Here is a 72,089-nt window from a genome sequence, read left to right as displayed (position 1 = left end):
GTTGGAGGAGGCTAACGTGTTCATGAGGCACTTCGGAGTAGTTCTCGTTGTCTTCTCATACATTTTATACCTAATCACGCATCGATATAAACTGTTTTTGGGCTTTCTCACTAGAAGATTCATCTTCTAATTGGACTATGTCCCTGGAATATTCAAATGTTCCAAGTTCGACGAGCAGCTCTAAGGGAAATGAAGTAGCTGAAGAATAAGCTTAATTTACTACTATTGTATGTTTAGCATATTCTTGCTTATGTGCGAACTTATGTAATTTTGGATATGTTTAAAATGTTCAGTTATCATTTACGAGAGATGATCTAATACATTTTGTAGACGTCTTGAACAATTTTATGATAAATAAAGTATTATGGTTGTGAACCATATCAGGTTCGATCTAACTTCCGCATTTAAGATTTTAACGCCTGTCTTAGCTATTTGATTATTGGGTTTGTTAAGCTGAGAAGGTGAAAATTAGGGTTTTTGGGATATTGTGTGATGTATGACAGCTATTGTGATATGAAAAAATTTTATATTCCCGAAATCCTAAGTTATAACACACTCAAGAAATTTGGGGTGTTATAGTTGGTATCAGAGCGAACCTAAGGAAAAGTTCGCATGTGGCTAGATAAGCCACTGTAAGTTTTGGGAATTAGGTTAGGATTTTTGAAATATTTAGTGGCATACTCTTGTTGCTTATTCAAATTGAATTGTGCCATGCCATGATGATTTAATAGATTGCCCTGTCTTCTTACCAGATGGTGAATACAAGAAGGAACAGGCGCGAGAGAGGCAATAGCGAAGAAAGCAACACCAACCCGCACCCAGGAGGTGGTGTGGAAGGTCAAAGAGATGCACGAACTAACCTTGGTGAAGGCCGGATTGATAGGATCGAGAGAATCCTAGAAGGCATGGCTAGGCAAATTTTGAAGTTGCAGCCCGAGAAAAGAAGAGTAGATGCTTTGGAGAGGTATCTACAACAAAACCCTCCAGTGTTTCGAGGAAAACCAGCAGATGGCCCCGCAATTAGTGAATACTAGTTGGACCAAACCGAGAAGATCCTATAAAGATTAAGAATCCTGAATGAGGACAAGGTCGAGTGTGCGACCTATATGCTGGAAGAGGAAGCTGCCCAATGGCGGAGGTCTATGCAGCGAGCAATACCTAACCGGACAGGGTCTCAAGGGTCGACAACAGACGTAGAATTGGGGGAGGTACCCCAGATGTCGTGGGAACGATTTAAGGAATTGTTCAATGGGAAATTCTTTCCCACTTGCTGGAAGTTGACTAGAGCTCGAGAGTTTATGAACTTACGCCAAGGGCCAAATATGTCTGTGGCCCAATACGAGGCTAAATTTTTGCGGTTAATCAAGTATATGCCGCTGTATGGGATGGACGATGTGGAAAAGGGACGAAAATTCTTACAAGGCTTGTGAATCGAATTTCAACAGCTGATAAGCCTGGTCCATGTTGAGTCTTATGCAGACATAGTTTTCAAATCTATGACGGCCGAGGAGAATATGACGTGGGTTGCAGAACTAAAAACCACAACTGTTCAAGCTGGAGGATAGTTAGAAAAATCCCACTCGACTTTGGGACCTCAGGATGGGAAGATCATGAAAAAGGGCAAGGTGTACTTTAAATGCAAGAAGAGGCACCCGGGCAAGAGGTGTGATGGCCAAAACATTGTCTGTTACACCTGTGGACAACCTGGGCATACTTCGAGAAATTGCTCGAAGGGAATGGTCCAAGAAGGTAAGGCCATAGCAGCAGCACCAGTGAATGTGATTTGCTATAATTGCAACCAGCACGGGCACATCTCGAGGAATTGCCCGAATAAGAAAGAGCAGCCGCTAAGGATTGAAGAGGGAAAAGGGACCAGACAGGGGAGAGCCTATAACTTGACCAAGGAGGACGTAAAGGCGAATCCTATAGTTATCCAATGTACTTTCTTCATTTTGGATACTCCTGTGCATGCATTGATAGATCCAGGGTCTACTCATTCTTTTATATCGCATGCTTTGGCTAGGAGTTTGAGAGTAGAAATCGAGTCTATGGGGTGTCTTATGGTGATTTCGACACCTATGGGTAAAAGTATGAAGTCCTCAGAAATGGTGAGGGGATGCAAAATTAGCCTGAGTAATGTTCGGTTCCAGGCTTATCTGATTCTGTTAGAAGTATATGACTTTGACGTAATCTGAGGGATGAACTTCTTGTCCAAGTACAATGCCAATATAGACTGTCGTAGGAAGATAATGACCATAAGAAAACCTGAGGGAGGGTGGGTCAAATTTCAGGGGCAAGGTAACCCCAATGTTGGAAAGATGATTTCAGCAATAAAGGCAGCGAAGTTGTTGAGCCGAGGAGCTCATGGATTCATAGCTTATACTCAATTAGAAGAAAGAGAGGTACCGAAACTCAATGAGGTGCGAGTGGTACGAGAATATGAGTACGTGTTTCCGGAAGAATTACCGGGACTACCTTCACCTCGGGAAATCGAGTTCTCAATTGAGTTAGTGCCAGGAACCCAGTCGATATCAATTCCGCCATACCGAATGGCTCCAATGGAGATGAAAGAATTGAAGAGTCAGCTACAGGATTTAATTGATAAGGGGTTCATTAGATCAAGCACATCACCATGGGGCATACCAGTGCTATTTGTAAAGAAGAAAGACGAGAGTCTAAGGATGTGCATTGACTACCGTCAACTAAATAAGGCCACGGTAAAGAACAAGTATCCGCTCCTAAGGATAGACAAGTTGTTTGATCAACTACAGGGAGCGAAGGTGTTCTCGAAGATTGATTTGAGATCTGGGTATTATCAGTTGAGAATTAAGCCAGATGATATTCCAAAGACGGCATTTCGGTCGAGGTATGGCCATTTTGAGTATTTTGTAATGCCATTTGGATTAACTAACGCTCTAGCAGCGTTTATGGATCTTATGAATAGGGTGTTCAAGCCCTACCTAGATCGGTTTGTGGTCGTCTTCATAGATGATATATTGGTGTATTCTTCGAATGAGAGTGATCACAAGGAGCACTTGAGAATCGTGCTAAGAACCCTCAGGAAACACCAATTGTATGCTAAGTTCTCGAAGTGCGAGTTCTGGCTATCCCAAGTGGCATTTCTTGGGCATGTGATCTCAGCCGAAGGAATCTCAGTGGATCTAGCTAAGATTGAGGCTGTTCGAGGATGGAAGTAGCCAATGAGTGTGACCGAAGTACGAAGCTTTTTGGGATTGGCAAGCTACTATAAAAGATTTGTGAAAGGGTTTTCGAAAATAGATGCACCTATGACAAAGCTCATACGGAAGGAGGTAAACTTCGAATGGACTGCAAAGTGAGAGGAAAGCTTTCAAGAGCTCAAGGACAGACTGACCTCGGCACCTGTGCTGGCAATGCTTAGTGGGCCCGGTGGATATGTTGTATACACCAATGCCTCAAAGGTTGGTTTGGGCTGTGTATTCATGCAGCATAGTCAGGTGATCGCATATGGATCACGCCAGCTAAAGAAACACGAAGTGAACTACCCAACGCATGACTTGGAGCTGGCAGTGGTGGTATATGTTCTGAAGCTATGGAGGCACTACCTATATGGAGAGACGTTCGATGTATTCACAGACCACAAAAGTCTAAGGGATGTGTTTTCACAGAAAGAGTTGAACATGAAGCAGCAACGATGGATGGAGTTCCTGAAGGACTACGACTGCACCATCTTGTATCACCCGGGGCATGCCAATGTGGTAGCTGATGCTTTAAGTAGGACTGTGCCTACTGTTATGGTCGGGTTGATGGCCCAGGAGTGGCTGCTTATTGAGGCTTTTAGCTTGATGACGGTTAGTGTAGTGCCAAAGGGATCTTCTGTCCTAATAGCTGGCCTGGAGGTTCGGCTGGATCTGGAGACCAAGATATGGGAGGCTAGTGGGAGTGATCGGCGTATACGTCTATGGGTAGATGACCAAGGCCAGCCCAAGAGTTCAGATTTTGAGATGCGAAATGGCATTCTCAAGTTTCAAGGTAGAGTGTACATGCCAAACCTTCGGGAGTTAAGACAAAAAATTCTGGATGAAGCCCACAAAGCTAAGTATACCGTGCACCCAGGAGCCACGAAGATGTATCGAGATCTTCAGGAAATCTATTAGTGGCCTGGGATGAAGGCCAACGTGGTTAGGAGGGTGGCACAATGTGATATATGCCAAAGGGTAAAGATTGAACACCAGAAACCCGCAAAGTTGATGAGACCTTTAGAAGTTCCTAAGTGGAAATGGGAACATATCACGATGGATTTCGTAACAGGATTTCCGAAGAGCTGAAGGGGTTATGATGTCATTTGGGTGGTGGTAGACAGGTTGACAAAGTCAGTGAATTTCCTGCCTACAAGGATGGATCAACCGGTACGAAAATTTGCAATGCAGTACGTAAAGGAAATAGTACGACTCCATGGTGCGCCGGTAAGTATAGTTTCAGATCAGGACCCGAGATTTACCTCAAGGTTTTGGGAGAGTTTACAGGAATGCATGGGGACCCAGCTGAAATTGAGTACGGCTTATCACCCCCAAACTGATGGGCAATCAGAGAGGACAATTCAAATGCTTGAAGATATGTTAAGATCTTGTGCCCTTGATTTTGGAGGAAATTGGGAGGAGCATATGCCATTGGTAGAATTCGCGTACAATAATAGTTACCAAGGCAGCATCGAGATAGCTCTTTATGAGACTTTGTATAGAAGAAAGTGTCGGTCGCCTATCTGTTGGACCGAAGTAGGGGAACGACAGATGTTAGGGCCCGAGCTTGTGCAACAGACTACCGATAAGATTCGAATAATCCAAGAGAGGATTCGAGTTGTGCAAAGCAGACAAAAATCCTATGTTGATCAAAGAAGAAGGGATCTAGAGTTCGAGGTAGGGGATCTAGTATATCTCAAAGTGTCACCCCAGCATCTAGTAACGCGTGGAAGTGGTAAAGGAAAGCTGAAGCCAAGGTATATAGGACCATATCCGATTGTGGAAAGAGTCGGACCTTTGGCCTATCGATTGGAGCTTCCGCCTAACTTATCCGGGATTCATAATGTGTTCCATGTCTCCCAACTTCGAAGGCATGTGCCAGATCCAACCCTCGGAGTTCGGGTGGAGACAATTCAGCTAAGGAATGACTTGACCTACCCGGAGTCACCTAGAGCAATTTTAGATCACCGAACTCAAGTATTGCGAAATAAAGAAATCCCGTTAGTGAAGGTTCAGTGGGGAAAGCACTAGGATAACAAGGCAACGTGGGAACTTGAGGAAACAATTAGGAAGAAATATCCTCATTTGTTTGAGGAAATGGAAATAGAGTAGGAAATTTTTATATTTTCTTCCAGAAATTGTATTCCAGAATGCAAATTCTATTTTAACATAAGCATATATATATATATATAGATAGATAGAGAGAGAGAGAGCATTGATCTTAAGTATCTTTGGTATACTTTTTCTTAAGGAAATTATCTTTATCAAAAGTTGTTATTTCGAAATACAAGCTAAAGGTTTTGAAACAAGAGAAAATAGAAAGTTATATTTCGAAACATATATTGTATATTTCGAAACTTGCTCAACCAGAAACATTTATTTCGAAACATACATCCTATATTTTGAAACTTAGTTCTTTTCCATTAATCAATGATAAAAGAAGAAAAAAATCATACATATCCCAATTCACCCCCCCTCTTGGGATATATTTGCTATCATTTGAACTAAGAGGAACAACCTAACTGCTTCACACCCAATGATCAAATGGAGAAGGTTTGTAAGCTGAAGAGATCTATTTATGGTCTTAAGCAAGTTTCTAGGAGTTAAAACATATGTTTTGATTATGAAGTCAAATCGTTTGGTTTCATCAAAAATATTGATGAACCATGTGTTTATAAAAAGGTTAATGGGAACGCAATAGCATTTTTGGTCTTATATGTTGATGATATCCTACTTATTGGGAATGACATAGGTTAATAGCGTTCTCGATATACGGATAGAGATTGATAGGACTTTCCTAAACTAAGTACATAAAAAAAGTGTTAAAAAGGTTCAACATGGAGGATTCCAAGAGATGACTGATGTCTTTTAGACATGGAATCCGCCTTTCTCGTGACATATGCCCCAAGACATAAGAAGAGAGAGAATGCATGTTTAGGATTCCTTATGCTTTTGACAATATGAAGTCTAATGTATGTGATGCTATGTATTAGGCCTAATATTACTTATGCTGTAAGTGTTGCAAGCAGATATCAGTTTAAACCAGGTAAGTAACACTGGATGTCATTAAGAATATCCTTAAATACTTGAGAAGGATTAAGGATTTGATTCTCACTTATAGAGGAGGAGAACTTAAAGTGGAAGGTTACATAGATTTTGATTTTCAATCAAATGTTGATAATAGAAAGTCTATCTCTGGATATGTGTTTACTTGTAACAGAGGAATATTCAGTTGGAAGAGTTCCAAACAGGATATGACTATCAATTCCACTACAAAAGCTGAGTACATTGTAGCATCGAATGCTGTAAATGAACCTGTTTGGGTCGAGAAGTTTGTGATAGAGTTTAGGGTGGTTCCTTTTATTGAGTCCGTCATGCCCTTGTTTTATGACAATAATGGAGCTATAGTGCAAGCTAAGGAACCGATCTCTCACCAAAAGTTCAAACTTATTGAGAAATGCTTCCATCTCATAAGAGAGATTGTTGGTAGAGAAGATGTAAATGCACAGAGAATAGACACGATAGAAAATGAAGCAAATTTAATAACTAAGGCTATGAACTAGAAATAGATAGATTTTCATCTAGATAGGTGGGGTATGAGATATCATGTTGAATGGTCTTAGTACTAGTGGGAGATTGTTAGATATGAGCCCTTAAGACCAATTCTAGTAACACAAAAGGGACTCAATCTTGTAATTCTTTAAATATTATTTAAATAACAATTTTATGTTTTTATTTAAATTATAATATGATTTAAATTAAACAAACATCCATTAGTATAATAAGGAGTTGATACCATTCTTAAGTGTTAAGAATATGAGTAACAACTTATCTATGGTTCGTTATACTATAAACAAGTTCCTAACCATAAAGTTCCTAAGTAACTCGTAAAGGCTAGTAAATCATTTTCCTCATTTTTCAATATGAGATACTGAAAGTTAAGGTTGGTGACTCTCATGTCATTCTATATGAGATATAGAAGGAAGATGAGTGAGTGCTCATTATAGAAATGAGTTCACTGAACGGGATTGTTAACATTGGTTCTTTCTTATAGGTCAATGATTCAATACTAGTTGCGAATTTGCAATTAGTTCTTAGACTTGAGATGACATAGATATCTGTGTATTGGTGGTTTAGGATATTAGCAATATTATATGGTTGTTCTATCTATCACCTCGAGGTTTGCGATGAGAATATTCTATGTGATCCAATAATCACTTGACAATAAATTCTTAGTTGAGGTAATATGATAATGGAATGTGTATTCCATATGTTGTGTCATATTAGTCAAGATTGATTTTGGATTTGATCATATGACGAGATTAATAAATTTGACTTGCTGTCCATGATTTTGTATCTTATCGGGATATAGAATGATATAAGGACTGTATTGCAAGGTATCGTAGTAAACGGTTCACTATTCTCGTTTTACATTAAATTAGGTAATCATAATATATTGTTAAATATCACTCATGATTTATAAAAATTAATAATTGATTATTTTCATTTCCAATTTAATTGTGAACCCAAAAATTTCCACCTAAAAAAAATCACTTTTAAAAGAAAAAAGATAAATTAATAATTTTAAAAATTACGAATTTTAGCGTATTTATTTATTATATAAATAAAAATAATTAAATAATTATATTATGAATAGATTTATTTAATTATTAATTGGATCGGACTTTATGCTAGTACATTAAGCCCGACCCAACAATGCTTAGAGTTTCTATATGGTTCTCTATAAATAGAACCATAAACCCTAAATCATGTGTGTGTGAATTCAGATTTAGTAGAAAATTTTCAAAAAATTTCTACTTCTTCTCTTGAAACGCTCTTGGATCAAAAATGATTTTAGGTAGATCGACTCGGCATCCTACATGTGGAGAATTTAACGGCGGGTGACCTTGGATAGAAATTAGATTGTGTCAACAAATATTCTTTCGTTTATTTTTCGATTTTGTAAATCATAAATTCTAAAAAATGAGATATCTAAAAATTAATTTTTATTCCGTTGCGTATAACAAATCTAAGTTTTCCAACAAGTTATTCATGGATGGGGCCTCAAGCTCACAAGGGAGTGGAGTTGGCGTGGTCATGATATCCCTTGAATGAGAAATCTTAGAATACTCATTACATTTTGCCTTTCTTGGTTTAGATAATATTGTAGAATATGAAGTATTAATCTTAAGGATGAATTTGACAAGAAAATTAGAAGCAGAAAAATTAATAGCACATGGTGACTCATAGTTAGTGGTCCAACAATTTCAAGGACAATATGAGACCAGATAACTAACAATGGGTCAGTATTTAAAGAAAGTCCGAGTGTTTTTAACAACTTCTAAATAGTACAAATCAATAGATTGCTAGGAGTAAACCAAGTATTAGTAACTTTAAAGAAAAATCTGCATTCACCAAACGCAATTCTCATTTAAAACTCTAGCACTTCTATTTAGTTTACTCTCTTAGCAAATAGTTCTTAGTTCGCTCTAATACCAACTGTAATACTGTGTTTACTTTGGTGCATTATTTATCTTAGAAATTCAAGATATATTATTTTATTTATTTATTTATTTTACCATTACGCTTAACAATTTCCTTCTTAGCCTTTCAACTATCATTAAGGTGGCTAATCAAAATTTTGCAAGGATCGCAATATAGATTGAACCTTTATTAATCATGCACACATTAGGAAGATTACGTTGAATGAAACTTAAAATATAATTCATTAGATACCACAAAACTAGGGTTCATTTAAATTTAAATAAAATTAATTTAATAATATAAAAAAATACCATTCATAAAATAAAATTCTATGTGCCATCTTTTCTATCCGATCATTTTTTCTGTCCCTTGAGATGTGTTCGGATCATCTGTTGTCACATGGGAATATATCAGTTAGGTGATGGACTACCTACTGACACCTCCAAAAAATATTTTCTATGCGCATGAACAAGAAAAATGGTATGCATTACTATACTATTATTTTATGATTAACAATGTGATAATCACAAATTAATGGTTTAGTAAGAGAACCCATGCTATTTGGTTCAAGGCTTGCTAACTAATCCATTCCCTCATTATCTGTCAAGCCGTAAGGGTGATGATATGGTCGTATATGCATGCATTTCATGACATTTGAGTTTTTGTGCAATAAACAATCATTTATGCACCATACTAGAACATGCATAGATCTCATGTCCCAAGCGCAATTTATGCAATTTAAATGAGCATAATTGCGATAATAAATAAATTGCAGGTTACCTCATAAAATTTCATAAAAATTAGAGGGCAGATCCAAAATTTTTAGAAAATATTGAGTCTAAGTGTAATAACCTAAAAGTTTGGATAGAAATATCACTTTTAGAAAATTCCAATTTTTTTGTAAAATGCCATATGTATCCTTTTTCTTCCTCCAATGTTATACTTCATCGCTAGTGAATTCCTTAGTTGCTACTGATCATTAGAAACACCTCTGTTTGCCCTATTAAAGCATCCCATAATGTTGTTGACTATCATTATCCCTTATCTTATTATTGAGAGTGTTGGAATAGCCAAAAGAAGATATTCACCACTGATGCGTATTTCTATTTCACCAGAAAACCACCATTTTCTACCATTAAAAACACCCCAATACACTTTCTCTTTCTCATCTTTTTGTGTTCCTAGTCTCAATTATGCCTCAAATTTTGAAAAAATGTGACCTTTTTTTATAGTCGAAAGTCGCCATATTTTTTTTGCTTATATATGTATATATGTGTATTTTTCATATATTTGATTTTGATATTGTAATGCCCCATATTTTCGTGAGATTGCCACGTATTTTAAGTGAATTTAAAATACCGAAAAGTGGCTTGATAGTAAAATAAATTATCAAATCAATGGAAGGAAGTACCCTGGGACATAAATATTTAAGGAAATAGGACATTTCAAAGGGTTATGAAGGTCTTGAGGGAGAAGTTTAGTTTCTAAGCCAAGGGCAAAATCATAATTTTTGAGGTTCGAGTAAAAGTGTGGCCATACTGTTGTACCTGTCTATTATTGTTCGAGGGTAAAAGTCGGGATATCCCCCGAGAGGCGCTGTGCGTGCGCCATCGAGAAAGCTCTCGTGGGGAAGACCGTGAGTTTAAGGGACAATGGATGTGGTGTTTGAATGAGTTCTATAAGGTCGAGCCGAGGTGACATGGTTAGGGACCTCTCGAGAGGCGTTATGCGTGCGCCACCAAGAAAGCTCTCGTTGGAGGAGGCTGACATGTTCATGAGGCACTTCGGAGTAGTCCTCGTTGTTTTCTCATACGTTTTATATCTGTTCATGTATGTATATAAACTGTTTTGGAGTTCTCACTAGAAGGTTCATCTTCTAATTGGACTATGTCCCTGGAATATTCAAACGTTCCAGGTTCGACAAGTGGCTCTAAGGGAAAAGAGATGGCTAAAGGATAAGTTTGTTTTGCTATTTGTAACATGTTTTAGCATATCTTTATGTATGTATGAGAAATTCAGTTGATGCGAACCTTAGTATGATTTGGTTATGTTGAGGCATTTGGTTATCGCTTTCGAGAGATGATATCCATGTAATACGTTTGTAAACGTCTTGAACGATTTCTTATATTATAAATAAAGCATTATGGTTCTGTACCATATCAGGTTCGATCGAGCTTCTGCATTTGTAATGATATCACCTATCTTAACAGTATGATTATCGGGTTTGTTAGGTTGAGAAGGTGAAATTAGGATTATTGGGAATTTATGTGATGTATGTCAATGATTGTGGTATGAAAAGAAATTTATATTCTTGAAATCCTAAGTTATAACACGCCTAGAAAATTTGGGGTGTTACAATTGGTATTAGAGCTTAAGTTTATTGGAAAGACTTAAATGACTCTAATGTAGTTGATATCAGAGTTAAACCCTATTTGGAGATTAGGGAATAGCAATTTGGAGACTTAAGGGGATCCGATATTGATGGAACTAGTTAGTAAGAACCCCAAGTAGAGGCTTAGGGAGGAAGAGACTGATGGTTCATAGAACGGAATCCCTACTTAGAGATTTGGGAATTTTCGATTGAGGTCTTAGAGGTTATTGATTTGAGAATCTAGCCTTGTTAAGTGATTGAATAGCTGGTCGAGATGACCTAGCTATGGAAGTTAGGATCCGTTGATATGATTCAGGTATAAGGTTGACTCGGTAACCATGATTATGAACCCGAGACATTTAGAGACTTTTGATTTTGGGTCATTAGTCAAAATCAATGAAAAAAATGATATGATAACTGGTGGTTATCAAGGATGATCGAATCATGAATGATTAGTCAAATGTGGCATAACCTAGCTGATGAGATAGGAGCAGATGATAAGTATTTTCGGGGATCATTTAGTGACTTTGAAAATGAGATAAAGGATCCAGGGGATTGGGTTAAGTGAGAGGCCGAAGATGGACAGTTGTTTTAAGAATATGAAGATATAAGGGAATCTATTTAGATCTAAAGTAGTCTTCATTTGACAAAATACAAATGTATTCTTCAGTCGAGAAAGGACTTGAGAATGCAAGTATGAGTGGCGTTGGAGACTCTAAGAGGGAATTGTGATCAGCTAAGTTTTGGTATGCAATTGTGGTGTATTGCAGAAGGAGTTGGAAACATGGCGCGACAGTGAATGATAGTTCTTGGAGGACTATAACGGGACCGTGCAGTTTCACTCGGGGCGTACCCATGTGGGGGTTGAAGCTTGGTGTAGGAGCAAGCCTACTATGTGACCGGGTTGATGGTGACAGTTTGTGTGCTGGTTGACGGTAAATGTAGTACCTAGGAGGAACTAATTTGATAGTCGCAAGTCGATAGTCAGCTGGATCTGAATAATGGAATCTCGATGAGTGAGATTTCGGGTAGTACAACATGGCTAGTTTAAAGCCTTGACGATGAGTTGTGAGATTGAAATCTCAATTCAAGGAAATGTTTGTGCGCCTAAAATGCAAGAGTTGCTTGATAGGTCATAACAACCATAAAGGGAATGATGAGATACCTAGTCAATAGAGTTGGTGACTATGATTCAATGTGCCAAGTGGGCTTGGAGATTTAGAAATTGTGGACTCAGAGTAAACCTAAAGGAAGGTTTGCATGAGGAGTACCATAGAGATTAACGTTGTTAGAACTTGATAGATAATTAGAAAGTTGTACGTGGCTAAATGTGCGAAGCCACTGTGAATCTTGGGATTTGGGCTAAGAATTTTGAGAAGCCTAGCGAGTTCGAGGATTTGAAACATACCGAGTGTATGCAAGGAAGGCACGTCTCAGAGTTGACTTCCAATAGGCTGAAGGGTGACCCTAGCTTTGTGATCACTCATGCGAGGACTTTGGTTGTGTGATAGGGTGAGGGAGGTGTGATAACCTACCCAAAAGTCTAGTAAGCCCAGAACCTTAGCCATGATAAGGTGAGGGAGGTGTGGGTGCCGCCCAAAAGTTCTGTAGGCAAGGTAGGTAACCCCAAGTTCGTCGTTGGAAATAGGTGTGTGTGAACGCTGGCCTTGAATAGGGGTGAGGGAGGTGTGAATGCCGCCCAAAAGTCCGGTCAACCCGAAGTAGTTGAGGAATGAGGTTTCTAAACTGTCTGAATTAAGGTAAGGTTACCTTGAGGAAGCGACTCATGGGATCGAGTCATGTTAGTTTGGTGTCAACTTAGATGATGAAGTGACCAAGGTAAAGTCTTGAGCCTCGTAGAGGTTTTGAGTTGGAAATTTTGATTGTCCATGATTTGGAGACATGATGATTTGATAAAGTCATTAAGATGATGGTATACATGTGTAAGGAAGACACACGATGATTAGGAGTCTGGGTACGATCTGTGAGATGGGACATGTGGATAGGTTATGCCTTAGGTAACAGCGTGGGACCCAAATCATTATTGAGATAGCCAAAAGGCGGATCTTTGGAAGATTTATGATTCTGAGATGTATATCTCTAATCATAGTGAAATTTCATTGGGAGTAGAAACCGAACCTATGGGATGGCTGATGGTGGTTTCGTCACCTATGGGAAGGAATATGGAGTCCTCAGAGATGAGTGACCTGAGGATCCATGAGGTTTAGAGTTAAGTCCAATACTGGAATAAGTACCCGAAGTGATAGAGGAAAGGACCAGAGCTTTGTGATAAGATCCTTAAGCTGTCTATGAACAGATTGAAAGTATGATGAGTTTGGCAGGTTTTTGTCGGAGATTCGTGAAGAGAATTTTTGCAATAATTGTATCCATGTCATGACTCATGAGGAGAGTCAAGTGAGAATAGTCTGTAGGATGTAGTGAGAGCTTGCGGTAGCTCAAAGGTTTGGGTTGCGTGATAATGCAACGTGAATGGTGATCATGTATGGATCACGTTGAGGCATAAGGTGGACTACCCGATGTGTGACTTGGTGCTGGCAGTTAAGGTATGTGCTATTGAGGTTATGGAAGCACTACCGATGCGATGAGATGTTTGAGGTGTTCATGAACCACAAAAGCCTGAGGTATGTGGTCTCGCAGAAAGAGCTAAACATGAGGCATTGAAGGTGGATGGAGTTCCTGAAAGACTACGATTGCATCATTTTGTATCACCCGGGGTGTGCCAATGTGGTGGCCAAGTAGATGGCCTAGGGGTGGCCGCTGATTGAGACTTTTAGCCTGATGGTGGTGAGTGCAGTGCCGAAGGGTTCGTCCGTCTTGATAGCTAGCCTGGTGGTTCGGCTGAATTTGGAGACCGAGATACGAAAGACTAGTGGGGGTGACCAGTGTATATATCTATGGATAGATGAGTGTGGTCAACCCAAGGGTTATGATTTTTGAGATGCGAGATGGCATTCTCAAGTTTCGGGGTAGGAAGTGCATGCCTAAAGTTTAGGAAGAACACCTGTCGTTGGTTGAGTTCATGTTACCACGGCAGCATCGGGATGGCTTCTTATGTGGTTTATTGTGGAATAGTGATGTCGGTCGCCCGATGTACCAAAACTATCGACTGTTGGACCCTCAATCAAGCAGTCCATGTGGTTGAACAGAATGGGTGGGGCAGTCCATACCCAGGCTGGGAATGTCGGGACTGTTGGAGGTGAGGAAGCCTCTGCCAGCGGGTGCGCTAGATTCCTTTGGGGAGGAGCAATCCCACGTCGGGCCGACGAGGGGGAATGCTTGATGTATGGGTGTTAGCTTTCGATTGTTAAGGTATGGTTGTTGGCCGTTCTTTTTTGCTCACCACCGAAAAAGTTAGATTGGAAATTTGGAATTTTGTGGACTATGAGATATGTGCAAGCTATGAAATGGCTTATTTTGATATTTGGAGATTGCGTGTATGAGCCAATTTCTAGGACGAAATTCTTTTAAGGGGGGTAGATTGTAATACCCCATATTTTTGTGAGATTGTCACGTATTTTGAGTTTAAAATACCGAAAAGTGGCTTGATAGTAAAATAAATTATCGAATCAATGGAAGGGAGTACCTTGGGACATAAATATTTGAGGAAATAGGACATTTCAAAGGGTTGTGAAGGTCTTGAGGGAGAAGTTCAGTTTTTGAGCCAGGGGTAAAATCGTAATTTTTGAGGTTCAGGTAAAAGTGTAATTTACCTAAAAATCAGGGGTATTAGCGTAATTAGTCCTTTCTTCAGGGACTAAAATGCAATTAAAAATTGGCCTAGGGACCAATTTGAAAAAAGGTCTAAGTGCAATTACCTAAGAAGTTTGGGCCAAAGTGTAATTATTGAAACCTTTTTCCTAGAGGCATCTGGGAGATTAAGGATAAAGTCTCATGATGATTTTAGAGATAAGATGAAAGCTCACGATGACTTATTGGATAAGATTTGATTGGATTTGATTTGATTTGAATAAGATTTGATAAGATCTTATTTGGATAAGATTTGATTCAGATAAGAATGATTGCAGAAAAACTAAGAAGATTTGGAATGATTAGAAAATATCTTAGAAGATTTGGAATTATTAGAGAATATTTTTAAAGATTTGAAATGATTGGAATATCTTGGAAGATTTAGAAAAGATTTGAAATGATTGTGACTTACTTGGTGGCCAAGTTTCCAAACCTATAAATATGGTGCTTATGGCCAAGGGTTTCCTCATTCTAAGTTGTGATAAATTCGTGTTAGATGAGAGTGCTTCAAGCTTAGTGGATAGAAGGCTTTTGTTCCTAGAAAAGAAAAAGCATTTGCTCAACGCGTAAGGGCATGCGAGGAGGTGGTTTGGTTAGAAGACTTGTGGATTTGCACAAATTTTGAGGAATCTCGAAATTAAGTCAAGGTGAGACTCCTATACTCTAAATCCTATTTTTGTTCTCTTATGTGAGACTACTATTGCATGAAACGTGTTTTGTGTAACGTTTTTATACGCAAAATCATATTGTTTTCTTACATGAAACCATGTTGCATATATGAAATGTAATTTCTTGGAAAATAAATGTTACTGATTTTCAACTATTGTATTTATAAAATCCGTTTGATCATATTGTTGTACCTGTCTATTATTGTTCAAGGGTAAAAGTCGGGATATCCCCCGAGAGGCGCTGTGCGTGCGCCATTGAGAAAGCTCGTGTGGGGAAGATCGTGAGTCTAAGGGACAACGGATGTGGTGTTTGAATGAGTTCTATGAGGTCGGGCCGAGGTGACATGGTTAGGGATCTCCCGAGAAGCGCTATGCGTGCGCCACTAAGAAAGCTCCTGTTGGAGGAGGCTGACATGTTCATAAGGCACTTCGGAGTAGTTCTCGTTGTTTTCTCATACGTTTTATATCTGTTCATGTATGTATATAAACTGTTTTGGAGTTCTCACTAGAAGGTTCATCTTCTAATTGGATTATATCCCTAGAATATTCAAACGTTCCAGGTTCGACAAGCGGCTCTGAAGGAAAAGAGATGGCTAAAGGATAAGCTTGTTTTGCTCTTTGTAACATGTTTTAACATATCTTTATGTATGTATGAGAAATTCTGTTGATGCGAACCTTAGTATGATTTGGTTATGTTGAGGCATTTGGTTATCGCTTTCGAGAGATGATATCCATGTAATACGTTTGTAAACGTCTTGAACGATTTCTTATATTATAAATAAAGCATTATGGTTGTGTACCATATCAGGTTCGATCGAGCTTCCGCATTTGTAATGATATCACCTATCTTAACTGTATGATTATCGGGTTTGTTAGATTGAGAAGGTGAAATTAGGATTATTGGGAATTTGTGTGATGTATGTCAATGATTATGGTATGAAAAGAAATTTATACTCTTGAAATCCTAAGTTATAACACGCCTAAAAAATCTGGGGTGTTATAGATATTCTCTACAAATCTTTGGCCTAAAATCCTTCTATTCCCAACCTAAATCAACATTTGATTAACTTTAGAAATCCTTGATGTTTGATTTAAAATCTTAGAAAATCTTAGACATTTGTCGCATGTGGATTGAGCAAATCTTCGATTTTATTTTGATTTTTTTGTCAATTCTTTTGCTTCACGTATCTTTCTCATTGAGGGTTGAAATTTGTATTGAAAAGTATTGTCTTTCTATTCTACATGTCATTTATAAAGCCCATCAAATGGCTTGATCCATTTTGTATTCATTTGTTCAAATTTCAAGTCCAAAGTTATCTTCTAAAATGTTCATCATGTGTCCTAATCTATTTTCCACAATATTTCAAGCCCAATTATCTTCAATTTGAGTGTTAGTATCAAAGTCAAAAGCTATCATTGTATTCTTGACAATGTTTACTTGGATACCTATCTTTACTTCCTTTTAACCCCAATAAGGTTTTATGTAGGTCCAAAATAAGTGATGCAACTAACTTATTATGTTTTTCAACTAACTGACTGTGAATGACTTTTAATTTGTCTACTGATTTCTAGCGAAGATGAGTCATATATATTCATCTTTATATCATTTATGAAGCCCATGGGTTCGATCCAATTTGAACTAGATTACTTGAATTTTGTGCCCAAAATTTTTATCCGAGCTTTAAAATATTTTGCCTAGTTACCATTTTTCATAAATTACACTTAGGTCCCTCCCTTCATAAATTCATATTTTGTCTTTCCTAAATTTCTCTTGAGGCCCTTAAATTTTCAAATTACTATAAAACCCCCTTTGAAAAGTAACCCTAATAATTCAGATAATAAATTTTTCGTATTAAAAAATTTTTAAACTTTTTGGATATTATATTTTGGAACCCCAAAGGTGTTTAGGTTACAATTGGGTTCTAAAGGCAGGAATAATTGGGTTTCATGGTGGTGGGCAAGTGATTACCATTATCTAACCTATTGGTGGTCAGCAAACCACTAATAGTAACTTTTTAATTTTATTGAAAACACAGAGAAAAAAAATGAAAATTGGAGAAAGAAAATTATAAAGATAAAATAGTTATTTTACCTTGTTTTTTAATTATAAAAGTGACTAATATAATTTTTTAAACTAAAAGGATGTTCCTTATAATTATATAAAACCTCAAGAGTGGTTAATGTAATTTACTCTTATTATTTATATTTGTTGCGATTAGAGATGAAAGAGAAAAAAGGAGAAGGAAAAGATGTGAGAAAAAAGAATATAGATGTAAATTGTCAATTTACCTAATCTTTTAACAATAGGGAGGTCTTGTAAATTTTCAATCTATAGGGTCGTCTCCATCATTACACTAAATATTAGAGTGATTAGTGTAATTTACTCCTATATATAAGTTGGAACCAAGACTCGATCTTTGATTTTACTTATTCTATGTTTGGGAAAGAGGTGGAGTAAGAGCAATACGAGATATAATTGAATAAAAAATAAGGGGTAAATGAAGTAACTTTAAGTTATAACTTTATTTTATTTGGATGGAAAATGAAAAAAGATGAAATATTCAAAAAGGAAAATAAAGTTATGATTATTCCTCTTTACATTTAAAATAAACAAAAAAAAGTAAAAAATAATACATTTATAAATATATTATAAATATATTTACTTATCCCTCCTTAATCCTTACACCCCAAATTAGGGTGTAAGTAAAATAAGAGTATGAAAAAGGATGAGAAGATATCATTTTCATATTGTTCTTTTTTATTAAACCTCCATCCAAATAAGAAAAAATGGTCTCCTATTCTTTCTCGTCTCCTCTTCTTCTGTATCTTTCCAAATATAGTGACTAGTATAGTTATAGGACGAATATTATATAGACTCTACCAAGACCCATTTGGATTTGAACCAAAAAATTTGGATTAATTGGACCCAAGATCACTATTGGAGGAATTTTTAAAAATGTTATAATTTTTAAACCATATTAACAAAATATTACATGTTTTAAACTATTTAACAAAATGCTATAAATCTTACACATGGGCAATTCATGCTAGAATATGTGGCAATGTAACAATTTGAATTGATTAAACTCCCTCTTAAGAATAACGAGTTTTAGCGAAATTCACTTTTCATGGGAATAACTTTGCAAAGCAACATTATGTTGCTTTAAAAAGTGATATAGATGTTATCTGGAATGATTAGGCGTAAAGCGTCTATAAGTGATTTTTTAACTTTGCTGTCAAATCCCAAAACTAAAAAATAGATAGGTAGTTGAAACTATCAAATTGGAGTACGGTAAGGGTAGAGGGAATTTCCAATGGAGCGGTGAATTGTGTAGAGATTGGAAAGAACACCAATGATGAAAAGCATTTTGTAGGGTCAACACTGATACTGAAAGACAAGCTAGGAGAGTGAATGAGATTATATGTCCTAGTAATCCTAACTGTAAATGATGGAAACTAGGCATTGTGTATTAACCCATGCAGTGTTCTGCCTAACGTGTTAAGTATCCTGCCTAGTGAGTACATTTGCAAGAATGACGAGGACTTATATAAGCGGTAAAGTATGTGGTTTAATTTGATGCAAAGTGAAAAATTTTACTAGGTTTTGACATGCCATGAACCCTCTTGCAATATGAGTGTTTTCAATAATATGAGTACACGTGATTCGTGGCTATCACCTTATGAGTGTGAGTTTTAGAAGCTCAAAAAGTATTGTGCAAGGCTAATTTGCAATATTTGCAATGTACCCTTTTACACAAATAGTAGAATTCACTTCCATGGGCATAAAGTTCCACTCAAATAGTGAGTTTTCACGATAAAAATCATTGCATCGGTTCCACATTTTAGTGTGAATTGTGTAAGTATAAGATTTATAATATTTTGTTAAATAATTTGAAACATTTATTATTTTGTTAATTTATTTAAAAATTCTAATATTTTTTAAAAGCTATGATGCACAAAAACCTTTTAGGGGTGTCATTCGGTGTTTTCAGAACATTTTTGTTTTCAAAACATCAAAAAATTTTCTAAATTATTTTTACAATGTCAAAAACATTTTTAAATTGTTTCATAATATTAAAAAAGTATTTCTCATTTGAAAACGTGTTTTCTTTTATAAAGAGATGAAATTTTTTATCTTTAACCTAAAATTAAAATTTATTTAAATACATTATAGAATTTAGATTTAAGTGTCTCGTCACCACCGTAGATAATCAGGAATTGGCGCTAATTGGGAAAAGAGAAAAAGAGCGAAAATCGTCCGGAAAAAGAAAAAAGAGGCCAAAATCACATCCTAGGCCCTTTGCAGGATCGTCAGAGGGCGGTGAGAAGAGATGGCACGCAGCGTATCAAGGTCGCCGTCGTACCGGCGGAGATACTCTCCTCCATCTCCGGCGAGGCACAGCCGGGGCAGCAGGCGCAGTCGAAGAGACCGAAGCCGCTCTCCCTATTCCAATTCTCACGCTCAGGCCACCAGGTCTGCCTTCTCAAATGCTTCATCTTCTCTACTCTTACATGTGATCGTTTCATTTAATTTAGAATAGTCACTGCTTTCCAGTTTGAAAAAGAATGCAAAATCACTACTAATCCAATTGGAGTCTGTTACTGATGCAGCATTTGTGTATTTTGCAAATGCGTCAACGTGTATTAAACCCTAGAAAATTCGATTCCATAAACATCTTCCTTTTCTTTTGACGCGTACTGGATATGCTCTCTCTATCCTTCTGTTTTGATTAAAGCAGTTCGTTTGGTTATTGGAAAAAATTTAGGGTCGCAGAGGCGTTGTTCTTCAAATTTTGAGACCATCGAGTGTAATGGGTCTATAACTTACTGGGAGACCATGGTCGGTTAATTGGCGAACAACTTACTGGGATTTCCTTTAGATCGTCTTTCAACTTATTGTGCATGCCCGGTATCTGTTCGTCTTTCAATAGAAATTTTTGGTTCCTCTTTTAAAAATTTAAGTAGAAAGGGAATGCTTTCTGCTTGCTTTCAAGTGTTATTACATTTAAGATTGGATGATATCCTCTATGTTTTTTGCTTGAATTCACAGAAGAAGAAGCCCGTCTAGTACCCCACGCCGCCGTAGAAGCCGTTCACCAGCTTTGAGATCCCGTAAAAGTCGATCACCAACTCCTAGGCGTCATAGAAGGCAAAGAAGTAGGAGTTCTTCGTTGTCTGCTCTACCCAAGTCACGAAGTCCAAGTATTTTGTCAAGTGACCGCAAAAATGTGATTGAAAGGTTAAGGAAAGAAGAAGAAGAAAAGAAAAGGTATGTCAACTTGTTTCTCATGCATGCTGCAATCCATATATCTAAAATGTTGTTAGCATATGCTTAGTTTTATTCATAGTTGTCAAAGGCTCAACACACATCGAGTTGCAAAGTAGTGCTTGGGGCCTAGGCGCAAGGCGCAAGGCACAAGGTGAAGCATGAGCTTCATGCACATGAAGTATACATTTATGCAAAATTCTTATAAAATACTTATACACTAATCTTTTCAATATGTACCTATACGGAGATAGATACAAACTTATAAAATCATAAATGACAAATAATCAACCCTATAATAATTACTAATATTATTGTAGAAAAACAATTAGTTTGTTTTTCAATTAGTTTCTTCTAATTGCAAAAGAGATTAGAGGAAAGAAAAAATTATAGCAGAACACATTACAAAAAACAATTATAGAAAAACAATTAGTTTCTTTTAATTTCTTTTGCAATTAGAAGAAAGAAAAAAATTACAGTAGAGCACCAAGCAAAAACAGTTACAAAAAAAAAAAAAATAGCTTTTTTTAAATTAGAAATTAGAAGAGAGAAAAAATCAGTAGAGCTCACAGTGAAAACATTTGTTTCTTTGCAATTAGGTTCTCCTAAATTGAAAAAGTAATTAGAAGAAAGAAAAAAAATTATAATAGAACATACAATGAAAAACAATTATAGAGAATAATTATTTTCTTCTAAATTGCAAAAGAAATTAGAAGATAGATAGAAAAATGAAGGAAAACGCAGATGTGAGACTAGTGCTCCAATGAGTGAACATCATTGCTAAAGGATCTTGGTGAGTGGGAGATTCAACAAACCTCTAGCTTACACCGCTAGGTTTGCCTCTCAACGATGTAAAAGAATGTGCAATGAAATCAACAAGAAATAACACAAGCTGACAGACGGATAAGAGAAAGAGGGTTTTAATACACTTATATTTGCAAGGCATGCGTCTCATGTGCCTTGCACCTTGCATGAGGTGTGCGCCTCGCTCACCTAGACAACACCTCAAGCATGGAGCTGCACCCTAGTGGTGATGCGGGGAACAAAGCTGCGCCTTGTGCCTAGGTGTGCCTGTTCACAGAGATTTTTGGCCTTGACAATTTTTGAGAGATAAAATGGTTTGTTACATGTGGCTGATATACGTGCTAAGTTTTATTTGCTTGTGATTTGCATGTATGTAGAGATTGCTGACCTGATAAATTTTGTGGAAGAAAATAGCAAGGGTAAATTACCACAAAAAAAAATGATTTTTATCATGTTTTCGAATTTAGAATTACTTTTTACTTTTCCAATAGCCACATCTAACTTTGTAAAGCTCTTTTCAATTTTAAACTAGTGTTATCTTCCATCTATTTCCGTCACTATGTAATGACATAGAGTGCTTATGTGGAAAATAAAAGATAATGTGTCCGCCACATGTATTATACAATTTCAAAAGCCACCAAAAAAGGAGGGAGAGGGAGGGACCCCATGGGTTTTGGCCTCACAACCACCCTCCCCCCCCTCACACACAAACACACAAAACCCATAGGCTTTGGCTCTAACTTAGAGCCACCAACAGAACTTGCCGAATACCTCAAAAGCTCGTGTTTTTTAATCTTTTACAAGAAGATACTACACCATGCTCTGCTTCTTAAGCTTTCCAAGTTGCCTGACAACTCTAGCTCTCTTAATTTTTCCAGAATAGAATCTTGAACTTACCAGAATCATCGAGAGAAGCTCCTTTTTGTGCACGATAAGCTACCTGCCCCAAGAACTGTTGACCAATTTGTTCTCGATGTCAACAGCATCCATGGCTTTGGTTAAAGTCCTTTTCTTTGGAACCCTTTGGATGTCAATCTTGATATCTGTGAGTGAAAGCCTCTTGAAATTCATTTGGGTCTGCTGCCGCACCATATTAGGGGCATCAACAAGGGTCTTGTATCTCCACATGTCTCTCTCTCTCTCTAAGTAGATAACATGATGTGGAAGAGTTGACCAGCCATGTTTTTCATATCTCAAATCCATGTCATCTCGTAGCCGAAAAATATACTGAAAATTGAAGGTGGTATATAATTGCAATGTTTTTGAATAGTTAAATGTGGCTATTGAAACAATTAAAAAGTTGTTTTAAATTTGAAAACACGGTAAATGTTCAGTATTTTTTTGGGGTAATTTACTTAAAGAAAAAAATGTGGTTGATTCCAACCTTTTGGGGAAACTGTATACCAAATAAACTGGCTTCATATAAAATAATAACATGGGTTTCACCAATTTTCCATAAGTTAACTATTCCAATCCTCCTATTCCAATCAAATTATACATGTTATGAAAACCAAATTTGTGGTTTAAGGGACAAGTGTTTGTAGTTGGAAGTTTCATATAGCATGCTTGTTATCCTTTAACCCCTTTATTGCATATTTTTTGGTTGTTAGATTTATTAACCTGGAAGGCTTTGGCCTTGGGGATTATGCATATATTTTCTACATTAGTCACACTATTTTTCTTTTACAACTAGAAAGAAAGACTATAGGAAAATGTAAAGTAGGCTCTTCCTCATCCCTCCTTTCTTGGGGCTTTTGGTCGTGCTTGTCTTTTCTTGGTTGCTATCAACTTGAACATTCAAGCTGCTATGAGATATGTTGATTCACTGCTAGATAGTTTTCTGCATCAGATCCGTACCCACCATCTACACATATATATTTAGTCGAATTGATATTAGAATGAATGCAATGCCAAAAGTGCTGGTTCCACATCCTTCCCCCCCCCCCCCCCCCCCCAAAAAAAAAAAAAAAAAAAAAAAAACTATTCATAAGATATTGAGGCTTTCTTATAATTTGATAACATATTTTTTGAGAAAATAATCTAGATATGCCATGTAAGTTTTAGCATTGGAATAGGTTTACTATTGGAATATCTCAAATTTTTTCTTCAATTTAAGCCTGCTGTGGGTGTCACAACCCTGGGGGGATGGAGGAGTGGGTTGGGTTGTGAACCCATTGACCTGAAGGAAAAAGTACACATTTGCATAGCCAAGATTTTGTTATCTAAAAAAGTGTTTGATATTGAAAAATATGTGAAGGTAGTCCCAACTATTGTTTCCAAACTAAACATTCACACTCTTAAGACTTCCTTAGGACCGTTTAGTTCTTTGGAATGGAAGTAGAGGGAATAGGAATAGCAATGGAATGAAATGATTAGCTCAATTGTCATGTTTTTTATGGTTAGTAATAGAATGAGCATTCTATTCCATTGTTATGTTTGGTATGCTAGAACTTGGATGGAATGGAATGCAAAAATAAATTTATGAAAAAAATATCCTTAGTCTAAAACATAACAGAATATTATTTTTATTTTTTGGGTGTTAATAAGGTGTTATTTTTATTTTTTGGGTGTTAATAAGGTGTTATTTTTATTTTTTGGGTGTAATAAAATATTATTTTTATTTTTGGGGTGTAATAAAATTTGTTTTATTTTTTGTCTAAGGATATTTTTGTTACTTTTGAAAAATATGGAGTGTAAGAAGTAATTCAAACTATTTGGATGGAATGTGATAATAATAGTTGCTTATAAGAGTTGTACATTGTCACATTCCTAGGGTTCCCTAGGGTTGTGATTGGAATTAGGGAGAGAAACTGGATGATAGAATTAAAGGGGGGAGAGAGAAATTAAAAAGAGAGAGAGAGGGAGAGATTAGAGAGGAAACGAGAGGGAGAGAGAATTAAGGAGATAAGAATCCACTTCATTCATCAACATGCCTTTCTCTACATATTAAGGCCTATTTATAAGCTATTTATCAGTAAATGAAATCTGAAAAATAGTACTCATGTGCTCCTAACAACTCACAAAATATCTCCTACTAACTATTACAACCTTATTACAATAATACCCTTCTAACTACCCTTGAGTTGTGACATTCCCCTCCCCTTGAAAGGTTTATTGTCCCCAAGAAACTTATTACAGCCAAACCGTTGTTTCTTCATCCAATGCCTGTCTTCACCCATTGGTGTCTTCTTCGCTTTTTCTTCTTCGTATCTTGTTTTTCCCTTTTCTTTTGCTTTCTCTTTTCTTTCTCCTCAGGAGCAACAACATTATGTCTTGCTGCCACACCAATGGAAACATGAATAAGCAAAACAACAAGGGTCTCGGTCCCTTCAACAAAGAATCCCTTCCTTTTCTTCCTTTCATCTTGTTTCGCTTTATCCTTCTGCATCCATCATTGCTCTAGATCAGAAACATATTGCTGGAAGGTTTTAGTGTAATCAATTTCATGCAAGCATCATTCCTTAACCTCTAACCAATCTTGAACTGCCCTCCGGGTTATCCACTTCGATTAAGGCACAAGTTTCTTCCCAATTGATTGATTTCTCAGTTGGAGTTACCTGATCCATAGTAGGTAATTCAACCACTCATTCCATTCCTATTCTTTCAAGATAAATAAATTTAAGATCTCCACAATCTAAGGCTGTTGTGGTCGTTTCCATTCCAAGATCTTTGGCTCCTGGATTGCTAGCAAACATCTTGGCTTCATCCTCAACAGTTACCTCCTCCAACGGTGTCATATTGAGGGTTTTAGCATCTGGATTCTCAGTACTAGTGGGGGTGCTTGAGATGTTACTAACCGTTGGATTGCCATCCCCCAATGCTTTAATCCCTTCTTCCACTTCCTTTTCTTCCTCATCAGCTTCTTGCATCTCTAGATTAACAACCTTAGAAGCTCCATTGATAGTATAGGTTTTGGTCCTCTCTCCAAATCGGTTACACAAATCAATTACAAACTGCGGCTAGCTCAATTCCACCATTCCCCAGCTCCAATTCTAGAACCAAACGTATGGAATTCCACTCAGATTAGCTGCAACTATTTTTACCTTCTCCCTTTTAGCTACTCGGTATTGGTAGATCACTCGTTGACACTATCTGATCCACCATTTAGGCCTATCTTTTTCAAATACGGGAATGTCCATTCGCAAGCCCGGGAGTGTGGAGTGAGTTTCCTTAACACTTTGTCCCCAGTTTTCCTCCTTTGCATCCTCCATTCCTAATCTCAAGGACACATCAGCCTTAGGAATTCCTCCAATCTGTCGGCTTCTTTTAATATAACCTTTAGGCTGTAGCATATGCTTTTCGTTGCAATTCTCATCTCTAATCTGACTTAGGTAGAATATTCTTTTGAAAAACATTCAACTAGAATACTAACCTGGAATTTGTATGAAAACTGGATCAAAAAATCATCCAGCTGTCTACTAAGGTCCTTGATTCCTTTTCTTGTTGCAGCAATTGTAGCACATAGTCCTTCGGCCATCTCCTTAGTTTAATTCCTTAAAAATTCACCACTACAACAGCCTCTTGATTAGCTTCCAAGGACCACTTCGAAAACTTATTCTGGTACTCAAATTCAGCAACCTTAGATTCACAAAAGGTTAGATCTGAATTTCCGCTTTTGACTGCACCTGCCTTCTTGCATCAACCACATGCAGCAAATTTGCCGAAATCAAAGTGATTTAAGGATCACCCCATTCTCATTCACTCACTGAAGTGGTAGCCATAGCAGCGCACCCAGATTTGAATCTCAACGCCTTTGATCCGAGTCCTCTCCTTGGATCGCCTGAATAGCTTGCCCTTGCTTGCTTCCAAAACTCACCACACTAGCCACCTACCTGCCTCTAATTTCCGATCGAAATGAATTGCTTCGTGATAGACCTAGCCCTCGCCTTCAATTAGGAACCTTGCACAATGGGGACAAGAGAGGTCAGAAGTCACGGAGGTGCTCCGTTGCAGTCCTTTGAGGAATCGACTTGAATAACACCTCTCGAGTTACTTGCTGCAATCGCTTCTTGTACTTGTTATGATTAGGAGCTCTTAGAAACCAATTCAATACTTAAGTTTGCCAATCTCTTTTCACTCCTCACCCGGAAATCAAACTAACAATAGAATATAGATAATAGGAAATGAAAACAGCAAAGAAATGAAAGTAAAAAAAACAATCAAACCAAACAAGAGGCGCAGAATTATCTTGGTTCGGATTGCAAAGAGCAATCCTACATCCAGCCTTCCCTTGAGAGACAAATCCATTAGAAACCGCTTGAAACAAGATACAAGAACCTTCCTTCTCTCTCTCTCACACAAGTTTACTGCTCACACAAGAGAATACAAGGACAAACTTTCCCTCTGAGCCTTTCTCTCTCTCTCGGCAATATCATTCGCATACAGAGAAAATACTAGAATGATTTGTTATGACCGACTGCAAGCTTCTCGCCTCCTATTTATAAACTATAGGGGCGGTAATTACAAGGCTAACTACTTAGCCTATACAAAAGACTAATATATCCCTCATAATAGAATAACTAAGTTAACTAATGTAACTTAGAATAAAACAGTCGAAAAAAACATCTTCACTCTAATAGGTTCTTTTCTTCAATTTCTAGAAATAATCCTCCATGCAAAAAACCCAACAAATCTCCACCATTTTTGCATGATTATCTTCTAGAATCCGACTCCATCAATTTAATCTCTTTTTGGACCTACAAAACAACTAATCATTCACAAATAAAAATGTGTAAGAGCCTCAAACAATGATGTAATTTTGACATTGGAACTGCTTTAGTAAACATGTCTGCAACATTATCTTCCCTGCTACCTTTATCAAATCTATTTCCTTCCTATCAAGGATTTTTCTGATAAAGTGATACCTAATATCAATGTGTTTAATTCTTTCATGATGTGCTTGATTCTTAGCCAAATGAATAGCACTTTGGCTATCACAATTTAAGATTGCCTTAACCTTTCTACCTAGGAGTTCACTTACTAAACCTCTCAACCATAAGCTCTCTTTCATAGCTTCTGTGACCGCTATGTACTCAACCTCAGTGGTTGAGAGAGTTACTATCGATTGCAAATTTGTTTTCCAGCTTATGGTAGCATTCCATAGCTTGAATACATAACCGGTAGATGACCTCCTTCTATCTAGGTCTGCTACATAGTCAGCATCAATGAATCCTAGTATATTAGGCTCATCTTCGACACAAGCTTCACCATAAACTAAAGTCATGTTTATTGATCCTTTGAGGTACCTAAATATCCATTTTACTGCAGCCTAATGATCCTTACTCGGATTAGCCATAAACCTGCTAGCAACACTCATAGCATGGGCTAAGTCCGGGTTGGTACACATCATTCAATGCATGAGACTACCTATAGCACTAGAGTAAGGTATCTTGCTCATTTCTCTTATGCTCTCTTTATCACTAGGTGATTGGTTGTGGGATAGCTTAAAATGTTGTGCAAAAGGAACTTTTACCTCCTTTGCATCATGCATTTGAAATCTCTTAATCAATTTCTCTAGGTATGCTTTTTGAGATAACTTGATTAACCTCTTTTGTCTATTTCTTTCTATTTCAATCCCTAAAATCTTTCTAGCTTCTCCTAACTCCTTCATCTCAAAGGCTAAATTTAATTTCAGCTTTAACATATGAATTTTCACAACTGATTGACTAGCAATCAGCATATCAACCACATATAAAAGGAGGTAGATAGAAATTTTAGATGAAATATGCTTAAGATAGACACAACAATCAAAGGCACTTCTCTTGAAACCTTGGTTGATCATAAATGTATCAAATTTTCGATACCATTGTCTAGGGGATTGCTCAAGTCCATATAAGGACTTCTTTAACAAGCATACTTGCTTTTTCTTACCCCTTACTTCAAATTCCTTGGCTGATCCATTAGGATGTCCTCTTCTAACTCACCATGAAGGAATGCGGTGGTCACATCCATTTGCTCTAGATTTAAGTCCAAATGGGTAGTCATTGCAAGCAAGATTCTAATAGAGATATGTCTCACTACCGGTGAGAAAACCTTATTAAAATCCACCCCAACCACTTGGGTGAATCCTCTTGCTACTAACCTAGCCTTATACCTAGGTTTTTGCTCCTTACCTGCCCACTCTTTAATCTTATAGAGCCACTTACAGCCTACTACCCTTTTACCTAAGGGTCTATAAACCAAAACCAAGTTTTATTCTTATTTAGAGAATCCATTTCCGATCTCATTGCATCCAACCATAACTTGGAATCTTTTGATCTCACAGCCTCTTCATACGAATGGGGTTCATCACCAGCTGTCTCTTCTGCACTTAACAGTGCATATGAGACTAAATCAGAGTAACCATGCCTAATGGGAGGTCTAACCTCCCTCCTTTGCCAATCCCTTGCCACATTGTACCTACCTACACTAGGGGAACTATCTGAACCTGAAGGTCCAGCACTGCCAGAGGGCTGGAACCTCCCAGAACTAGAGGGATCATCACTGCTACTTTGCGGAAAGCTCTCTAAGGTAAGAGAATCAGGATCAACATCATGCTGGTCCATTTGCATAGGATAATCAGCACTGTCAGTGTGCTGATCTGCTGCCAAGTCCATGGGATTTTGCATGGCCGCATCCTGGACTTGCTGTTCCATCTCATCAGCCTTTCCTTTTACTATCCTATCCTTTTGAATACCTACCTCATCATCCTTTAAGAAAGTATCTTCACTGAAAGTTACATCCCTACTAACCAAAGTCCTTGGCAATCCTTCTTCTAGGGCCCATAACTTATATCCCTGTACCCCATTAGGATAACCTATGAACATACACCTCTTGGCTCTAGGCTCCAATTTCCCTTGCTTAACATGTGTATAAGCAATGCAGCCAAATACCCTTAGATGCGCTAAGCTTGGCTTATGACCATGCCACATTTCATAGGGTGTTTTAAACCCTATTGCAGCTAAAGGAGACCTATTTATTACATAAGCAGTTGTTGTAACAGCTTCTCCCCAAAATGATTTGGACAACCTAGCATGGATTAACATGCATCTTACCCTTTCTAAAAGAGTATTCATTCTCTCAGCTAGGCCATTTTGCTTGGGGTTTCCGGGAACTGTTAGATGCCTAAGGATGCCACTTTCTTTACACATTTGGGCAAATTATTTGTTACAATACCCAAGACCATTATTTGTTCTAATAATCTTGATTTTCATACCTTTTTGATTCTCTATTAAGGTTTTCCAGGATTTAAAAGCTTCAAAAGTTCTATCTTTTGATTATATATACCCAAACCATCCTAGAGAAGTCATCTATGATTGACAAAAAATACCTTGCCCCTCCATGAGTTAAAGATTGACTAGGGCCCCACTAATCAAAGTGAATATATTCTAAAGGGGCTTTAGATATATGATTTGCTTTCTTAGGGAATTTTACTTTAGAAGACTTGCCAAAAATACATGTTTCACATTGATCCAAATCTGTTAAATTTTCAGCTCCTAGGATACCTTGTTTGGACAGTTCTCTAAGTCCTTGCTCACTGATGTGAGCCATCCTATAATGCCACAATTTTGTTTGATCATAGGTTTTATTTTCACCTATAGCTGCCTCACCACTTAAAGTGGTTGCTTCCAGCACATATATTCCATTGTGAAGGGCAACTTTCATGCAGATAAGAGATCCCTTTGATACCCTTAAAACTCCACCATGCCCTTTGTAGGAATGACCACTTTTATCCAATTCTCCTAGGGATATTAGGTTCCTTTTTAGATCTGGAACATACCTAGCAGATTTTAACAACTTTACCAATCCATCATGCATTCTTAATTTTATGTCTCCTATCCCTTTTATAATACACTTATGGTTATCCCCTAACATTACCTTTCCGCCACCTATATCTTGATAGTTTAAGAACCAGTCTTTATGGGATGTCATGTGAAAGGAACAACCTGAGTCTAAAACCCACAAATCCTTCTCTTCTAGGTAAGATGCAACCAATGCATCTGCACTATCATAGTCATACTCACATAGGGAGGATGAAATTTCAGAATTTGATTTTTCCTTAAAGTCTTTCTTTCTTTTAGGGGAGAATTTCTTAATATGACCCTCTTTATGACAATGATAACACTTAAACTGTTTCTTGCCATTCTTAGACTTGGATCTTGACTTCCCCGATTTAAACTCTCTCTTTTCAGTCCTACTTCTTGCAGTAAGGACATCTCTAGCAGTTTTTCCTTCTACTTTCTGTTGCAACTCCTTAGAGTTTAATGCTCTGAAAACATCTTCTAGGGATAATTTTTCCCTACCATGTTTTAATATATTAACAAAGGTTTCATATGTTCTTGGCAAAGAATGCAATAATACAAGGGCTTTATCTTCCTCATCATAGTTAATATCTATGTTTTCTAAATCAAGACATAGCTTATTAAACTCATCTATGTGATTATTTAGTTTCTGCCTTTCTTTCATTTTAAATGTGAAAAACTTTGCCTTTAGATATAACCTATTTGACAAGGTTTTTGTCATATAAAGACTCTCTAATTTCCACCATAAAGCCTCAGGCATTTCCATCCTTGAAACTTCCCTAAGTACTTTATCTCCTAAACTTAGAATTAGAGTATTATAGGCTCTCTTGTTGATTTCTTTCCTACGCTCACTGAAATCCTTTTTCTGTTCTTCAGTGACATTCTCGGGCAGTTTCTTTTCTGCCTCTAAGGCTTCGTCTAATCCCAAGTTTCCCAACAGTGCCCTCATCTTAATTTTTCATAGACCGAAATCATTTGAGCCATCAAATTTCTCTATGTCATATCTAGCGGAAGAGGGTGCGAAAGCCATAACAGGAATTAAAACTAAAGATTTCTAGGGTTCTTGGCAATTCTTGAAAGGGTTATTGGCTCTGATACCAACCTGTTATGATTAGGAGCTCTTAGAAACCGATTCAATACTTAAGTTTGCCAATCTCTTTTCACTCCTCACTCGGAAATCAAACTAACAACAGAATATAGATAACAGGAAATGAAAACAGCAAAGAAATGAAAGTAAAAAAGCAATCAAACCAAACAAGTGGCGCAAAATTATCTTGGTTTGGACTGCAAAGAGCAATCCTGCATCCAACCTTCTCTCGAGAGACAAATCCATTAGAAACCGCTTGAAACAAGATACAAGAATCTTCCTTCTCTCTCTCACACAAGTTTACTGCTCACACAAGAGAATACAAGGACAAACTTTCCCTCTAAGCCTCTCTCTCTCTTGGCAATATCACTTGCATACAGAGAAAATACTAGAATGATTTGTTATGACCGACTGCAAGCTTCTCGCCTCCTATTTATAAACTATAGGGGCGGTAATTACAAGGTTAACTACTTAGCCTATGCAAAAGACTAATATATCCCTCACAATAGAATAACTAAGTCAACTAATGTAACTTAGAATAAAATAGTCGGAAAAAACATGTTCTTTTCTTCAACTTCTAGAAATAATCCTCCATGCAAAAAATCCAATAGTATTCTCCATCCAATTTTGAGCCTGAATTATCAGTCGAGAGTTACCCGGACACCGCCTCCAATAATCGCCTAATCTAGCGACTCAGAATGCACCAAGATTTGATTCGTCTTCCTTGAATCTAAATCCCGCAGCCTGAGTTTGCAAAAACCCACTACACATGCAACGATTAAACTTGGAACATACAATTGAAATCACTGGTCTATTTCACCTTCAAAATTGCGACAACCACCTACCGATCGGCTGTACTTCAATTTGCTCCAGGCATGCGTCCCTTCTTACCCAATCACCGACCAAAAGTTCTGTAATCACGATAACTCTTTATCTCTGTTTTTCCTCAAAATTGCGCAACTTTGCTTCAAAGGAACTGATCCGATTTGATATGCAATCCTTGAGTTTATCCCCACTTCCAGATTGCAGTTAGGATCAAGATTAGGTGCATTAGATTCCGCTCCGAGGAATGTCGCCTCCAAAATTCAAGTCGGATCGGATTACAAAATTTGCCCCGCCTACTATTTCCGAACCTGGATCAGCTCCAAATTTGCCTTCGATAATCGCCTATGTCCACAATTAGTTATGATCAAATGCTCAGGGATCTGCTTCCAACACTCGCCTTCCTTCTCGCTATCTACTCACGAACAGAGCCGATAATCACAATGGATAAACACCCTCTGGCCTTGCTTGCGATCACTACAGATTCAACGATTATCCCCAACCGCTTCTCCTTCTCCACAACCATGGTCACCTTCATCACCTAGGCCACATGCATGCCTTCCTTGATCGAACAATACTTCTCGGGTTTCTCAAGCCGAAAGCCAATCCTCCATCGGAATCACTGGACTAAATTCGCCTGAATTCAATTTGCTCTAACTGAACCTTCACCTTCTGTAATTGATCAACTCTAATCACCTCCTGAAGTTGATCGCTCCGCTTCAGTTTGCCCTTCTGATAATCACTGTCGGAATTATGGTCGAGGTTAGCTTGGCTCTGCTTAGTTTTGATTTGCCTTCAAGTCCTTCAAACTCTGATGGAACAAATGCTCGTAATTGCCAAGCACAGCCTAGAATCAACTGGCTCTGTTTCGCTTCTCAATTTCAAACCAAGTTGATACGTATTTACCAAAATCACAATCGAGGAAGGACCAGCTTTGATACCATTTGTCACATTCCTAGGGTTACCTAGGGTTGTGATTGGAATTAGGGAGAGAAACTGGATGATATAATTAAAGGAGAGAGAGAGAGAGAGAGAGAGAGAGAGAATTAGGGAGATAAGAATCCACTTCATTCATCAACATGCCTTCCTCTACATATTAGGGCCTATTTATAGGCTATTCATCAGTAAATGAAATCTGAAAAATAGCACCCATGTGCTCCTAACAACTCACAAAATACCTCCTACTAACTACTACAACCTTATTACAATAATACCCTTCTAACTACCCTTTAGTTGTGACATACATAATTAGTGTAGTGCTGATATATGCTTGTACCTAGTGCTGATAGATACTTGTATTTCGAATTTGAGTCCTTTGGCTATGTCCTCATACAACTAACTCAATAGTTGAACTTTTTTGATTTCCCTCCATCCTTTTCTTTCTCGATTTCTTCATGGTTTGCAATTTGACCTGTTTTGATCAAATCTACAACTTGCGAGCTAAGTTTTTGGTTGGAGACTGCATTTTTAGGGTTTGTGATTGCATTCGCAATTGAATTGAGGCTTGCAATTGGAGGTTGCTGCTGGATTGGAGGCTTGCAATTGGATTGAGGCTTAGAGTGGACTTGATTGCTGTTCGTTTTTTGGGTTTTTAGATTGCATTCGATTGGAGGTTGTTTGCAATTGTGCAGATTTTTGTTTCATGATTTTCTTCATTCTAGAGATGATGTCAAGCTTTGAGACTGCTTGCTCAGTTCTATAGTCACTGTTCCGTCTTTTTCTGGAACACCAGTCCAGTGATTACTACAGAGAAATTAGGAGGTAAAAACTAATTGTCATGGTCTGCATCCGTAAAGATGTGGTTTAGAGGACATGGATTGAGTGATCATCTTACTAAACATCTTTCTAATATAAAGCTGATAGCGTCATATGGGATAGAGTAGATGCACAGCTAGTTACTCTATTATGGCAGCAGTCTATTGATGCAGAATCAGTCCCTCGTTTCCATGTCTATGAGACTATGGCTGATATATGGTCTCATGCTTAGCACTTGTACTATGACATAGTGCGATTATATACTATCATTAGCACCCTTTTTACTATTGGGTGATTTTGGCATGGTAACTATCATGAACCTAGGGTTCATAACAGGGTTGGATTGGCAATTGGAAGGATCCGATTAAGTAGAATTGAGAACAGAATGTTTAGAGGGGAATTTAGACAGAAATGGGTGAAGGTACATATAAAATTGGGGGAGGGATACTGAGAGAAAGGGGGGAGAACAAGAGAGAAATGTGAGGGAGATTGGGAGAGAATTCTAGAGGAATGAGAATATTCATTCAATCAATTCAAGCACAATCCTCTCCTCTTACAATTGGCCTTTTTATAGGCATAGTTAGCTGCCTAACTAATTTCTAACAGCACCTATGTGCTCCTAACAAATTGCCAAATATCCCTAACAAACTGTTAGAAGGTCGGAAATTCTATGCTTTCCTAATATGGAGATTTCCAAATTAATGATTGGTTTCCTAAAAGTGTTTGTATCATATATTCTTTATATTCTAGATTGATTTGATTGTATCAATAGTTGTGTGATTTATTTCCTTTCTGTAGATATTTCCTAAGCTAGATTAGGCAACTATTAATTAAGAATCCTTCCTAATTAGCCTTAGGATCTTGCCTATTCAAGATAGGCGCATGTGTATATATGTCTTGGCATTTCATTGAGATTAATAAAATCTGTTTTTCAGTCTTCTTGACACAAACTATTATACCCTATTACAATAATGCCCCTTTCTTGCTCCTAGGGTCATGACAACATCTATAAGGAAGATCTAGTCTGCTGTTACTGATTTTAACATCATGCTTCCCATCACAGGTGATATTTCTGTGCAGAGCAAATAGAGGGATAGACTCTATATGGTTCTTACCCTAATTGGTCTTGGGTTCGGTATGGAGGTGATTTGGATCCAGATTTTGAGTAGTTCAACTATCCCTGCCATGGATGAAGTGCGTGGACTTTTTCGGGTTTTTCATTTTGAGAGAGGTCTATCCTAGCTTCTTAGACTCATGGTGACGCAGCATGTGTAGAGAAAACACACAAAGAAATCATTGAAACAATAAGTTTCAAGTACCCTTGAGAGAACAAAGTTCAACGACTAAAGATGGACTGTTAACTAAGCACAAGAATTGAAATTGTTTGTTGGAAAAAACTGAACTGGTTTGTTGGAATTTATTGAATAAAAACTGATTACAACCTCTACCTTCTAAGTATATTTATAGAGTTTGGCTATTCCATCTAATAAATAATAACAATATATCTAGCCTTTATCCCACTATGTGGGGTCGGCTACATGAATTCTAAATTTTCATGTATTTCTGTCTTTTGTCATATTTTCATTTAAGTCTATACACTTCATATTAAATTTTAATGTCTCTCCTAAAGTCTTATTGGGTCTGTTTCTATCTCTTTTTTTAACTAATTATTCCATTTCATCAACTCTCCTTACAAGAGCGTCTATTAGTCTCCTTTTCACATGACTAAACCATCTTAGTCTAGTCTTTCTCATCTTCTTCTCGATTGGCACTACTCCTACCTTATTACGAATAACCTCATTTATAATTTTATTTTTTCTTGTATGGCTGCACATCCATCTTAGCATCCTTATCTTCGCTAAGTGTCTTTTGCTCATGCTGGTATTTGACTGCACAATATTCTGAGCCATATAATAAGATTGGTTTTATAGCTGTCCTATAGAATTTTCCTTTTAGTTTTAATGGGATTTTACCATCACATAGCACCCCCGATGTATTTCTCCATTTTAGCCAACCTGCCTTAATTCTATGCGTTACATCCTCGTGAATTTTTCCATCTTTTTGAATCACTGATCCCAAATATTGAAAATGGTCTTTTCTTTGTAAGATTTAGTCTTCCAATTTTATTATAACATCCTCTACTCTTGCATTCTTACTAAATTTATGTTCCATATATTCTGTTTTCTTTCTACTTAATTTAAATTCCTTAGATTCTAAATTGTTTTTCCACAACTCAAGTTTAGTGTTCACTTCCTCTTTTATTTCATCCACCAACACTATGTTATCGACAAATAGCATAAACCATGGCACCTCTTTCTGAATGTGTTTAGTGAGTTCATCCATTACTAAAGCAAATAAGTATGGACTTAGTGCAGAACCTTGGTGCAGTCCTATTGTAATTTTAAATGGTTTAGTATCCCCTCTGTATGTTCTGACCCTTGACTCTGCATCGTGATACATGTTCTTAAGGACTTGTATATAGGCTATTCAGACTCATTTCTTCTCTAAAACCCTCCATAATACTTCTCTAGGGATCCTATCATAGGCCTTTTCTAGATCTATAAACACCGTATGCAGGTTCTTCTGCTGATCCCGATACCTTTTCATTAGGCGCCTTAGTAGGTATATAGTTTCTATTGTTGACCTACCAGGCATGAAACCAAATTGATTTTCCGAGACATCTGTTTCTTTTTTGAGCCTCTGTTCTATTACTCTCTCCCAAAGTTTCATGGTATGACTCATTAACTTAATTCCTCTATAATTTTTATAGTTTTGAACATTTCCTTTGTTCTTGTATATAGGAACCAAAGTACTCTTCTTTCACTCATTTGGCATCTTTTTTGATTTAAGGATCGCGTTAAATAATTTTGTTAGCCAAGAGATGCCCTCTTCTCCCATGCATTCCCATGCTTCTATTGGTATATTATCCGGTCCCACCACCTTATGATTTTTCATCTTTTTTAATGCCTACCTTATTTCATTTGAACTTATGCGTCGATAAAATGTATAGCTCACGTTCCTTTCGGAGTTGCTAAGATGTCCCAACCTAACTCTTGCGTCCTCACCATCATTGAATAATTTTGTGAAATACTCCTTCCATCCCTCCTTAATCGCTCCTTTATTCATTAATACATTTTGGTTTTCATCTTTTATGCATTTCACTTGGTTTAGATCCCTTGTTTTTCTTTCTCTTGCTTTAGCTAATTTATATATATCTATTTCTCCATCTTTTGTATCAAGTCGTTTATATAGATTCTCATATGCTTTTGACCCTGCTTCACTAACAACTCTTTTTGCTGCCTTTTTTGCTTCTTTATAATTTTTTAGGTTTTCTTCATTGTTGCACTGATATACAGCCTCATAGCAAGTTTTCTTATTTCTAATTTTCAATTGTACCTCTTCATTCCACCATCAAGACTCCTTAAGGTTTGGGACTCTACCATTTGTCTCTCCAAGGATTACTTTTGCCGTTCTTTTCAGGGCAGTAGCTATTTCCCTCCACATTTGGTTTGCTTGTCTTTCTCCATTCCATTCCCTTCTACCCTTTAATTTTTCTTTGAAGATTAGTTGTTTCTCCCCTTTTAAATCCCACCACCTAATTCTTTGATTTTGTTTTATGTGATTTTTTTTCTTTCAATTTCTTACTTAGACGTCAAGTACCAAAAATCTATGTTGAGTAGTTAAACACTCCCTAGGTATCATCTTACAATCTCTACAACATAACCGATCCTCTTGTTCATAGTTGTTAAAAGGCGCGCCTAAGCGTAAGACGCCAGTTTGGTGCCTCGCTTGGGTAGAAGTGAGGCGATTTCAGCAAGACCCTCACGTTGCACGGTGAGGCACCGAGGCGAGAGGGGCGCATCATGAAACTTAGATTTTAATTAAAACTTGGGCAACCCAATTTCTCCCTTCTTCTTGGTTCCAAAAAATATACATTACAACATATTTACATTTACTTAAAACTTAAATAAAAGAAAATGTGGACATTTACTTTAATACATAAATATAAATAAGAAAGTATCCCCCATTTGGATTCAATAAAAATATTTAAAAAATTAAAATCCATAATAATAAGAAAATAGAAGTTTGATTTTAGTACAAACTCGGGATTTAGTAATTTTACCACCCTCAAAATACATACATACTATTTCTTGAAAATTTATTAAAAATCATTTTAACAACAATGAATATTAGCTATCAAAATATCGGGAGATAGTTTTTCAAAATGAAAACATTTTCTTATATGTCTCCTTATAATGCGCTAATTTTCCATACTTAGAAAAATAACATTTTTCAAAATGAAAACATTTTCTTGATTGTGGATTTGTAGTGTTTATATGTTTGTTTAGAACTTTGCTTGATGACTGGTACTTGTTTGACTTTGAGACTTTAAGTTTGAACTTTGATGATGTTTTTAGTTTAGAATTTGCATGATGAATGAATCAACTTTGATGATGTTAGTTTAGAATTTGAAGATAATGAATCATTAATGATATGCATGTGTTGTTATTGATAATTTGATAGTTTTTTATGATTTTACAAGATTTTGAGTTTTTTTCTAAAAGGTACACCTCACCTCATGCGCCTTAGGCTCCAGGACCCTTTGTACCTTGCTGCGCCTTGCGCCTTTCACAACTATGCTCTTATCTCATGAGGAAGTAATCTATTTGGGTGCTTGATGTGATATTTTTATATGTGATTAAGTGTTTGTCCCGTTTTTTGAATCTAGTATTGGTTATGATGAGCCTATATGCCATAATAAAATTTAGAATAGACTTACTCTCATTAGTAATTTCCCCGAATCCATTCTCTCCATGTACCTCTCTATAGCTATTTCTGTCTCTACCCACGTGACCATTTAAGTCACCTCCTATAATCACTCTCTCTCATCTTGGTATCATTTATATGAGTCTCTTTAGGTTCTCTCAGAATTTTGCTTTTATCTCCTCACCTAAGCTCGCTTGTGGTGCATATGTACTAAAGAGAATATAGTCATTCTTCCTAGACCAACCTTCGCCATAATAATCCTATCTCCTATTCTCTTTATATCCACTACCTCATCTACTAAGATTTTACTCATAATAATCCCTACTTCATTTTTCGCTCGATCAGTTCCTGTGTACTATATTTTATATCCAGTTTCTGATAAAGTTTTCGCTTTTTTCCTTACCCATCTCGTCTCTTGAAGGCACATAATATTAATCTTTCTCCTAATCATCACATCTGCCACTTCCATAGATTTGCCTGTTAATGTTCTTATATTCCATGACCCAATCCTTAATTTATGATTTTGGTTTTGACCTTGACTTTTGTTGGGTTTTTGCATGGAGGATTATTTCTAAAAGTTGAAGAAAAGAATGTGTTAGAGTGAAGATGTTTTTTCCGACTGTTTTATTCTAAGTTAGATTAGTTAACTTAGTTATTCTATTATGAGGGATATATTAGTCTTTTGTAAAGGCTAAGTAGTTAGCCTTGTAATTTCCACCCCTATAGTTTATAAATAGGAGGCGAGAGGCTTGCAGTCAGTCATAACAAATCATTCTAGTGTTTTCTCTATATACAAGTGATATTGCCGAGAGAGAGGCTTAGAGAGAAAATTTGTCCTTGTATTCTCTTGTGTGAGCAGTGAACTTGTGTGAGGGAGAAAAAAAGTTCTTTTATCTTGTTTCAAGCGGTTTCTAGTGGATTTGTCTCTCGAGGGAAGGCTGGATGTAGGATTGTGATTTGTAGTCCGAACCAGGATAATTCTGCACCTCTTGTCTGGTTTGATTGCTGTGTTTCTTTCGTTTCTTTGCTGTTTTCATTTCCTATTATCTACATTCTGTTGTTAAGTTTGATTTTCGGGTGAGGAGTGAAGAGAGATTGGCAAACCTAAGTCTTGAATTGGTTTCTAAGAACTCTTAATCATAACAGATTGGTATCAGAGCTAAGAACCCTTTCAAGAATTGCCAAGAATCCTAGAAATCTTTAGTTTTAATCCCTGTTATGGCTTTCGCACCCTCTTCCGCTAGGTATGACATAGAGAAATTTGATGGCTCAAATGATTTCGGTCTATGGAAAATTAAAATGAGGGCGCTGTTGGGAAACTTAGGATTAGAAGAAACTCTAGAGGTAGAACAGAAACTGCCTGAGGATGTCACTGAAGAACAAAAAAAGGATTTCAGTGAGTGTAGGAAAGAAATCAACAAGAGGGCCTATAATACTCTAATTCTAAGTTTAAGAGATAAAGTTCTTATAGAAGTTTCAAGCATGGAAACGGCTGAGCCTTTATGGTCTAAATTAGAGTCTTTATATGACAAAAACCTTGTCAAATAGGTTATATCTAAAGACAAAGTTTTTCACATTTAAAATGCAAGAAGGGCAGAAACTGAATAATCACATAGATAAATTTAATAAACTATGTCTTGATTTAGAAAACATAGATATTAACTATGATGAGGAAGATAAAGCTCTTGTATTATTGCATTCTTTGCTAAGAACATATGAAACCTTTGTTGATATATTAAAACATGGCAGGGAAAAATTATCCCTAGAAGATGTTTTCGGAGCATTAAACTCTAAGGAGTTGCAATAGAAAAAACAACAACAACAACAACAACAACATATCCAGCTTTTATCCCACTATGTGGGGTCGGCTACATGAATTTTAGACTTCCATGTATTTCTGTCTTTTGTCATATCCTCATTTAGATCCATATATTTCATATCAAATTTTAATGTCTCTCCCAAAATCTTCTTGGGTCTACCTCTACCTCTTTTTGTGACTAATTGTTCCATTTCATCAACTCTCCTCACAGGAGCGTCTCTTAGTCTCCTTCTCACATGACCAAACCATCTTAGTCTAGTCTTTCTCATCTTCTCCTCGATTGACACTACTCCTACCTTATTACGAATCACTTCATTTCTAATTTTATCCTTTCTTGTATGTCCGCACATCCATCTTAACATCCTCATCTCCGCTACACTCGTCTTTTGCTCATGCTGGTATTTGACTGCCCAACATTCTGAGCCATACAGCAAGACTGGTCTTATAGCTGTCCTATAAAATTTTCCTTTCAATTTTAATGGGATTTTACCATCACATAACACCCCTGATGCATTTCTCCATTTTAGCCAACCTGCCTTAATTCTATGTGCGACATCCTCGTGGATTTCTCCATCTTTTTGAATCACTGATCCCAAATATCGAAAATAGTCTTTTCTTTGTAAGATTTGGTCTTCTAATTTTATTATAACATCATCCACTCTTGCATTTTTACTAAATTTGCATTCCATATATTCTGTTTTCTTTTTACTTAATTTAAATCCCTTAGATTCTAAATTGTTTCTCCACAACTCAAGCTTAATGTTCACTCCCTTTGTTTCATCCACCAACACTATGTCGTCTGCAAATAGCATACACTATGGCACATCTGTCTGGATATCTTTAGTGAGTTCATCCATTATTAGGACAAATAAGTATGGACTTAGTGCAGAACCTTGATGCAGTCCTATTGTAGTTGTAAATGGTTCAGTATCCCCTCTGCATGTTTTGACCCTTGTCTCTACACCATGATACATGTCCTTAAGGGCTTGTATATAGGCTATTTTGATTAATTTCTTCTCTAAAACCCTCCATAATACTTCTCTAGGGATCCTATCATAGGCCTTTTCTAGATTTATAAACACCATATGTAGGTCCTTTTGATGATCTCGATACCTTTCCATTAGACGCCTCAGTAAATATATAGCTTCCATTGTTGACCTACCAGGCATGAAACCAAACTGATTTTCTGACATCTTTGTTTCCTTTCTGACCCTCAGCTCTATTATTCTCTCCCAGAGTTTCATGGTATGACTCATTAACTTAATTCCTCTATAATTTTCACAGTTTTGAACATCTCATTTGTTCTTGTATATAGGAACCAAAGTACTTTTCCTCCACTCATCTGGCATCTTTTTTGATTTAAGGATGGCGTTAAATAGTTGCGTTAGCCAGGAGATGCCCTCTTCTCCCATGCATTTCCATGCTTCTATTGGTATATTATCTGGTCCTACTGCCTTATGATTTTTTATCTTTTTTAATGCTTGCCTTATTTCATTTGAACTTATGCGTCGATAGAATGTGTAGCTCACATTCCCTTTGGAGTTACTAAGATGTCCCAACCTAACTCTTGTGTCACCACCATCATTGAATAATTTTGTGAAATACTCATTCCATCTCTCCTTAATCGCTCCCTCATTTACTAAAACATTTTGATTGTCATCTTTTATGCATTTCACTTGATTTAAATCCCGTGTTTTTCTTTCTCTTGCTTTAGCTAATTTATATATATCCATTTCTCCATCTTTTGTATCAAGTCGTTTATATAGATTCTCATATGCTTTTGACCTTACTTCATTAATAGCTTTTTTTGCTGCATTTTTTGCTTCTTTATAATTTTTTTGATTTTCTTCATTGTTGCATTGATATACCGCCTTATAGCAAGTTTTTTTATTTTTAATTTTCAATTGTACCTCTTCATTCCACCACTAAGATTCCTTAAGGTTAGGGGCTCTACCATTTGTCTCTCCAAGGACTACCTTTGCCGTGCTTCTCAGAGCATTAGCCATTTCTTTCCACATTTGGTTTGTCTGTCTTTCTCCATTCCATTCCCTTCTACCCCTTAATTTTTCTTTGAAGATTAATTGTTTCTCCCATTTTAAATCCCACCACCTAATTCTTGGATTTTGTTTTATGTGATTTTTTCTCTTCCAATTTCTTACTTGGACGTCAAGTACCAAAAGTCTATGTTGAGTAGTCAAGCACTCCCCTGGTATCACCTTACAATCCCTACAACATAACCGATCCTCTTGTCTCATGAGGAAGTAATCTATTTGGGTGCTTGAGGTGATATTTTTATATGTGATTAAGTGTTTGTCCCGTTTTTTGAACCTAGTATTGGTTATAATGAGCCCATATGCCATAGCAAAATCTAGGATAGATTTACCCTCATTATTAATTTTCCCGAATCCATACTCTCCATGTATCTCTCTATATCCGTTTCCGTCTCTACCCACGTGCCCATTTAAGTCACCTCCTATAATCACTTTCTCTCCTCTTGGTATCATTTGTATGAGTCCCTCTAGGTCCTCCCAGAATTTTACTTTTATCTCATCACCTAACCCCGCTTGTGGTGCATATATACTAAAGATATTCATAGTCATTCTTCCTAGACTAATCTTCACCATAATAATCCTATCCCCTATTCTCTTGACATCCACTACCTCATCTATTAAGCTTTTATCCATAATAATCCCTACTCCATTTTTCGCTCGATCAGTTCCTGTGTACCATATTTTATATCCAGCTTCTGATAAAGTTTTTGCTTTTTTCCCTACTCATCTCGTCTCTTGAAGGCACATAATATTAATTTTTCTCCTAATCATCACATCCACCACTTCCATAGCTTTGCCTGTTAATGTTCCTATGTTTCATGACCCAATCTTTAATCTATGATTTTGTTTTTGGCCTTGACTTTGGATTTGATTTTGTTTTTGGCCTTGACTTTGAATTTGATTTTGTTTTTGATTTTGCTTTTGGTTTTGATTTTGATTTTGGTTTTGGTTTTGGTTTTGATTTTGGTTTTGATTTTGATTTTGATTTTGGACTAGCTTCTTTACCCACATCCGTCCAAGCAAATGCGGGAACTCTTGCTCATGTATCACTACATCTGGGCGCCGATGCAGCGACCCTATCTCACTTGTCACTACACGGGGGTAGTGTAGCGCGTCGCTATGAAGGGTTACGTTCACGCCCAAACGATTTTTCATAATTCGTCTAGAGTTCATGTTTTGGATCCGACTAAGTTTTACGTTGGCTGTCGGCTACCTAACACAACCCTCATCATTTATCCGGGCTTGGGACCGGCAGTGGATAACATCTCCAGGCAGAGTTAAGGAGTTGCAATAGAAAGTAGATGGAAAAATTGCTCGAAATGTCCTTATTGCAAGAAGTAGGGATGTGACTTTCAGTGAGGATTCCTTCTTAAAGGATGATAAGGTAGGTATTCAAAATGATAGGATAGCAAAAGGGAAGGCTGTTGAGATGGAACTGCAAGTCTAGGATGCTGCCATGCAAAATCCCATGGACTTGGCAGCAGATCAGCACACTGACAGTGCTGATTATCCAATGCAAATGGACCAGCATGATGCTGATCCTTATTCTCCTACCTAGAGAGTTTTCCACAAAGTAGCAGTGATGATCCCTCTAGTTCTGAGAGGTTCCAGCCTTTTGGCAGTGCTGGACATTTAGGCTCAGATAGTTCCCCTAGTGTAGGTAGGTACAATGTGGCAAGGGATAGGCAAAGGAGGGAGGTTAGACCTCCTATTAAGTATGGATACTTTGATTTAGTCTCATATGCACTGTTAAGTGCAGAAGAGACAGTTGGTGATGAACCTCATTCATATGAAGAGGCTATGAGATCAAAAGATTCCAAGCTATTGTTGGATGCAATGAGATCGGAAATGGATTCCCTAAATAAGAATAAAACTTGGGTTTTGGTTGATGGACCCTTAGGTAAAAGGATAGTAGGCTATAAATTGCTCTATAAGATTAAATAGGGGGCAAGTAAGGAGAAAAAACCTAGGTATAAGGCTAGGTTAGTAGCAAGAGGATTCACCCAAATGGCTGAGGTGGATTTTAATGAGGTTTCCTCACCAATAGTGAGACATACCTCTATTAGAATCTTGTTTGCAATGACTGTCCATTTGGACTTAAATCTAGAGGAAATGGATGTGACCACCGCATTCTTTCATGGTGAGTTAGAAGAGGATATCCTAATGGATCAGCCTAAGGGATTTGAAGTAAGGGGTAAGAAGGAGCAAGTAAGGTCATCTACCGGTTATGTATTTAAGCTATGGAATGCTACCATAAGCTGAAAAACAAATTTGCAATCGGTAGTAGCTCTCTCAACTACAGAGGTTGAGTACATAGCAGTTACAGAAGTTATGAAGGAGAGCCTATGGTTGAGAGGTTTAGTGAGTGAACTCCTAGAAAGAAAGGTTCAGGCAATCTTAAATTGCGATAGACAAAGTGCTATTCATTTGGCTAAAATTCATGCACATCATGAAAGAACGAAACATATTGATATTAGGTATCACTTTATCAGAGAAATCCTTGATAGGAAGGAAATAGATTTGGTACAGGTAGTAGGAGAAGATAATGCTGCAGACATGTTTACTAAAGCAGTTCCAATGTCAAAATTACATCATTGTTTGAGACTCTTACACATTTTTATTTGTGAATGATTAGTTGTTTTGCAGGTCCAAGAAGAGATCAAATTGATGGAGCCGGATTCTAGAAGATAATCATGCAAAAATGGTGGAGATTTATTGGGTTTTTGCATGGAGGATTATTTCTAGAAGTTGAAGAAAAGAATTTGTTAGAGTGAAGATGTTTTTTACGACTGTTTTATTCTAAGTTAGATTAGTTAACTTAGTTATTCTATTATGAGGGATATATTAGTCTTTTGTAAAGGCTAAGTGGTTAGCCTTGTAATTTCTGCTCCTATAGTTTATAAATAGGAGGCAAGAGGCTTGCAGTCGGTCATAACAAATCATTCTAGTGTTTTCTTTGTATACAAGTGATATTGCCGAGAGAGAAAGGCTTAAAGAGAGAGTTTGTCCTTGTATTCTCTTGTGTGAGGGAGAGAAAGAAGGTTCTTGTATCTTGTTTCAAGTGGTTTCTAATGGATTTGTCTCTTGAGGGAAGGCTGGATGTAGGATTGCGATTTGCAGTCCGAACCAGGATAATTCTGCGCCTCTTGTTTGGTTTGATTACTCTGTTTCTTTCATTTCCTTGCTGTTTTCATTTCATGTTATCTATATTCTGCTGTTGGTTTGATTTTTGGGTGAGGAGTGAAGAGAGATTGGCAAACCTGAGTCTTGAATCTGTTTCTAAGAGCTCCTAATCATAACAACTTTGAATTTGAATTTGATTTTGGTTTTGGACTAGCTTCTTTACCCACATCCGTCCAAGCAAATGCGGGAACCCTTGCTCATTTGTCACTACATCTGGGCACTGATGTAGTGGCCCTAGCTCACTTGACACTACACGTGGGCAGTGTAGTGTGTCGCTATGAAGGGTTACATGATTTTTCATAGTTTGTCTTGAGTTCATGTTTTGGATCCGATTAGGTTTTACGTTGGTTGTCAGCTACCTAACACAATCCTCCTTTATCCGGGCTTGGGACTGGCAGTGGATAACATCCTCAGGCGAAGTTGGCTAATCCATCTAATACTTGTAAATAAAATCCAAGTAGAATTCTAATACAAATAAAACTCTAATCAAACTTGAAGTAGAATCCTAAAATTTATGAAGTTTCGCTATTGTTCCGGCACTACTGTTTGGGCCAGTTCTGGGCTGCCCGGTTTGGATTGGGTTGGCCTTGGGCCGGGTCTTGATCGGTGACTGCATCATTCACCTCCACTTGAGAAGAATTCGTTATCGAATTATGATTTGGGTGTGACAACACAACATTCGACAAATACAAAAAAAGATCAGTAACATTAAAGGTTTTGGAAATACCCTTATGATTAGGTAAATCCATAACATAAGCATTGTTATTGATTTGTTTTTGTAATCTTGTAAGGACCATACTTCTTTGGCTTGAGCTTGTTTTGCTTTCTTGCTGGAATTCGTTTCTTCTTCAAGAATATCATGACTTTATCTCCAACCTCAAATACCTTGTGGTTCTTATGCTTGTTAGCTACTGCCTTGTACTTCTCGTTCGCCTTGTGCAACTTTTGCTTGACATTCTCTTGAACCGCTTGAACTTGCTCGGCAAAGTCACTAGCTGCAACACTGAAACCTAGTACCTTTGGCAACTTTACCAAATCCAATGCATGATTAGGATCTTTCATGTATACGATGGAAAATGGTGATCTTCCTGTTGAGCTATGCACGACGTTGTTGTAAGTGAACTCCTCAGTGCCACTTTCTGACAATTGGTTTATCTCTGCCAATCTTAGAAACTCAGAGGTATACTTATTCACACTCCTCATTTCCTATGCACATCTTTGATAAACTTCAAACATGTATTGTTTATAATTAGGGGGTAAACATTTACCTCTTAACAGTTCCCACCAAATAGATATACCATCCTTCAATCTATAAGCCACTACCTTGACTTGTCGTTCATTTGAGATCTCTATGTATTCGAAAAATCGGTCAATCTCAGTGATCCAAAGAACCCCTTAATATCAAGATCTCCATTAAAGGTAGGAATATCAACCTTTAGTTTATACTCATCGTTGCTTCAATGGTTGTGCTGATGCGCATTCCTCCTAACCCCTCTATCACCAGGGTTAGCTATTGCTTGACCAAGATCATCCTATTCATCGCTATCTTTAATCATTAGTCTTCTAGGATTAACAAGAACAAGATTAATGGGTGGTCTTCCTACTCTAACTTGATTCACTCAATTATTCAGGTTCTTGTCATCGTTAACTCGTAGTAAGGCGCCCAACTGGTTGCTGATTTGCTCTAATTGCTACTGGATGGTATGAGTTACTTCTCGTTGTTTGTCGATTGCTTTCCAAACCATAGACAATCCCTGATTACCGTCATGAGACTGGTTGCTACCGTTACTGTCAAGATTGGCCATCTGATTGGTTGATTAACCGTTTTAATATCACCCGACGTAGTGTGTAGCGTGTGTGTAAAGAAAACACACAAAGAAACCTTTGAAACAATAAGTTTCAAGTACCCTTGAGAGAACAAAGTTTAACGACCAAAGATGGACTCTTGACTAAGCGCAAGAAGCGAAGCTGCTTGCTGGAAAAAATCGAACTGATTTGCTGGAATTTATTAAATAAAAACTGATTACAACTCCTAGGTTCTAGGTATATTTATAGAGTTCGGTTAATTCATCTAATACTTGTAAATAAAAATCTAAATAAAATTCTAATAAAAATAAAACCCTAATCAAACATGAAGTAGAATTATAAAACTTATAAAGTTTTGCTATTGTTTTGACGCTACTGTTTGGGCTACCCGGTTTGGGTTGGGTCGGCCTTGTGTCGGATCTTGATCGGTGACTGCATCACATGGTCCTGTCATGCACTTTGGCTGATGAGCCTTTTTTTTGTAGCTATGCTTTTATTTTAGAGGGAATTAGCTTGTTGAAGGAATGTTCCAGCAATGCAATTTGTTATGCACGTGGTTAGGCAAGTCGTACTGATTCTAGAAGGAGTTGGCAACCATTCTTGTGCCAACTCCAAACTGAGGCAGTGTAAAAGAACTGACCCAACCCATTTGAAACTCATGGAATTGACAATCGAATAAGTCATTTTCCCTCCTCAATTCTCTCCTTGATTTTCCCCTTCAATTCTCTAATTTTCATCCTTCCCTCTCAAATTCCAGCCTAATTATCTCTCAAATAGGAGAGAATTTCCCCATCAGATCTAGGAGCTGACATCTTGGTATGTTATAATTAGAAGCACTAGGACTACTCTAATCACAGTCAAATACACAACACACCCTCACCCGATTCAATCACAATCAACAGAAATAAAAAAATAGAATTGAAAGCAGTAATGAAATAGGAAAGAAACAACCAAACCACACAAGAAGACAAGGATTTTATCCTGGTTCAGATTTTCTGTAAGCAATTCTACTTCTAGTCTCTTCGATCCAAGAGCAATCCATTAGAAATCCAAAAACTCAGTACAAAAAACCCTCTTCTCTATAGTACGAGTACACCGCTGAAACGAGATTACGAAGAACTGTCTCTATCTAGCCTTTCCTCTCAGTTTTTTTGAACTATACTCGTATACAGAATGAATGATCATACCCCCAAGTGACTACCCCAACCCTATATTTATAGACTTTTTTGGGGCAAAAACATCTAGGAACATGAAAGACATAACAATACCTAATATACCCCTAGGTTACAAGATACTGTTAGATTAAACCTAACTCACTCTACTGCAGCTTGAGACCAACCAGAACTTCACTAATATCTTCTAGATCTTCTATACTCAATGCAAAGCTCAACATGGTGTCAAAGCAAGTTTCTGGCCGGTGTCTTGAAGAGATCAAACCATGGCTGATGGTACTAGAATGAGATAGATGGAGACACAACTACAAGAAGTAACCGCATCAATGGTGGAAATTCAAAACAGTGTGGAGACGATGGAGGAGAATATTGGATCAATGATGGATCGAAAGTTGGAGGTGGTTGCGGAGAAGTTTCGTGGATATATGCACGAATAGGTCAAGGAGGAGATGCGGGATCAGGGCAATTTGCTGCGCGTTCAACTGCAACAATTCATGCTCATGTTCTCTAGTCAACATTAGGTAAGGATCTCACCTTGTTTTCCCCTTAAGGATCATCTGGAACCAATTCTACCGGGAATTGGAACCAGTAATCGGAATGCTAGACCATCGAAGTTCGAAGTAGATCTGGCTACGATGGGAGAGAATGTGCTGGAAAAAAGGCAGGAGGTTCCTACTCTTCCACACCATTTCATTTTTCCGGTGCCTAAATTGGAATTGCCTGTGTTTGAGGGGCCAAAGCCTTGATGGTGGATTAGGCATTGTGAAAAATTGTTTGGAATCCACCAAGTGGTAGACAATAAGAGGGTGGCCTTGGAATTGACCTACCTAAATGATGTTGGGGACGTATGGTTCCAGGGATGGTCCAAAGTTAGAGAAACATGTAATTGGGATGAATTTGCTAAAGGGCTGCATGAGAGGTTTGGGGAAAGAGGCATGATGGATAAAGTAGAGGAATTCAATCGCCTAAGACAGGAGGGAATAGTGATGGAGTATTGGATGAAATTCGAAGAGTTAAAGTCTCTAATGCTGAGTAGAAACCCTTACATGACAGAGGAATATTTTGTGTCTAGTTTCGTGGGGGGATTGAGTGATGAGATGAGATCAGCTGTGAAGGTGTTAAAACCAAAAATAGTGTAGGAGGCGGCAGATGGGGCCTTTTTGTAGGAGTTAACATTTGAAGCACTGATGAGGAAACAAAGAGGGCAGAGTAAGGGAGGACCGCAAGGAGTAGTGTAATATGGTGGGAAGTCACCAGGGAGGGAATCCTTGAAGACCAGAGTAGGGGTTAGATATCAAGTTGTCCCAACATCAAACCAAGCCCTATAGCACTAGGGACAAGCTTATCGAACAGAGGAGGCAGGCAGGATTGTGCTTCAAATGTGGGGATAAATACTCCCTAGGGCATCAGTGTAGGAAGCAGTTGTTGTTAGAAGGTGAAGAAGATGGAGAGGAGGAAAGCCTAGCATTAGTAGAGGATTTGGGGGAAGAGGATAATGGAGCAATTTCACTACATGCCATTAAAGGATGGCACTTGGGCGATGCAATGTGTTGGGGAAGTGCCTTGCCTATTGCTAGGTGAGGCTCCTTCACTTAGACAGCATTAGGTGAGCGCCTCTGTTGAGGCATCAAGTGCTGCAAGCACTTGCCTAGGCTGTAATGGATCAAAATCAAAAGAAAAATTGAAGGAAAGTGAGGTGTTGTCTCAAAAGGAATGTGAAAGGTCTTGGTGTAATAGAAATAGTAAAATGAAGAGGAAAATGAAAAAAATAAAGAAGAAAAGAAGATGCACTTGGCTCCTCCTTGTGTTGTATCTTGTATGTTGTTGATGTTGCTTTTTAGTCATCGTTGCACTATTTTTCAGTTAGTGTTTTAACTTTTTAGAGTCTGCTAATTGTTTCTCAACAGCTATTGTTTTGTTGTATGATATATATTTTGTTCTAGACTTTTAGTCAATAAGTTAATATTTGCAACAAAAGAGTTATATATGTTTGCTACAATTATAAGCTCGTAACAATGTAACTTATTACTTCATATATAATATGTTTGTATATTAATATTTTATATAAAATTATATAAATTATTATAACTTATATTTTGTGTATGTTTGTCTGCTTTCCTAAGTATTTAACATTGTTATTTGTTTATAAATATTGAACTTGTGTTATATAACTTACATTTTGTGTGTTAATGTTATATATATATTTTTTCTGATTATCATTTTCACTTTAAATATATTTTTTTAAATTTATCTCCTTCCTTTGATCAGGTGAGTGCTTTTTGAGCACTGCCTCAGGTGATATAAGGTTCATAGCGCCTTAAGGATACTTGTTGCCCCTTGACTACATTGCTTTTATATAGATGTAGATAGGGTAGGTAGTCCTTTAGATAGACAATCTATTTCGGGTTATTGTATTTTGGTTGGAGGTAATTTGATTTTATGGAGAAGCAAGAAAAAGAATGTTGGGGCAAGGTCTAGTGCAGAAGCAGAGTTTCAAGCTGTGGCCCTAGCTACATGTGAGCTGATTTGGCTTAAACAACTCCTTAAGGAGTTGAGATCTGGAGATTTAGGACTTATGCGGCTTATATGTGATAATTAAGCAGCTCTTCACATTGCATCCAATCCCGTTTTTCATGAACAAACTAAACACATTGAGATAGACTATCATTTTATGAGGGAGAAGCTGATTTATAAGGAGATTAGCACTTCTTTTGTTGGCTCTAATGATCAACTAGCTGATTTGCCTAATAAGGCACTTCTAGGTCTGAGGTTTGACTATATATGTATCAAGCTAGGCACATATGATATGTATGAGCCTGCTTGAGGGGGAATGCTAAGAATAGTTCTAGAAGTCTGCACTTACAGTTTCATTTCTGGCCTAAAATGTAAGTTATGAAATGAGCTGACAATTGAGTGAATGGTTATGCTTTTAAGGAATACCTTTCTAACTTCATTTCATTTTATAACTAATGTAGATTCATACTATATGAAGTTCAAAATGCAAACAGAAGATAAAAGAAGCACCAATTAATCATCAAATATAACAAGAAAAAGCAATGCTTTATTAAAGGTCGAGAAGAACGTTAAATGGCCTGTTGTTCAGGTTCAAAATGAAACATGAGTCAGAAGTAACCCTAGAATAATACTTAAATTGGATGATGTGAAGCACCAATATTATGGTTATTGCTCATAAAGCAGGAAGGTATGGGGAAAGCAACCAATCATTCCATAAAAAGCATCAGTTTTTCCTTAGAATGATGATGGATGGGATGGTTAATTGACCATTTAGTTTTTATTGCAATGAATCATGAACTTTCTGTGTTACTTCACTATTTTCCCCCCTATGATTCTCAGCTATTGTCTGCCACCCCAAGGGGACCTTTTGCTTTTCAATGCTGCTGTACTTTTGCAAACTTGCAACGGTTGTTTCTGTAATTTTAACTGTTTACATGATATAGGCGTCAACATGAAGCAGAGCTGAAATTATTAGAAGAGGAGACTGCAAGGAGACTAGAAGAGGCAATTCGGAAAAGAGTTGAGGAAAAAATGAATTCAGAGGAAATTAAGCTTGAAATAGAGAAGCGGATTGAAGATGGACGGAAGAAACTGTTTGATGATGTTGAAGCTCAACTAGAAAATGAAAAAGAAGCTGCTCTTATTGAGGCAAGGAAGAAAGAGGTAAGTATCTTGCTACCAGCTTCAAATTTTTTGTCTTCCTTTGGATGGATATATATATATATATATATAGTATTTTCATGGCTGCCCTAGTTTGCAATCGTGCTATGTATCACAAAATGAATGTACTCGCTAATGATAGTGGTTGCTGGTCCTACACATGATTTTGTCTGTGAAAAGTAGAATGATCTTGAATCAGCTTCCAAAGCTTTGCTGCTAGTCTTTTTGGTGGTTGAGGCATATGGGCCCAGGAACTTGGATTGATCTGGTACATGGATGGGAATGGGAATGGGAATGTGGTGTGGCCATGTTGTAAAATGTGGTCCAATTGGGTTATACTATTGTTAGAATCCAAGATACTTTCTCACCTATTTTCTTTTATATAAATAGATAGACAGTGAAAGAAAGAGTGTTCCCTATACACGAGGCTCCTTGCTTTATGAGTGTCGAGAGAGGGTTATTTCTATATGAAGCCTTAACTTGCTTTGTAAAAAGGTTGTTTCCACAAATAGATAACCAGTGAATAAAAAACTTAATTTGTTGTATTTTCAAGTCAATTATACAGGAACCTGTTTTACAAAACATGATGGCCATTTACTTCATTTCTTTTCCAGCCAAAACATTGATAATCATAGAGTTTTTGTTTATAATTTATGTTTTATTCCTCCCAAGAGACATTTAAAGAGGTTAATATGAAAAACATCAGGATTGCTAATCACTTTTTTTTGGAACCAAAATGTATTCCTAGTTCATTTAGATGTTAGTGGAATTTTGGTAACAATAAGGTTAGTGAGCCTCCTGAACAAATATGTTTATACAGTGATAATACCAACTTATTCTTTCAATCATAGTGACTTAATGAGTTGATTTCTTTGTGGTTTTTTTTTTTTTTTTTTTCTTTCCTTTTCTCTGTTCTACTTAAATCAAAAGCATTGTTGGTCCTACCACTTGGTTGTTATTTTGAATACTGTTAGTGTTCCCCCAAAAGGATTGAAATGATAAATGTGCCCTTTAAATGTGTTTTTTTTATAAAAGGTCTTATTCACAAAAACATTTAAAAGAGTAAAGTAGATCCCAAACTATTTAGGGAACTACTCCTCTTGGCATCATGTCAGTGGCTGGGGGCAAGGAGGCTCAGGTGGCAGAAGGTCTTGAGACCCTTGAATGAATCAGTGGGTCACCAAGACCTGCTGATGACACACTGGTTATATATATATATATATATTTGTGTTTTGGATCTTTTTATTTGGCTTGTGTTAGGAACCTTGGGGTATAAGGGACAAATGGGGCTATAACTAACAAAGGGTTGTGTTGTAAGCTGTTAGGGGGTTAGGAGTTAGCTGAATGATTGTTAGGGAGTTAGGAGAGAGCCTATAAGAAGGCTTGTGTAATAGCTGAAGGGATTATCGAATAATACATAAATGTTTTCCATATTCTCTCTCTCTAGTCTATCTTTCTCCAATTCTCCATACATCTCTCTCTATTCTTTTCTCTGTCCCATTCTCCCTCTTTCGGTTCTGTTTCCCTCCCCATTCTGTTCTTCTTCTTCTTCTAAATTCCTATTCAAACCCTAGGGTCTTAACAGCTTGCAATTTTGAATTAACATGAGAGAGGATTGAAAATTAAGAATTCGTGAAATGTGTAAAAACATTATGTCCATCCCATTTACGTGAATTAAAAACAATTTTAAATTTATAGCACTTCCACCTATGATTTGGGAAAAAATAAAATTAAGAACAGACGTGGATATATCAATGAAACTAAGAACGATGACATATATCTCAACCTCCCTAGGGCACATTAAAAACACACATATCAAAAGCTTTAATCCCTCTATGTCTTCCAAAATTTGGTTTATAAAATTGATTACGTGGTGTCTTCTTCTGCCTGGCATGACTAGACTCAACCTTGGCTCTTCTGTGAATGGGGTCTATTGAGGATCCTAATCAGATGGCATGCCATAATGTTGTGTAATATAATATCTCAACTCAAAAGGTTCTATGACATATATGAGTGTGAAGTTGAGGTGGCTATTATGATAATGTAGGTATGGTGACCTTTTCATCAGCCTGGATGGGTGGATTGGATTTGTATGTTACAGGAACTGATGAAAGGTTGTAGATGAATTTCATGATGTAAAAAGTGGAGATTGTGACACCTCATAAATTTATTAATAAACACAGGAAGACAGACCCAACATGACACTTTAAAAGGTGAGGAGCTAATGAGAGATTTCTCAGTGTAGAAAACTCATGCAGGACTTTCTGGATGTTTTGGGTATAACAAAACAATTGAGGAGGTTGAATGCCGATTTTATCGGCCCAATTTAAAAAGAGATTTGGCTAAGACAATCACTCAGTATTTCACATGTCAATTAAGCCAAACATAGGAAGCAAAACTCCAGCTTGTGCACTTTCACCCCAATTCCTAGTTTCCAGTGGAAGGATGGTCAGGATGGACTTTGTCCTAGGTCTCTCCTGTAATTGTTTTTCAAACATCCCATGTAGTAAGACTTTTGGTACCTCTTAAGGTTGCCCAATATACTTTAGTGAATTGTCAAACTATGTGGCCTTCCGAACACTGTTGTTTCTTATCGAGATGTTCAATTACTAGTTACTTTTGGAAACCCTGTGGCATTTAGTTGGCACCAAGCTGAAATTTTCCTTTGCCTATCACCTGCAGATGGATGGACAAATGTTAACCGAAGCTTAGGAAATTTGTTAAGATGCTTGGTGAAAGAAAATCCAAGAATGGATTTAATTCTTCCTACTGCACAGTTTGCTTACAATATCTTTGTCAATCAGTCTACGGGCGTGAGCTGTTTTGAAGTAGTTAATGGCTACCTGCCCTGCCCTAAGAAGGCCTTAGATCTGATTCTTATGTCGCCCCCTGCTCAAGTATCTAAGTCTGTTAAGAGTCTTTTGCTTAACACATTTAAGATTTACTTGTTCAGATCTGTAAATAGCTCAAGGCAAGTAATACTTCATGCTAACTTTGATCTGGCATTCATAAGCATCATGTTGAATTCAAAATTGGTGATCGTGTGACGATCAAACCAGAGCAGTTTCCCCCAGGAAACATCTCTATGTTACACTCTTGCAGTGCTGGTCCTTTTAAAAGTTTGCATAGGTACTCAAGCAAAAAGATTGGTGTTAGCTACACTGCAATAGTAACAATGTGAAGCCTAAGAGGTTTGTCCATCTATATATTATTTGGTACACGTCAGATTTCCCTTGTGGAGCTAGTCAATATGGGATGAGGTGATGGGAAGATTTGGAAAGGGACTATAGCTTCTTGGAAGAGTTAATATTTGTTGAAAAATGTTTGGCTCATCCTCCTTAAAAGTACCTTCTTGACTCTTCCAGCAGACACTCATTTTGTCATTTGCCTTCATGGCCATAAGGCTTGGAGATTTAGTTGTTTTTGAGTGGGCTGGACTGAGTGTGTTCTCCTTCATTTGGGGGGTTGGAAAGCTTGGCTCTCTTAGAAGGGTGCTCTTGGGCAATTCATTGTAGAGGTTTGCTTGTGAGCTTTTGGAGATGGATAGTAATAACTATGATCATGGGAAGGGCAATCAAGTGGTAATGCCAGGTTTCTCTTTGATGTTGGATTGTGGGGAGAGATTTTTGGGGCAGAAATTTTCAATTCTATTCTCTTCTGAATAGTGGTGTTAAGATGTGAGTTTATTTAGATAATTTCTATGGTAATAATTTTGGTGGAGGGGTGTAGCACTAGATTCTTGTGATGACATAGTGTAGTCCCCTCATTTCCGATGCAACCTTAGGGAATGGAAATTTATTCTTATTCTTATTTTTATTTTCTTTTTGTGGTCCATGATCATCCTGTATGTGGCATCCATTTAGGGGAGGATTTTTTCTTTTTTTTTTTCTCTGGGTTATTTTAGTAAGTGTGGACTTCGCTTGAGGACTCCTCCCAAAATGACCTTTTTATGTGTGCACTGCTATTCTGGAACTATTTTATGCTGGGGTAATGTGGAGCAAGCAGATTATGAGTGACCAAGGTTTTATGTGCAAGAATACTGGTAAACCAGTGTATGCACTCTACTTTATTCCTACTTGTGTTTTCACTGGTGATACCAATGTTTGTGGTGGACATGAGACTTGGGCACATTTGATATGGCACTTAGAATTGTGTTCTCTGGGGCATTTTCAAGTGAAAGGAATTGAAGAACATTATGAATAGAAGAGTTATTTTCTTCTCTTTTAAAAAACTATTATTGTTTTCCTATTTTTGTGATTTGGGGAGTGTAATCTTTTTCTACTACATATTTGGTGAATTAGCTTGCAGATATTTAGATTGCGTTCTCTTTGTTGTTTTTAGGATATTTTTAGTTTTCAATTTTCTAAAACAATGAAAATACATTTACTTTGTCATTTTCAAAAATGCATTCTTGAAAAAAAAAAAAAATTGTAAAGGAAACCCAAAACAATGTTGTTTTGGTTGTTTTCAACTAAAACAATCTCTAAATCCAAAACATGGAAAACACAATCCATTTTCCATGTTTTGGCTCTAAAAAAGAAAAGGGGAAAAAAAAAAAAGAAGGAAGAAAAAAAATTTATTCTTAAATTTTAAAAATAAAATTATATATTTATTTAAAATTTAAAAAATATAGTATATCTATATTATAATTAAAAATATAGGATAACATATAGTATATTATTAAGTATATTACACATATTATGTATAATAATATTTAATATAAATGATAACTTCAACAATTTATTAATTTATTTTAATAGTAAAATTTTATTAAAATAGTTAATTTTATTATTTAATAATTAAATTCATTAAATAAAATATTATAAAATATTTTTTCTTAAAATTTTAAAGTAAATGCATTTTTTAATTTTCTGTTTTAAGAAATAGTTTTTTAAAATGATAAAAAAAAAAATACGTTTTCAGTTTTTTGAAAACAAGTTATCAAAACAGAAAATTAAAAATGAATTTATAACTCAAAATTGAAAATTAAAAACGCAAAGAGAACGCAACCTTAGGTTTTTGGCTCTTTTGAGGGGTTACTCCCTTTGGAAGTCTTTCTATTGGTCTAGTTGTGAAAAAAGGGTCTCCATCTCAAGAAACTGAAAATAAAATAATGATTATAATTAAGATTGTTAAAATCGTAAAATCGTAAGAGGGTCTTCAACATGTAAAATCGTAAAATTGAGTGTGATTCAACTTCAAAATCGTAAAATCGTAAGGGTTTTCGGTGCAAAAAATCGTAAAATCGTACTTGTAAATCGGGAGTTTAACAACCATGATTATAATGACCCAGTAGCCTTGGTAATAACAATTTTGGGAATTAGTAAAGTAGCAGTGCTATTGCCAATACTGCCTCTTAGGTGAACGAGGAGTTCTTCCATGTGTTCATTAGCCTCATACGGCCTTGTCCTAGCTGCATTTGAACTATCTAGTCATATATAATGATATTCATTGTGATGAAACCTGTTACTACACAACTACAATTTAACTCTTTCCTTTTTCTGAACTAAATCAACTAGTATGTTCTAATAACATGTATATAACCATTATGCTATCAACTTTTTCTCGATAATAGCGCTAGATACTCTTGAAGAATGTGGGTTTGATAGATGGATATCAAAACCCAACTCTCCCTGCAAAACAAGCCTTGTAAAGAATGTGCTGGGAAATAAGGCAATATAAGCTGGCCACCTTGATAAGCCAAAAATCTGGGGCTTGCATATGTGCTGAATCCTGTGGCTATATTGAATCAAGACCTGTTATCTAAATATTGATCTTTTTACAGCCTGATTGATAGAAAAAGCTACTCCAGCTCTATGTTCATTAAGTTAAATTATTGAAAATATTCTAGGTTACCCTTTTTGTGCGCGTGTGTATTTCTTTTGCCGATCCTTTTCTTCTTCTTCTTCATCTTTTTTTATTTTTATAAATAAGAAACATGGCATTTTGTAAAATCCTCTCTGTGTTATTGTTGGTTTCCATTCCAAATTCATTTTTCTAATGATAGAATCATATCCCACAGGAGCAAGCACGAAAGGAGAGAGAAGAACTGGATAAAATGCTCGAAGAGAATAGGAGGAGGGTAGAAGAGTCTCAGAGGAGAGAAGCTCTGGAATTACAGCGGAAAGAGGAGGAACGGTACCGAGAACTGGAGTTGATTCAGAGGCAAAAAGAAGAGGCCGCTCGAAGAAAGAAGCTCGAGGAGGAGGAGCTACGTGCAAATCAAATTAAGTTATTGGGTAAGAGATAAATCTTGGCCAGAGCTGGAATCTTGGAACAGCTGTTTAGTCATGTCCCGTTAGGGGAGAGATTAAGGCTCTTGATTATTGTTATTAGTTATGAGTGTCGGAAGAGGCAGTTGAAGACAGCATTGGCAAACAGGTTGATTAGGCTTTTGAGGTCTATTACTTGAAACTTTTCTTTTCATTAAGGTGAAAAATTTGGGGCTTTGAGTTTACTGCTTAGAGCTGCTGCTTAGTATTTCATTAAACATGCTGTTCTGTATGCACACAGGATGATGCAATGTAATGTTATATTGGTCAAGCAGACCTATATAAGCAGCTCTCCAGTCCACTTAAGTTGCAAGATGGCAATACGACTTGTGCTTATCAGTCAGTTATTCAAGGGGCATGTTGCTGCAACTTCAGAAGCTAACGTTGCCATACAACAAATTCCATTACTTATCTGTAGGAGAGATACATGCATGCAGGTCTCAACGTATATTGATGAAGACGTGTGATATAATACAATTATGATTGTTGATAAATTCATATACAATTGCTATTGGCATTTTTGTTTCATGTCGGAACGTCTCACCTTCTCTATAAATCCATAGTTTGCCTATTCTTCAATCTAGGTGAACGGACAAGTCAATCACGAGTCGAAGTTCGGGACTTGGCCTTTTAAATAGATATAGTTGATATATAGTCTCACATAAAGATATAATCAAACTCAAAACCAAACTCAAAACTTGTGTCATCTTGAAAGGTTGCTATTGATATTATGGAAAGTAAACTAGGATATTGACCAAAAATTGTCTTGAGTGGCCAATCAGTGATTGGTCAAAATTGAAGGGGGGGGGGGGGGGGGGGGGGGGAGGGGGGAAGGAAGCGGAATGCATAATTGAGTTTATTGTAGTTTAAATAATACTAGAATAGGACGGGCAATTGGCATTACACATCTCCTGGAAATTAGGGGTAAATTGTGAAGCTCTAATGATGGAGATTGAGTCACACATAAATTAAGAGACACGATTAATGGATGTTATTTTTACTTATTTATATAGATAGATTGTTAGATATAATACATGCACACATATGGTAGAAGGATTTAAAATGCTTGAAGTATTAACATCCTAACTTTATATAGATTAGAGGTTGATACAATTTTATATGGATAAAGGTATCATTCCTTTTAACTTCTCCAATGGTGGTTGGATCACAATAAATAATGAAACATCATTTTCGCTTTGAGAAAGAAGGAGAACAACTTATTGGTTTCCAAATATCATCTCTTAGGGAGCAATTAAATATAACTATCGATGTTCGGAATTGGTCGACGGTGATTCGTTGGCCCGCACTGGTGCGATAGATCCGAGAGGAAGGAAAGAGGATAGTTGGTCTGACTTGCTAGCCCGCTGGCCTGTCCTTGCCAGGTACTTCGAAGCCCAAGTTAGTGAGCGAGTAAGTAAAAATGTAATATCTGCATAAGTGACAAAGAACATACCGTGGCTCTCAGAAGAGCTGGCTGATATATAGGAGGGCATGCCCTCCAAAATGCATCGTACGTACACAGACGATGGGATGGAATAGCCAGCATCGACGGGGACATCCATGCAGCAGCAAGGCGTCGACGAGACCCCTATTAATGTGGATGAGATTCATCATTAATGAGGATGAGATTTGAGGTGAACGCACAAAAACCCAAACGCGGCTGTAATGATGTTGTAGCAAAGGGGCCAGGATGGGATCGGCATGGGCTGGTCGAATGGGTCGAGAAAATGGGCCTGAATGGTTCAGCCGGGGCGGCCCTTGGCCTACTGATATACCGTGGCATACGTCCCTTCCATTATGTGAGCTGATCGGCTGTGCCAACGAACTACAAAGATCGCTGGGAGCTCGCTCGAAACGTAGCTGGGAGCTCGCCCGGATACGTTGATAAGTTAGAGGCATTACCGGGAGCTCGCTTGATCCTACCGTATGAGCCTGGGCTCCAGCAGCGCGTGAGCTCACTTTGATGAGCTCAGCTCGAGGTCTCCTGGATCTTAAGTGGTTGGGCTGGCCCACTAAATTAAGTCCAGCCCACATGGAGTAGAGCAGGAAATACCCGTAACATTAAGCCCCCTAGCTCGCAGTGCGATCTTCGGATTGAGAGCTAACATGTGCCAGCCACTCCAGCTATTAATACATCTTTTTTGCTTCCCGCCCAATCGTTTCATGTCACACTGTTTCATGCAGCACGTCTTGTCTGCGGAGCATTTAATGCGCACGTTTCCCGTAATCGCTCAATCATCATGTCTGTGCTCCCCATGCTTTTGCGCACCGCCATTGGATCTGGGGAAGCTCGTCAGCCTCTTTATCCAACGGTGGGGTGTTCTGATCTATAAAAGGGGAGAGGGTTTTACCTTCCTCCCTCTTTACCACATTATTTCAAAAATTTCCCTTTGCTCCTGCAACTTTCTTCTTTTCGGCCCCAAGACTCCATTGTCGTCGGTTCTGAAGTTCCTTTGCCCTTGCTTCTCGACTGGTTCCCATTCCTGATTATTGCAGCAACTAACTTAAGAACAGTAAGTTTCTCGCATTCTTTTAATCTGTGTTGTCTCTGCTCCTGGTTTTCCCGTCGATTTCGTCCCCATGTCTTGTCTTTTGGTGATGGCCGCGTGGCTTATAGGACCAGTTTTTGTTTATCTCTGGAGGTTTAACAAGCTTAGAAAACCTATACCCCTTTTTCTTTCTAGTCATACCCTGTTGCGAAGTGCGGAACCTGATAGGTAGGAGGCGTCTCTAGGAGCTCTGGTTCAACATTTTGATTCTCTCCTTTTTTTTCCCCCCGCCCCCCCCTCCTTTTTTTTAAGATGTTTGCCTCAAGTCAGAAGCGCCACAACCACAAGGTAGAGGATGACAACATTTCTAGCTCTTTGGAACACAGGGGGACGGTGCTGCCACGGACAGCTCAAGACGCGGCCTCATCTGATTCGGAGGTCGTTGGGAGAGTTTCTCAGTATACCACCCCCGTACTTACCCAGCGAGTTGCCGAGGAGCGCGCAACTCGCGAGGTTTTCAAGCGTTATCCTTCTAGGCTAATCGTTGGCGAGCTGACATCGTACGCTTCCACATACCACCTCCCCTACGACACTCGTCTGATGGTTCCTTCTTCTGGTGACCACGCGGCCTTTCCCCCTGCAGGGTTCATCGCCATCAGCCCCCAACACTTAGAATTTGGCTTTAGGTTTCCACTTCAACCCTACCTTATAGATATTTTGAACGACCTCAAACTTGCTCCTTTCTAACTAACCCTGAACTCATACGCCCAGATAACCTCCCTCGCCCTCCTTTTCAAAAAGAATAGACTTATTCTTCCAACCCCTAGGATACTGAGGTACCTTTACTCGTTCAAAGGCACCAAAGACGGGGCTGTACTATATGGCAGCCCGCTCCTCGGATTGCAAGAAAGTCTTGCCGCGAGGGAAAGCCAAAGGAAAGTCCAATGTAGGGGACTATAAGTCCCAGTGGTTCTATCTTTCCTGTTCTTCCCTCCAAGACCTCAAAAACTTCAGCTTCGTTCTCGTACCAAGTAAGTAGTTTTTTGGTCGATACCCACAGTGGCGATCTATTCGTTATAACACCTTCTTATGGGCCTTTCCCATTTTTGCAGATGTCGTCGGCGGGTAACCTGAGTTGACCATTTCCGAGGCACAAGATCTTCAAACAACTTTTGAAGCAAAGACTGACGAGGACGATTGTGAGTTTTGTGATTCTCTGCTCTGCGATTATCAAATCGCTCCTCCGTTTGGTATCAAGGAAATCAGGAAGAATGACATTGGAGCTCGTGGTTAGAGGGAGATAAGGTCAGTTTTCAACGAGGTTACCTTTGACGAGAGCCTGGTCAGGGAGTGCGGTGTTCGTGGAGAAATTACTGTTGTGGCGTTATCACCAGCGGCGATGAAGCTCCAGCTCGAGCGACCTGGCTCTTCCGCGATCCCAACCGTGCCCAAAGTTGTTCGTGCGTCCTCTTCTGCAAAAGCTCCAGAGGTGGGAGCTCGCACTGAGACGGCCGGTTCGAGTCGTGACCTTATCACATTGCTGGGTTCTAGCCTTGCGCCCACCGTTGCGGCTTCAACAAACTTGGTTCAGGTGGGTATCTCCTCGCCGCAAGGGGCGGCCATAGCTATCGCAGATCGTGGGAAGTCAGTGGCTCACGAGGAGGCTGTCGGGAGCAAAAGGAAAGCTGCTCCGACCTTGCAGGGCTCTTAGCCTGCTCAAGTTGGCAAGAGGAAGGAAACAAACCCCTCTGTTAAACCGAGCATGTCCGAGGTCGTGGCCGACGGGACGTACTTCACGCCTCTCCTTGATAGCTTGGATAGGGTTCTTGGAAATTATGCCAAGAATCTTGACAGGAGAGAGGTATCGGGGGAGACACTTGGTGACTATGTCGCTCGTCACAATCTTCTAGTAGTGTCCTTTACCCGTTCTCGCACTTCTTACTTCGTTTCTTTTAAACGTATTAACCCCTCAGGCCTTGCAGGCTTCCCTGGGCGTCTTCAAGCAGAAAGAGGAAAGGGCTCGAGCTGCCAAGGAAAAAGAGAAGACCGAGGTTGCCGTTGAAGTGCTATGGCGAGACAAGAAAAAACTGGAGGAGAGTCTGGCCTTCGTGACTAATGAGTCCAGAAAGTACCGGAACTAGGTCGAAGGTTTAGAAGATCGAGTAGGGGAGGCCGAGCGAGCCAAAAAAGAAATTGAAGACGAGCTATATCGCCAGAAGCAGGTGCTCGACTCGGCCATTTCCCAAGTGACTTCGAAGCTGAATAAGGCTGAGGCTGAGTTGGTGGCAATGCGAGGAGACTTGGAGCAGGCCAGGCAGTGGGCGAAATGGAAAAAAAGGAGATTGAGCAGCTGAAAGTGGACGTCGAGGTTCGAGTCTCGAAGGAGCGCGAGGAGGTTGAGTCCGAGATCTGCGATGCATTTCTCTTTACTTTGTGGAAAGCGCATCTAGACCTTGACTTCTCCTATTTCTGCGAGGAGGCGGTGAAGAAATACGTCGCCGATATAATACCCCATATTTTTGTGAAGATGCCATGTATTTTAAGTGAGTTTAAAATACCGAAAATATGTTTGAATTGACAACAAGTGACCGAATCAGTCGTAGGGAGTACCCTAGAGCTTAGATACCTAAGGTTAAAGGTATATTTTTTATGAGCGTCTCGAGACGAGATTTATGACACCGAAAGAAATCAAATCAGAAATGGTTTTCGATTAAGCTAAGTTGTAGCCTAAAAAGACCGAATGATGGTAAGGGGCTTCCAAAAAATTGTATATATTGAGTAATTTTGAGTTATTAATTTTGGGATTTTAAGTATCTCGATAAATTTGATGTTTGAGGGTGTAATTGTAATTAGAAAATTATCCAAATGAAATAAGGATGAAATTAAGAACTTATGTGGTAAAAGATTGAAGTTGAGGACTTGAAATAAGGGTCAAAGTGTTATTTGAAAGAAGTTTGGGGTTTTATCTTGGATTCCAAAAGTTCAATTCATTCTAGTTTTGGATTTCAAAAGCCACTCAATTATGGCTTTGAGTCTTTGGAGTCCATGGCTAAGATTTTGACAAGTGGCATAATGTGATTGGTTGGAGAAATCTATAAAAAGGCACCATGGGTTCTTCTCAAATCATTCCAACCAAGTTTGAGGAGTGAAGCACTCTAAGAGGAGGAGCTTGCTCTAGAGAGAGAGAAGGGAGTTCGGCAAGAAGGTGGGAAGAAAGCGGGGAAGAAGCGGCGGAGAACAAGCCTCGTCGGAGTTGCGGGTCTTTATTGGAATTCGCCAAAATCAGTCAGCAAAAAAGCGAGGTAAGTCCGATTTTTTTTTGATAATCCTGTAGAGGAGGAAGAGAGGGTCGTGTAGGTTCAAACGGGGTCAAATCGGAGTTAAAACGAGGGAGATATGGCCGAAATACCAAACCAAGGCGTTGCTGTCCGAAATCTGCTGCCTGCGCGTGAGTTACACTCGCTAGAAAATGCCTACGCATGAGGGCGCGTGAGGGGCTTATTTTTCTCCAAAGTTTCCAGTTATACCTCTAATTTAATACCCTTCAACCCTATGTAAAAATATTTAAGTTTAGGTTTACCAAAATGCATATTTTCTGCAGAAACCTAGGCCGTTTGCTGTGAAATTATACCGTTGAAAAGATAAACCAACAAGGTGAGACTCCTATACTCCAAATCCTAATTTTTATTCTCTTATGAGAGACTTCTATTGCATGAGACGTGTTTCGTGAAATTCTTACATATAAACTCTTGTTATTCTCTTACATGAAATCATGCTGCATATATGAACTGTATTTTTCTGAAAAATATATAATGTTGGCTTTTTAACTATTGCATTTATAAAATTCGTGTGGCCATACTATTGTACCTATTTGTTGTTGGCCGAGGGCAAAAGTCGGATATCCCCCGAGAGGCGCTATGCGTGCGCCATCGAGAAAGCTCTCGTGGGGAAGACCGTGAGCCTAAGGAACAACGGATGTGGTGCTTGCATGAGTGCTATGAAGTCGGGCCAAAGTGACATGGTTAGGGACCTCCCGAGAGGCGCTATGCGTGCGCCATTGAGAAAGCTCTTGTTGGAGGAGGCTAACGTGTTCACGAGGCACTTCGGAGTAATTCTCGTTGTCCTCTCATACATTTTATACCTGATCATACATCGATATAAACTATTTTTTGGAGTTTCTCACTAGAAGATTCATCTTCTAATTGGACTATGTCCCTGGAATATTCAAACGTTCCAGGTTCGACAAGCAGCTCTAAGGGAAAGGAGGTAGCTGAAGGATAAGCTTAATTTACTGCTTATAGCATGTTTAACATATCTATGTTTATGTGCGAACCTTTGTAATTTTGGAAATGTTTAAGATGTTCTATTATCATTTGCGAGAGATGATGTAATACATTTTGTAGACATCTTAAACAATTTTATGATAAATAAAGTATTATGGTTGTGAACCATATCAGGTTCGATCTAGCTTCCGCATTTGAAATTTTAATGCCTGTCTTAGCTATTCGATTATTGGGTTTGTTAAGCTAAGAAGGTGTAAATTTGGATTTTTGGGATATTGTGTGATGTATGACAGCTATTGTGATATGAAAAGTGTTTATATTCCCAAAATCCTAAGTTATAACACGCTCAAGAAATTTGGGGTGTTACAGCCGATCCCATTGACGCCACGAGCTCCAGAGTTGTTGCTACCGAGCTCGAACCTAGTCAGGTTGTGGTCGACCTCTCTACCGAAGACGTCGTCAATCCTGCTCTCAAGATGCAACAGCCCAAAGCTCAGATCCTCTAGGCCATTAGACCTTTTTCTTTTTCTTTCTTTACTCCTGTACTTGGACTTTGGAAGCAATATACTTCTCTTATTCAATTGATTTTCTGCTTCTTTGTTATTTGCAGCGAACTTTGAAAACACAACATAAAGATGAACTTAAATTCAGTTAATTTGAGTACATCTTTAACGTGTAAACGAGAAACCTTGAAACCAAGCGGCTTGAAATAATATGTTAAATAAGATATCATTAATTCGAGCCGTATGTTCAGTAAGTCGTGATAACGGAATCAAATCTAAGCTAACATACGGTAGCTCGATGGACGTTAAATTAATTCATATTTCGCCGTTAAGTTATATGTCCAGACAAATCATAATTTGATCCCAGCTTACGTACCATGACTTTTAAAGGCTTTAGCAAGATCAAGATGAGCACTCAGGTAGGTCACAACCCATGATTTTTGTCAAGATGAGGGGACCATCGCTGGTGAACCATGACTTAGAAATTTCTTGAGGTGGTGACTTATTCAGTGCCAAACCATGACACTTTGGTCAAGATGAGTGGCCTCCAGCTCGCCGACTATGACTTAGGGTGAAGACTAAGATGAATGTTCAGATAAGCCACAAACCATGGCACATTCACCAAGTTGAATGGGCTCCAGCTCGCAAACCATAGTCTTCTAACCCCCAAATTATTCTCTGATTTCTTATTCTCAATAACCAAAGTGTGGGTGTAAAAAAAGATTTATCAAAGATGAAAGACACATTAATATATTTCAAACACGATTTGCCGCTTGATTTAATCCAAGCAACGAAGGCGAGACGTTAATTGAAAACTAAAAAATATAAGAAAGAGGAGATGTTTGCTTATCGAAAATATGGTCTCAGATGCTTTGCGTTCCAAGCTTGCGGGAGAGTTGCTCCGCCTTTGTCAGCCAAGTGATATGCTTCGTTGTCGAGGTTTTCCTTTATAGTGTAAGGACTTTCCCAGCTTAGCCCTAATGTCCCTTCGCTGCTCTTACAAGCCCCGGGGAGAACAAGGCGCAGCACGAGGTTGCCGACGTTATAGCATCAGACTCAAACCCTCCGATTATAATACCTTGCCACGCGCTGTTGATAAGTCACATATCTCAAGCGAGCTACCTCCCTTGCTTCTTCAAGTAGATCGAGATTCACAGCTAGTAGCCAGTCATTGCTCTTTGGGTCGAAAGTAACTCTTCATTGACTCGTTACTTCATTTTTTGCTGGGATCATCGCTTCAGATCCATACACCATAGAAAAGGGAGTTTCTCCCATGGTTGTACGAGCTGTAGTTCAGTATGCCCAGAGCACCGTTTTTAGTTTGTTTACCTAGGCTCCCTTTCTGGTTTTCAACCTGGTCTTTAATATCTGCTTGATTATTTTGTTGACAACTTCAACCTGGCTGTTAGCTTGTGGGTGGTCCACCTCTGTGAAACTCTTCTTAATCCCTAGTGACTCGCAAAATTGGACGAACTGCTCGCTGGAAAACTGGGTTCCATTGTTTGTGACTATTTTTTGAGGGACTTCGAATCTGCAGATGATGTTGTTCCATACGAAATTTTCTACCTTCGTGGTAGATATTTGTGCGAGTTCCTTCTCCTCTGCCCATTTGGTGAAGTAATTTACAGCCACAATAGCATGCTTACACCCGCTACGAGCTGTTGGAAGTGGCCTGATCTGGTCGATGCCCCATATGGCGAAAGGCCACGGGCTGCTCATTTGTTGAAGATAGGCGGGGGGAGCTTGTGGAACTTTCGCAAACCTTTGGCATACGTCGCATTTCCTCACCAGGTCCGTAGCGTCTCGCTTTATGGTAGGCCAATAAAAAACCTTGGCGAAATGCCTTTTGACCCAAGGATACTCCCCCAGCATGATTGCCACAGTGGCCAGCATGGATTTCAGTGAGAACCACTTGGTAATCAGGCTTGTCGATGCATCTAAGTAATGGGACTGAGAATCCTCGCTTGTACAGCACATCATCGCAAATACAATATCTGGTCGCCCGGGCTCGAGTACGCCGTGCTTTTAGCTTATCACTCGGCAACTTCCTTCCTTGCAAATAGTTAACGATCGGCTTCATCCATGAATCTGGCCTTAGCTCAATTGTCAGCGTCTCAGTTTTCCTCTCCATGCTTGGTGTTGCTAGGAACTCTATGGGGATGGCCCCCAATGAGTCTGCATCTCCAACTAACGCCAAATGAGCTAGAGCATCGGCATGAGAGTTCTAGCCCTGCGGGACTTGATTCACTTCGCACTCCTCGAAGAGGTGAAACAACTCCAGAACTTTCAGGAGGTATGCTGCCATCTTTGGGCCCTTTGCCTGATACTCCCATTGTACCTGACAGACCACGAGCTAGGAATCACTAAAATTTTTAATCGCTCTGCCTTGACTTTCTTTGCTAAGAGAAGATCAACTAGCAGTGCTTCGTATTCAGCTTCATTGTTGGTTGCTCTAAACCCGAACCTCAGTGCATAGGGAATCTTATGTCCTTCCGGGCTTATTAAGAGTACGCCAGCTCCGGACCCATGCTCACTGGAAGAACCATCAACAAATAACTCCTAGATTGGAGAGATTGAGGGAGCTGGTTCTTCCACTGATCCTGTGAATTCCACAACTAAGTCTGTCAGTACTTGTCCCTTTATGCCCGTCCTTGACTTGTACTCTATGTTGAATTGGGCGAGCTCAATAGCCCACTTGAGTAGGCGGCCGGATAAGTCAAGCTTCTGTAAGATTTGCTTTAGTGGATGTTTGGTCAGCACGCCAATCTAATGAGCTTGGAAATAGGGGCGTAGCTTTCGGGATGCTATCACCAGGGAAAATGCGAGCTTCTCCATGGGGGAGTACTTTGTTTCGGCGTCGAGTAGTCTGTGGCTTACATAGTACACTGGGTATTGCACCCGGTCTTCTTCTCGTACCAGTGCGGTGCTAATTGCGTATTCAGACACTCCTAGGTAGACAGTCAATTCCTCCCCTTCCTTTGGCTTTGACATAAGGGGAGCTCGCCCCATATATTCCTTCAGCTACTCAGGGCGGCGACCTGTCCGTTAAGACTTTTCACTTCCTTAGTCTTAGTGGGCTATTGCATGTCCAGCAGAGTTTGAATTTTCTCGGGGTTTGCCTCGATCCCCCTTTCATTCACCATGAACTCCAAGAACTTTCCTGATACCACGCCGAATGAGCATTTGAGTGGATTTAGTTTCATCTGGTACCTCATTAGAATCTGAAATGCTTTCTCTAGGTAGTTGATGTGGTCAGCGGTTTGTCTGGACTTCACCAGCATATCATCAACGTATACCTCCATATTTTTTTCGATCAGATCTCCGAACATCATGTTGATTAGCTGTTGGTACGTTGCTCCCGCGTTCCTTAGTCTGAAGGGCATTACCTTGTAGCAGTACAATCCCCGATTCGTCATAAATGATGTATGTTCTTCCTCGTCGGGGTTCATAGGGATCTGATTGTACGTTGAATAAGCATCCATGAAGCTCAGAAGTTGGTGGCCGGCCGTTGCATCTACGAGCTGGTTAATTCGGGGTAGAGGGAAACTATCTTTTGGGCAGGCCTTGTTCAGGTCCGTAAAGTTGATGCAAGTCCTCCATTTCCCATTCTTCTTTTTCACCAAGACCGGGTTTGCCACCCAATTTGGGTAATGGGCTTCCCTGATAAATTCGCTAGCCAAAAGCTTGTCTACTTCTTCTTTCAGGGCCATATACCGTTCAACCATCATTGGTCTTCTCTTCTGACGAACTGACCTCGAGTTGGGATTGATGTTGAGTCGATGCTGCATTATATTTGGGTCTATTCCTATCATGTCTACGTGGTTCCATGCGAACACAGCCAAATTTACTTTAAGGAAATCAATCAGCTGGGATTTTACCTCAAGGGAGAGACCTTTGCCCATCTGGAGGTGCCTTTCAACATCGCGGCTACTGACTACAACATCTTCCAGTTCGTCTACCAGACTGGTAGCTCGGTCGCAATCCACGTCGCGTGGGTCCAGGTCGTGGCTGACGCCCCGACTACTAATGACTTGGGCTTCCCCTCCGCAAACCATATTCACCTTTTTTCCGTTGAGCCCTATTTTCAGTGCTTCCTCATAGCAGCGTCTTGCTGAATACTACTCGCCCCTCACACAACCGGTCCCTTTTAGGGTTGAAAATTTGATGGCCAGGGCCTTGGTTGAGACAACTAGGTCCAGGTCGTTCATGGCAGGTCTCCCTATGATGACGTTGTAAGCAGAAGGACTATCAATGATAAGGAAGTTCGCCATTGCTGTGGTCTGGAGGTTTGATTCTCCAACCGTTAGCGGGAGCCTTATACGTCCTTTTGGGATTACTACGTCGCCAGTGAATCCATATAGCGGCTCTGGAGAGGCTATCAGCTGGTCTGGCCCTAGTCCCATCTGGTCAAAATACCCCTTGTACATGATGTTCATCGAGCTACCCGTGTCTACCATGATCCTCCGCAGCTTTATATTGCCAATCTGAGCTCGGACCACAAGGGCATCGTTGTGCGGCTAGTGCACGTCTTTGGAATCATTCTTAGTGAAAGAGATGTCATCTGAAGTCATTTTGGCTTTCTTGAAAAGTCTCTCTTGGCTGTCATCCTCGACGAGCAGAAAGTGGCCGACTTCTCGAAGGTACCGTTCGTGCGATTTGTTAGAAGTCCCTGCAATATGAGGCCTTCCATGAATAGTAAAGATGGTTCTCACCGTGGGTGTTTGGTCCGGCTCGGGAGCTCGGTGAGGACTTGGTTGGGCTGGCTGTTTGGACTATTGATCTCTAGGACGCACCACATAGTCACGCAGGCGACCCCTCCTGATCAGTTCTTCAATTGCGTCCTTTAACGCCCAACACTCAGAGGTGGTGTGACCTACCTCATTGTGATAGGCACAGAATTTACTCTTGCTTCTGAATTTGTCGGGAGTCCTTAGAGGGTTAGGCTTTCCAAAGTCTTCCTTGTTACGCTCCGTGGCGAAGATCCTGTCATGGGAGCCAAATAGGACACTATAACTTTCATACCGACCTTGGCGTGCAAGTCGTTCCACTCCCTGCCCATATCTTGCCATCTTGGTAGTCTGATAATTGGGGCTCCGCCCTCGACTTTCCTTGTGCGTGTCATCGTCACCTCTCTTTTTATTTTGGCTCGTGTGCTCTCCTCATTTTTCTGGTCGCTTAGTTTTTTTAGGCCGAAAGCTTCCTCCTACCAGACCTCCTTTGCAGCTCGGTCATAAAACTCGCTGAGGTCTCTTATTGGGGACTTATAAATGCTTTCGTAGAGCTTCTCATGCTTATGAAGCCCAGTAGAGATCGCGGGCAGGATACTTTTGTCGGAAGGGCTCTCCACATTATTCACTTCGTGCCTGAACCTTTCTATATAATCTTTCAAAAATTCGCCAAATCGTTGGAAAACCGTAGCGAGGTGGCATGTTGGGGCGAGCTTCCTTCAGAACGACCTATACTGGTCTATGAATTTCTTCTGGCACTCCTCTCAGCTATAAATACTGCGGGGGTGGAGCCTTCTTAGCCACGCCCGGGTATGTCTCCCAAGGTCGCAAGGAAAGCTCGACATTTTGCTAATGAGTTGGAAGTTTGCAGGTCCATCTGAACATTGAAGGCATCCAGGTGGTCGTAAGGGTCGCTGTCCCCATTGTACTGAGGGATACTGGGGACCTTAAATCTGTGGAGAAGAGGCTCTAGCTCAATTTCTCTAGAAAATGGGGTCCTCACTTCATGGCTTTCTCTCCGGCTGCGAGCCCCATGTCTTGCCTCCAGCTGCTGGATTCTCAGCAGTAATTCCCCCACTATTGGGTCCTGGTTCGTAGATCGCCCGGTGAGGGGCTGTTTTTCCCGTGCACTGCCTTACCCTGAGAGGTGGCGATTCCGCGGAGGAGGTCGCCCCCTATCCTCACGATCAGGTGAGTAGCGGTGGGTAACGTGACTATTGTTAATCCCGACCGAGAAATTCCCACGGCGCTGATTCTCAAGTCGACGACTCCCCTCATGGATGCCTTCATAGTGATTTCTACAAAGGCTCGCATCAGCC

The 72,089-nt window shown here is 38.6% G+C and overlaps 1 protein-coding gene across 1 annotated transcript; it reads left to right on the top strand.

The window, feature by feature from the left end:
* The first annotated feature begins 19,744 nt into the window (after window positions 1-19,744).
* LOC127803803 (uncharacterized protein At1g10890-like) lies at window positions 19,745-59,296 on the top strand. Its single transcript, XM_052340325.1, has 4 exons — window positions 19,745-19,983; window positions 20,560-20,778; window positions 52,280-52,499; window positions 58,519-59,296. The coding sequence occupies exons 1-4, from the start codon at window positions 19,841-19,843 to the stop codon at window positions 58,744-58,746; spliced, it is 810 nt and encodes a 269-aa protein (XP_052196285.1). The 5' UTR covers window positions 19,745-19,840; the 3' UTR covers window positions 58,747-59,296.
* The last annotated feature ends 12,793 nt before the right edge of the window (window positions 59,297-72,089 follow it).

This window comes from Diospyros lotus, chromosome 6, assembly GCF_014633365.1.
Source record: "Diospyros lotus cultivar Yz01 chromosome 6, ASM1463336v1, whole genome shotgun sequence".
In the NCBI taxonomy this organism is placed as follows: Eukaryota; Viridiplantae; Streptophyta; class Magnoliopsida; order Ericales; family Ebenaceae; genus Diospyros; species Diospyros lotus.
The sequence above is the reverse complement of the archived record's forward strand: the minus strand, read 5'-3'. Positions and strand labels throughout refer to the sequence as shown.

Bases quoted from the DNA above. Each gene is read 5' to 3' on its own strand.
- LOC127803803 (XM_052340325.1), top strand. From the start codon at position 19,841: ATGGCACGCAGCGTATCAAGGTCGCCGTCGTACCGGCGGAGATACTCT. The intron at 19,984-20,559 runs GTCTGCCTTCTC...TTGAATTCACAG, and splicing joins TCTCACGCTCAGGCCACCAG to AAGAAGAAGCCCGTCTAGTA. The intron at 52,500-58,518 runs GTAAGTATCTTG...CATATCCCACAG, and splicing joins TTGAGGCAAGGAAGAAAGAG to GAGCAAGCACGAAAGGAGAG.